This window comes from Bufo gargarizans, chromosome 2, assembly GCF_014858855.1.
Source record: "Bufo gargarizans isolate SCDJY-AF-19 chromosome 2, ASM1485885v1, whole genome shotgun sequence".
Taxonomy (NCBI): domain Eukaryota; kingdom Metazoa; phylum Chordata; class Amphibia; order Anura; family Bufonidae; genus Bufo; species Bufo gargarizans.
In genome coordinates this window covers 621,310,266-621,382,354 of record NC_058081.1, presented here as the reverse complement: position 1 = coordinate 621,382,354, position 72,089 = coordinate 621,310,266, and the positions used below count along the sequence as shown (strand labels likewise).

At 44.1% G+C, this 72,089-nt stretch overlaps 1 long non-coding RNA gene across 1 annotated transcript; it reads right to left on the bottom strand.

Moving 5' to 3' along the window:
• Positions 1-12,947: 12,947 nt before the first annotated feature.
• Positions 12,948-68,984, bottom strand: LOC122926839. The gene is made up of 3 exons (XR_006387726.1): positions 68,744-68,984; positions 17,200-17,295; positions 12,948-13,526 (listed from the first exon to the last, which is right to left on the bottom strand). It is a non-coding gene; the product is annotated as an uncharacterized LOC122926839 (long non-coding RNA).
• Positions 68,985-72,089: the final 3,105 nt, after the last annotated feature.

Here is a 72,089-nt window from a genome sequence, read left to right as displayed (position 1 = left end):
CTTTCTGCAGTGTGCAGACTGAACAGGAGGTCAGGGATCAAGACTGGGTGGAAGACGATGCAGGGGACGATGAGGTCCTAGACCCCACATGGAATGAAGGTCGTGCCACTGACTTTCACAGTTCGGAGGAAGAGGCAGTGGTGAGACCGAGCCAACAGCGTAGCAAAAGAGGGAGCAGTGGGCAAAAGCAGAACACCCGCCGCCAAGAGACTCCGCCTGCTACTGACCGCCGCCATCTGGGACCGAGAACCCCAAAGGCAGCTTCAAGGAGTTCCCTGGCATGGCACTTCTTCAAACAATGTGCTGACGACAAGACCCGAGTGGTTTGCACGCTGTGCCATCAGAGCCTGAAGCGAGGCATTAACGTTCTGAACCTGAGCACAACCTGCATGACCAGGCACCTGCATGCAAAGCATGAACTGCAGTGGAGTAAACACCTTAAAACCAAGGAAGTCACTCAGGCTCCCCCTGCTACCTCTTCTGCTGCTGCCGCCTCGGCCTCTTCTGCTGCTGCCGCCTCGGCCTCTTCCTCCGCCTCTGGAGGAACGTTGGCACCTGCCGCCCAGCAAACAGGGGATGTACCACCACCACCACCACCACCTCCGTCACCAAGCGTCTCAACCATGTCACACGCCAGCGTTCAGCTCTCCATCTCACAAACATTTGAGAGAAAGCGTAAATTCCCACCTAGCCACCCTCGATCCCTGGCCCTGAATGCCAGCATTTCTAAACTACTGGCCTATGAAATGCTGTCATTTAGGCTGGTGGACACAGACAGCTTCAAACAGCTCATGTCGCTTGCTGTCCCACAGTATGTTGTTCCCAGCCGCCACTACTTCTCCAAGAGAGCCGTGCCTTCCCTGCACAACCAAGTATCCGATAAAATCAAGTGTGCACTGCGCAACGCCATCTGTAGCAAGGTCCACCTAACCACAGATACGTGGACCAGTAAGCACGGCCAGGGACGCTATATCTCCCTAACTGCACACTGGGTAAATGTAGTGGCAGCTGGGCCCCAGGCGGAGAGCTGTTTGGCGCACGTCCTTCCGCCGCCAAGGATCTCAGGGCAACATTCTTTGCCTCCTGTTGTCACCTCCTCCTTCTCGGCTTCCTCCTCCTCTTCTTCCACCTGCTCATCCAGTCAGCCACACACCTTCACCACCAACTTCAGCACAGCCCGGGGTAAACGTCAGCAGGCCATTCTGAAACTCATATGTTTGGGGGACAGGCCCCACACCGCACAGGAGTTGTGGCGGGGTATAGAACAACAGACCGACGAGTGGTTGCTGCCGGTGAGCCTCAAGCCCGGCCTGGTGGTGTGTGATAATGGGCGAAATCTCGTTGCAGCTCTGGGACTAGCCAATTTGACGCACATCCCTTGCTTGGCGCATGTGCTGAATTTGGTGGTGCAGAAGTTCATTCACAACTACCCCGACATGTCAGAGCTGCTGCATAAAGTGCGGGCCGTCTGTTCGCGCTTCCGGCGTTCACATCCTGCTGCTGCTCGCCTGTCTGCGCTACAGCGTAACTTCGGCCTTCCCGCTCACCGCCTCATATGCGACGTGCCCACCAGGTGGAACTCCACCTTGCACATGCTGGACAGACTGTGCGAGCAGCAGCAGGCCATAGTGGAGTTTCAGCTGCAGCACACACGGGTCAGTCGCACTGCGGAACAGCACCACTTCACCACCAATGACTGGGCCTCCATGCGAGACCTGTGTGCCCTGTTGCGCTGTTTCGAGTACTCCACCAACATGGCCAGTGGCGATGACGCCGTTATCAGCGTTACAATACCACTTCTATGTCTCCTTGAGAAAACACTTAGGGCGATGATGCAAGAGGAGGTGGCCCAGGAGGAGGAGGAGGAGGAGGAGGAAGAGGGGTCATTTTTAGCACTTTCAGGCCAGTCTCTTCGAAGTGACTCAGAGGGAGGTTTTTGGCAACAGCAGAGGCCAGGTACAAATGTGGCCAGACAGGGCCCACTACTGGAGGACGAGGAGGACGAGGATGAGGAGGAGGTGGAGGAGGATGAGGATGAAGCATGGTCACAGCGGGGTGGCACCCAACGCAGCTCGGGTCCATCACTGGTGCGTGGCTGGGGGGAAAGGCAGGACGATGACGATACGCCTCCCACAGAGGACAGCTTGTCCTTACCCCTGGGCAGCCTGGCACACATGAGCGACTACATGCTGCAGTGCCTGCGCAACGACAGCAGAGTTGCCCACATTTTAACCTGTGCGGACTACTGGGTTGCCACCCTGCTGGATCCACGCTACAAAGACAATGTGCCCACCTTACTTCCTGCACTGGAGCGTGATAGGAAGATGCGCGAGTACAAGCGCACGTTGGTAGACGCGCTACTGAGAGCATTCCCAAATGTCACAGGGGAACAAGTGGAAGCCCAAGGCCAAGGCAGAGGAGGAGCAAGAGGTCGCCAAGGCAGCTGTGTCAATGCCAGCTCCTTTGAGGGCAGGGTTAGCATGGCAGAGATGTGGAAAACTTTTGTCAACACGCCACAGCTAACTGCACCACCACCTGATACGCAACGTGTTAGCAGGAGGCAACATTTCACTAACATGGTGGAACAGTACATGTGCACACCCCTCCACGTACTGACTGATGGTTCGGCCCCATTCAACTTCTGGGTCTCTAAATTGTCCACGTGGCCAGAGCTAGCCTTTTATGCCTTGGAGGTGCTGGCCTGCCCGGCGGCCAGCGTTTTGTCTGAACGTGTATTCAGCACGGCAGGGGGCGTCATTACAGACAAACGCAGCCGCCTGTCTACAGCCAATGTGGACAAGCTGACGTTCATAAAAATGAACCAGGCATGGATCCCACAGGATCTGTCCGTCCCTTGTCCAGATTAGACATTAACTACCTCCCCTTAACCATATATTATTGGACTCCAGGGCACTTCCTCATTCAATCCTATTTTTATTTTCATTTTACCATTATATTGCGAGGCTACCCAAAGTTGAATGAACCTCTCCTCTGTCTGGGTGCCGGGGCCTAAATATATGCCAATGGACTGTTCCAATGTTGGGTGACGTGAAGCCTGATTCTCTGCTATGACATGCAGACTGATTCTCTACTGACATGAAGCCAGATTGTCTGTTACTGGACCTCTCTCCTCTGCCTGTGTGCTGGGCCTAAATATATGCCAATGGACTGTTGCAGTGGTGGCTGACGTGAAGCCTCATTCTCTGCTATGACATGCAGACTGATTCTCTGCTGACATGAAGCCAGATTGTCTGTTACGGGACCTCTCTCCTCTGCCTGGGTGCTGGGCCTAAATATATGCCAATGGACTGTTGCAGTGGTGGCTGACGTGAAGCCTCATTCTCTGCTATGACATGCAAACTAATTCTCTGCTGACATGAAGCCAGATTGTCTGTTACGGGACCTCTCTCCTCTGCCTGTGTGCTGGGCCTAAATATATGCCAATGGACTGTTGCAGTGGTGGCTGACGTGAAGCCTGATTCTCTGCTATGACATGCAGACTGATTCTCTGCTGACATGAAGCCAGATTGTCTGTTACGGGACCTCTCTCCTCTGCCTGTGTGCTGGGCCTAAATATATGCCAATGGACTGTTGCAGTGGTGGCTGACGTGAAGCCTCATTCTCTGCTATGACATGCAGACTAATTCTCTGCTGACATGAAGCCAGATTGTCTGTTACGGGACCTCTCTCCTCTGCCTGTGTGCTGGGCCTAAATATATGCCAATGGACTGTTGCAGTGGTGGCTAACGTGAAGCCTGATTCTCTGCTATGACATGCAGACTGATTCTCTGCTGACATGAAGCCAGATTGTCTGTTACGGGACCTCTCTCCTCTGCCTGTGTACTGGGCCTAAATATATGCCAATGGACTGTTGCAGTGGTGGCTGACGTGAAGCCTCATTCTCTGCTATGACATGCAGACTAATTCTCTGCTGACATGAAGCCAGATTGTCTGTTACGGGACCTCTCTCCTCTGCCTGGGTGCTGGGCCTAAATTTATGAAAATGGACTCTTACAGTGGTGGGTGACGTGAAGCCTGATTCTCTGCTATGATATGAAGACTGATTCTCTGCTGACATGAAGCCAGATTGTCTGTTACGGGACCTCTCTCCTCTGCCTGGGTGCTGGGCCTAAATATATGCCAATGGACTGTTGCAGTGGTGGCTGACGTGAAGCCTGATTCTCTGCTATGACATGAAGACTGATTCTCTGCTGACATGAAGCCAGATTGTCTGTTACGGGACCTCTCTCCTCTGCCTGTGTGCTGGGCCTAAATATATGCCAATGGACTGTTGCAGTGGTGGCTGACGTGAAGCCTCATTCTCTGCTATGACATGCAGACTAATTCTCTGCTGACATGAAGCCAGATTCTCTGTTACGGGACCTCTCTCCTCTGCCTGGGTTCCGGGGCCTAAATATCTGAGAATGGACTGTTCCAGTGGTGGGTGACGGGAAGCCAGATTCTCTGCTATGGGACCTCTCTCCAATTGATTTTGGTTAATTTTTATTTATTTAATTTTTATTTTTATTCATTTCCCTATCCACATTTGTTTGCAGGGGATTTACCTACATGTTGCTGCCTTTTGCAGCCCTCTAGCCCTTTCCTAGGCTGTTTTACAGCCGTTTTAGTGCCGAAAAGTTCGGGTCCCCATTGACTTCAATGGGGTTTGGGTTCGGGACGAAGTTCGGATCGGGTTCGGATCCCGAACCCGAACATTTCCAGGAAGTTCGGCCGAACTTCTCGAACCCAAACATCCAGGTGTTCGCTCAACTCTACTTGAGACTTAAACGCAACTGTTCCGAATCCAGCGATTTCAGACGCCACGCAAAGGATCTGAGATCGAGATTCCGGGAAAGGGGATACCCTGACAGTACCCTGAGAGTGGCGTATGAAAAAACGAAATTGCGCACGCGGACTGAACTCCTCCACCCGCCAACTAGCGAAGTGAAGGAATCTCAAAGTACTGTCCGGTTGATTGGAACCTTTGATACAGCAGCCACCCAGGTAGGGCGGATTCTAACAAGACACTGGGGGACACTCTTGATGGACCCAGACCTCTCGGAGGTGCTGAACCCTAGTGTCTCACTGACCTTCCGGAGAGGCAGGAATCTCCGTGACAGACTAGCCACTTCTCTCCATCAACTAAACTGCCGACGTGGCTAAACACCTCTGTGGCTGGGTGCCACAGATGTGGACACTGTAGTTTTTGTGGTAGTCTCTCACAGGGAAGGTCTTTTGTTGGTCAACCATCAAACACCATCTATCAGATTAAGGGTTTCATGAACTGCCGCACCACTGGCGTGATCTATCTGGCCACCTGCATATGCGGACTTCGGTATGTGGGCAAAACCTTTAGGGAATTGCGCAAACGCATGGGGGAACATTTCGTTGACATTCGAAATAAGAACGATACCCCCATAGCACATCATGTGCAGACATTCCATGACGGACGCACTTCAGCCATCTGTTTCATGGCCATAGAACGGGTACCTAGACCCATTCGCGGGGGAGACTGGAATAGGTGCCTGCTACAAAGGGAGTGCTGGTGGATTTTCACTCTGAACACCGTTGCCCCCCATGGCCTTAATGAGCAACTAAATTTTAGTTGCTTTCTCTGATTACCCTTTTGTTCCTCTTTCTTGTCCCGGTGCAGGGGCTTCCATACATTTAACCCCTGTGGATTTGTGGTCCAATAGGGGAATGGAAGGTACATACTGCCACCATCCCCGTATCTATGTGGGATGGGTTGGGTGGGCTCCCACCGGACCCAAGAGCAGTGTTTTATGCTCCCCTCCCCATACCCCTTATTATAATTAATACTCCTTATTATTTGGAGGCTATTCTCTCCCTCCGCCCCCGTCACCCCGATATGGGTGGGGGGGCGGGTGGGAGAAGGGAGGATGCAGCCTGTGGGAGCGGCTGTTCATGCTCCTGTGTGATGTCGCACTGCCTGACCAAATGGCTCTATCTGGCCCACCTCTCCATCAGGGGTGGACTAGTGCCTACTAGATCGGTCATGCAATAATTTGGCCCCTGTGATAGTCTTTTACCCCATTGTGGGCGCAGCGTGCTGACCACCTAGTGCGGCAATACGTCTGTGCTCCCCTTGTGGGCCTCTATAGCGCAGGAATATGTTTATGCGCCTGTGGGAACTTTCCATTTATACGGCCGGACTATCTAATCTCTCTACAGGGCGGAGATGCGTCTTGCGTTCCACCCTGGAGCGCACTGGTGTGCATTTGCGCACGCGCGCGTCCTCCGGTCAGGTGACCGGATTACCCTCTTCACTGGTCACAAGGTGAAGGCACGTCTGTGCGTTCCATTCTGGAGCGCACTGGGGTGCATCTGCGCATGCGCGGTCTTTCCGGTCATGTGACCGGCTCACCTCCTCCACCGATTACGTCATCCGGAAGCGCCGGATGACGCTCCTAGCATCACACTCGGCCCTACAGCCTGTATAAAGGGGCACTACACGCCCCAGCAACTGCCGGTCACCCCACCACAACGGATACCACCACCCTGGGTCCTAGTCTGTTGGTGGTCCTTGGAGCCATACGCCAACCGGTGCCACTCATATGTAAGTGACTAGCTTTCCATACCCCCTGGTGACAGACACTATGGGGGCTTATCTTTGTTATGTCACGCCATTTATTGTATACTCTGCATGTTTTAGGTTATCTGCAGACTTAGTCAACCTGCCTGCAGTGTCCCCTGATGAATCCTGGGTTTTCCTGGGAGGAAACGCGTCGGGATGTACTAGCACCACCATCACTCAACTCCTTAATCAGGTTTTTGGGGGTGGGGTTATATATACATTTTTTGTAACTCTGTGTATACTTTTTTTGTCTACGGTGTAGGCCGTCTGCCATCTCGGACTGCCTGTGCTCTCCCTGTGTCCAGGGCCTTGTTAGGGTCATTTACACAGGACGAGAGTTCCAGTCGGGGCCACCCCTTGCGGGGTTTTTTGGACCCTGTCCCGTGGATTACCAAGTAGGGCGGACCAGGCCAAGTAGGGAGGTAACAGGGCTAGTTTACTTTCTTTAACATAGCCGCACCTTACCTACCACCGTTGGTCCTGCCCATCATACACAGTACACTTTGATGGGATTGGCGCATCATTGTACCCGTCATCCTATCAGTGTACCTTTGTGTGCATTCTGTACATGTTGTTTGTCTGTAGGGGCTGTTTTTATCTCCCTATAATTATTAAAGTTTCACTTTTTACTTAGTTTACTGCCCCTCTTAGTTTTTTCCCTATTCTAAAATAGACCTCTTTTTAACAGACAATAACACCTTTCAAAAGGTATCTTCATGCACAATAGGACACATAGAGTGGTCTCATCATGCCCCTATTTCGGTTATGATCACTGAGCATTTTAACTCTCCTCCTACTATACCCTGGAGAATTAATGGAAGGATTTTGCATTCTTCCAAATGTTTACCTCAGTCACGGAAGGCTTTTGAAGAGTACTGCTCCTTTAATGACCAGGGGGAATCAGGCATTGCCCCTATTTGGTGTGCTCACAAGGCCCTCATATGTGGCCATTATATTAGTATAGCATCAAGAGATAAAAAAGACCGGGAAGCACAATATGTGCATCTTACTGACTATTATCAAGCTCACCCAAATGAACAAACAGGCTTTTGACCAGGGAAGGGAACAGGAAATTAAAGATCTGCATCATAAATTACATCTCCTTCAGCTACATGAGTACGATCTAGCTTTGAGAAGACTCATAGCAACATATTATGATAATAATAACAAAGCTACCTCTCTTTTGGCTTCTAGGCTAAAGACCTTACAGGTCAAATCTAAGATACCCTACATACTTGACTCTAAAGTAAATAAGCTTTTTGACTCTAAAAGGATAGAAGATTCCTTAGCCGGGTTTTACTCCAAATTGTACAACCTAAAGCAGGATAATAAAACTACTTAACCGAGTCAAACGGCTATCGAAACGTTCCTTAGTTCGGTAAACCTCCAACTAATAACAACACCTCATTTGGATTCCTTATCGTCAGAATTTACATCAGTAGAAATCACTGCTGCAATTAAATCCCTAAAATCTAATAAAACTCCAGGTCCAGATGGACTTTCTAATGATTATTATATACAATTCTCCTCCACTTTAACACCATACCTCCATAAAATGTTTCATTTTGTACATGATTCAGGGTCTTTCCCTGAGGAACTGCTTTCAGCAATAATAGTTGCTTTACCTAAACCGGGGGAAACGCTGGATAAACCTGAGAATTTTCGCCCCAATTCTCTCCTGAACACGAACCTTAAATTGTATGCAAAGATATTAGCTACTAGATTAGCAGATATCCTTCCCACACTGATCCATGAGATCAAGTGGGATTTGTTAAAGGTAGGCAATCAGTAGATGGGACAAGGAGATTTCTGAATTTGGTGGGGAGAGTGAAGGTATGTCGAGCGCCTTCTCTGCTTCTATCCCTTGATGCGGAGAAGGCGTTTGACAGAGTACACTGAGGGTATCTAGAGGCAGTAATAAATAAATTCGGGATCAACAGTCTGGCCCAGAAGCCATATTAGCATTCTACTCTACCCCATCAGCAAGAGTGTTGGCCTCTGGTCACTTATCAGACTCATTTTATATTACGAATGGAACGAGACAAGGGTGCCCCCTTTCCCCTTTGATATATACCCTTGTCATTGAACCTCTGGCGGAAGCTATAAGGTCCTCTACAGAAATAACAGGCATCACTATAAACGGGACAGATCATAAAATAGGATTATTCGCTGACGATGTCATTATTGCTTTAACCAATCCCCAGCAGACTCTACCGTAAGTTATGAACCTTCTTTCGCTATTTAGCAATATTTCATATTAGAAACTCAATGCCAACAAATCCCTTATACTAAACATGGGGCTCCCGTCCCAGTTGTCTTCTCAATTAGATTCCAAGTACCCGTTTAAATAGGCACATGATGGCCTGCCATACCTGGGAATAAAACTTATATTTCCTTCTAAAGACCTGTTTACTCACAACTATATTCCTTTACATATGACAATCAAATCTGATTATTCTAAAGTGGATGTAGCGACTACTAAAATTATGCTCTTACCCAAAATATTGTATCTTTTCAGGAACCTCCCAATTATGATCCCTAAAAAATACATTACTAGCCTGCAATCAGTATTGAATTACGTTGTGTGGAATAATAAATAGCCAAGAGTAGCTGCTACTACTTTATACAAAACTGAAGCACAAGGTGGTTTGTGTCTTCCCAACTTACTCTATTACTACTATGCTGCAATACTTGATCAAGTAAGATGTTGGTTTCGGAGTGAGAATGTACCGCAATGGGTTCAAATAGAAAAGGATATTATAAGTCCAACACCTTTAAAGGACTATTTAATAGCGATCCTAATGAAAACTACATTAGTAACTCCGTCTCTACCACTTATGAGAGCAAGTTTTGTATCCTGGACGAATATGGTAGTAAAGAAACAATTGGTATCATGGAACACACTTGATATTACTTTACATATGGTAGAACGGTTAATACCAGACATTTCTTTTCCGAATTGGAATTACCTAAATCCACCAGATCTGGAGTCCAGGACAGTTAGTCCCCTTCTCGTCTCTGACAAGATCCTATCAGTTATCCAATAAAGAGTTTTATAAATATTTACAACTACGATCCTTTTGGGTACCCTTTCGCAAGCCTTGAAAAATGCTACTTCAACTTTTGAAAGATATTTTTTTTGGTGCATCTGACCAAACTAAAGGTTTGTCAAAAATGTATAAATTACTTTTAGACCATAACTCTAGAGATAAAGTAGCGGGGTTGCTGAAATGGACATCTGAACTGGATCTACCCAATGAAGAACAAATTTTGCATATAGTATTCACGGCAGCAAAGAAATTTTCAAGCTGTGCAACTCATCTCGAATCTACACGTTAATTGTTATACAGATGGTATATGACACCCCAATGTCTTTCTCAGATTTATGCGGCAGTGTCAGCAACTTGCTGGAGATGTGATAAAAGTCTAGGTGACATTAAACACATTTTTTGGGATTGTGAAGCTCTTATTAATATCTGGAATAGTATATTATAATTATTGAAGAAATTTTGGGTTACCCTATATCCAGAAACCCAGTACTCTGTTTATTACTTATAGGGATTGATGATTTTCCAAGAATAGATAGGGTCATTATATTCCATGTACTCACTTCAGTGAAGATTTTAATATCAAAACATTGGCGTTCCACTCAAGTCCCTATACTCAATCATGTGATAATCGACTATTATTGCTTAATGGAAGGTACAATGGCGTCTTGTAGAGGTTCTTATCATTCCTACTTGAAATATTGGAGTAAATGGCTGAAAGTATACCCAAATTAACACCATATCACATATTTGGCTCTAATTAAATTATCTCAGTGGTTATTCCAGTCCATAACTACTGTTTGTTTTTCTCCGTCACTAATTGTGTTGATGTTTTCTGTCACTGTTCCCTCCTTCCCTTCTCCTTGCCCCTTTCCCACCCTCCCTACCTTCCCTACTCTTTCCTGGATAACTCTATATCAATGGATCTACCCATCAATTGAATACTACAGATATATGCTTATGACTAACAATACCCAATGTACTGATGTTACAATGTAGTTTCTTCTGCTTTTTGGAACACTGGGCTACATTTCCACATTTTGTAAATTGTTACCTTTATTAGTAATAAAAATTATGTGAAATATAAAAGTAGAGAAATAGAAATTGGTAAATTTGCTAATGTTTCCACATTTTTTGTAAATTTGGTATTTTTTTTAATAAATAAAAATGAAATATTTTGACTCAAATTTACCACTGTCACGAAGTACAACATGTGACGAGAAAACAATCTCAGAATGGCCTGGATAAGTAAAAGTGTTTTAAAGTTATCATCACATAAAGTGACACATGTCAGATTTGCTAAAAATGGCCTGGTCCTTAAGGTGAAAAATGGCAGGGTCCTGAAGGGGTTAAAGGTGATACCACAGTTGAATATGATATATTGTTTTCTGTTATCAGCCATTTCAAATGGTAATGGTGTTTAAAGAGTCACTGTACTTTCACACAATTTCATTTCATTTAATAGAGAATGGTGTAACTAGCAAATTTCTAAATCACTTCATTTAAAAATATGTCTGCATCCACCTGAAAAAAGCTGTAAAGTTATGGCCACTAGGGACAGGGGCGTAACTACCATAGCGGCAGACCATGTGACTGCTATGGGCCCCAGGACAAGAGACGGCCCAGTAGGGATCATCCCCTCTTCTACTGGGGGTGAAAACTTGGTCAGGACTCTACCCTCTAAAGGAACAACTTTTGATCCTTGCTATAGGGCCCTTACTTCCACTTAATTTGCAGTCCACTGTCTTTTGTCAGGCCTGGTAACAGAGACTCAGAAGTGTCAGAGCTAGTTGAGATTGTGAGCCTGATAGAACAACTGCTTCTAAACATCACAGGAGCCTCCTGCTTTTCTGTAATTGTGATTTATCCGGAGCTGAACACCACCATAGTGAGATGTAAGGGAAAGGACGCAACAGCAGTACAGTGCTGGCAGATTCCACAGAAGGGAGAAAACCCCTGATTGTGAGAAATGTATCTTGTTGTGCAGCTAAAACAGAAAAATAAGGCTAAAAAGACTTTAGGGGAGCCCATTTCCTTCACAGTTATGATTCTACAATGAAGCACAGCCATTATGCAAGCATTTTTTTAAAACTCAGGCACACTTTACGGGGCTTGTTATACTCAGAAAATGGCATTTATTGTGTAGACAAAGTTAAAACGTTTTTCTGACATTTTAAAGAGGACCTTTCACCGATTATGACACTGTGAACTAAGAATACAGACATGGAGAGCGGCGCCCGGGGATCTCACTGCACTTACTATTATCCCTGGGCGCCGCTCCGTTCTCCCGCTATGCCCTCTGGTATCTCCGGTCACAAAGTTATAGTAGGCGGAGTCTGCCCTTGTTCTTCTATAGCGCTGGCCAATCGCATTGCAGAGCTCACAGCCTGAGAGAAAATAACCTCCCAGGCTGTGAGCTCTGCGCTGCGATTGGCCAGCGCTAGAGCAGAACAACGGCAGACTCCGCCTACCATAATTTAGTGACTGAAATCTCCGCCTACTATAACTTAGTGGCCGGAGATACCGGAGGGCATAGCGGGAGAACGGAGCAGCTCCCGGGGATAATAGTAAGTGCAGTGAGATCCCAGGGCGCCGCTCTCCATGTCTGTATTCTTAGTGCACAGTGTCATAATCAGTGAAAGGTCCTCTTTAATACTGGTGAGCTATCCTCAGGATAGGTCATCAGTATCTGATCGGTGAGGGTCCGACATCTGGGACCCCCACCAATCAGCTGTTTGAGAAGGCACTGGTGCTCCTGTGAGTGCCGCAGCCTTTTCCGTGCTTATCAAGCACAGCGCCATACATTGAATAGTGGTTGTGCTTGGTATCACCCTCAGCCCTATTCACTTCTATAGGGCTGAGCTGCTCCTAGGCTACGTGACCATTAAACATGTCATCACTCGGCCTAGGGAAAGCTTTGAGAAGACCACGGAGCTACTGCAAGCACTGCTGCCTTCTCGAACAGCTTATCGGCAGGAGGTTACAGTTGTCGGGCCCCGCGATCAGATACTGACGACCTATCATGCTATATTGAATGGGACACTTTAATGGCTATGTCATCTTTCAAAATATTTGTGTTTAAAATTCATTTAAAAGCTACTATTCTGTGCATACAGCATCAATGCAGATCTGCGTGTCTCCATGGTTACAGACTGCAAACAAACCCTGTGTAGTCTGCAGTTATGGGTTACTCCACTGTATATGCCTCCTCTTCTACTGTTTGTGGGACATTGGAGTAAAATAATATAATGGGACCTGGACGGGGGCTGTCAGGATGGTAAAAATAAATCACAAATTTTCCATTAAACAAGCAAAACATGTTCCGTTTATTGGTTTATTTAATTTGAATGTTTTTTTTTTCCAAGTTCTTGGTGGCTGATAGGCCATTAATAACAATGACAGACTTCTGCCTGAGTTTTCTTAGCATTGGAAGTATTCACACAAGTATAGATGGACAACACTGACCGACAATGAAGGTCCCAGAAATTGGTCATTACATTTTTGAAATATGTCTTGCCCTTTTTTTTCACCCGTCCTGATGTTGGACGTCTTTCCTGTTGAAGTTTTGTGAATTGTTCGCCTAATGCTGTATCTGCAAATATTTAAACATGGGAAATAGGATAATTCTAAACGTATACAGTTTTATATTAGTCGTCATCATGGTTCCGAGGTGTTTCTTGTCCGAGTCTGCGTGTGTCCCATTATCAAGAGGCATACAAGGTAAAATTAACACAGATGACCAGCAGCTGGGACACAAACAGCGCATCATCATATGTAGCAAAGCTCTCCCATCTGTCCATCCCAAGAGAATGGTCGGATTTAAAGGGGACAGGATGATGGGGAAGTGGAGGATTCAGAACACACAGACTCTCTGGAATAACAACCTGTTGAAGGGGTAAGAAAAAAAAGGAATTACAAAAAAATAAAAAATAAATAACATGTTGCTGTTGTTACCAAGCACATTTTGAAAATGTAATTTTTTTTTCCCCAACCATCCAGAGCTGCATTTACAATTCTGCTGGTTGTTATTGGACACCATCGGCAAGCTTGTTCTCAAACACACCTTAGCTTAACAAGCTGCTATAATGTTAGGTACACTTCCTGTAATGCAAACAAACTGCCTGCAGAATACCGAGTACAGCTGTGAAGTATAATACAGGCTGTAACTCATGATCAGTACAGAATATAAGTAATTTAATTTATGTACACAGTGACTCTACCAGCAGAATAGTGAGTGCAGCTCTGGACTAGGCTAAAGCTGAGGATCAGTACAGGATATACAGTATTATACTGTATGTAAACAGTGACTTCACCAGCAGAATAATCAGACTTTGGTGGCCCTTCATAAGTGAAATGTGTGGCTTCTAGGCTCCAGTGCAAAATCTGTTCAGTGTGGTCCATACTTCTCAACTGTCCCAGAACAGGGAGACTCCCGGAAGAGGAGGCAAATCTCCTGAGCACCACATTTTTAAATTATGCTTGCCTTTCCCCTTTCCCATTTATCTTCACTCCGGGGTGCCACACGCACAGCGTTCTGACCCAGGTGTTCGGATGCTGTGCGCAGAGGTAAGAACCTGAACATTTGGTCTTACATCTGCATACATGGAGTCTTTAGTCTGTAAGTTTAGTCTGAGATGTACTATACACTGAACAAAAATATAAACGCAACACTTTCGGTTTTGCTCCCATATTGCATGAGCTGAACTCAAAGATCTGAAACATTTTCTACATACACAAAAGACCCATTACTCTCAAATATTTCACAAATCTGTCTAAATCTGTGTTAGTGAGCACTTCTCCTTTGCCGAGATAATCCATCCCACCTCACAGGTGTGGCATATCAAGGTGCTGATTAGACAGCATGAATATTGCACAGGTGTGCCTTCGACTGCCCACAATAAAGGGACCACTCTGAATATGTGCAGTTTGATCATACAGCACAATGCCACAGATGTCACAGCGTTTGAGGGAGCGTGCAATTGACATGCTGACTGCAGGAATGTCTACCAGAGCTGCTGCCCGTGCAATGAATGTTCATTTCTCTATCATAAGCCGTCTCCAAAGGCGTTTCAGAGAATTTGGCAGTACATCCAACCAGCCTCACAACCGCAGACCACATGTAATGACACCAGCCCAGGACCTGCACATCCAACATGTTCACCTCCATGATAGTCTGAGACCAGCCACCCGGACAGCTGCAGCAACAATCGGTTTGCATTACCTAAGAATTTCTGCACAAACTGTCAGAAACCATCTCAGGGAAGCTCATCTGCATGCTTGTCATCCTCATCGGGGTCTGGACCTGACTGCAGTTCGTCGTCGTAACCGACTTGAGTGGGAAAATGCTCAAATTCAATGGCGTCTGGCACGTTGGAGAGGCGTTCTGTTCACGGATCAGTCCCGATTTTCACTGTTCAGGGCAGATGGCAGACAGCGTGTGTGGTGTTGTGTGGGTGAGCGGTTTGCGAAAGTCAACATTGTGGATCGAGTGGCCCATGGTGGTGGTGGGGTTATGGGCAGGTGTATGTTATGGACAACGAAGACAGGTGCATTTTATTTATGGCATTTTGAATGCACAGAGATACTGTGACGAGATCCTGACGCCCATTGTTGTGCCATTCATCCACGACCATCACCTCATGTTGCAGCATGATAATGCACGGCCCCATATTGCAACGATCTGTACACAATTCCTGGAAGCTGAAAACAGTTCTTGCATGGCCAGCATACTCACCGGACATGTCACCCATTGAGCATGTTTGGGATGCTCTGGATCAGCGTATACAACAGCGTGTTCCAGTTCCTCCCAATATTCTGCAACTTCGCACAGCTATTGAAGAGGAGTGGACCAACATTCCACAGGCCACAATCAACAACCTGATCAACTCTATGCGACGGAGATGTGTTGCACTGCATGAGGCAAATGGTGGCCACACCAGATACTGACTGGTTTCTGACCCCACCCCAGTAAGGTAAAACTTTGCACATGTCAGAGTGGCCTTTTATTGTGGGCAGTCTAAGGCACACCTGTGCAATATTCATGCTGTCTAATCAGCACCTTGATATGCCACACCTGTGAGGTGGGATGGATTATCTCGGCAAAGGAGAAGTGCTCACTAACACAGATTTAGACAGATTTGTGAACAATATTTGAGAGTAATGGGTCTTTTGTGTATGTAGAAAATGTTTCAGATCTTTGAGTTCAGCTCATGCACAATGGGAGCAAAACCGAAAGTGTTGCGTTTATATTTTTGTTCAGTGTAGATGGGTGGCCTAGTCTGGACTCTGTATATGGGAAGAACTTGTAAAATAAATTGGGTTCTAGTCAGGGGTCTGTACGCAGCGTTTTTTGTTGAGTAGCTGCTGGATTCTATTATAATCAATAGGGCCAGTGGGCAATGCGGTAATATGTTAACACAGATGTAAATGAGGCCTTGGGGTCTGTAGAAAGGAGGAATATAGTCTTGGATCTGTATGGTAGGAGGGGGAGGGTGTCTGTTTAGGGTTATGTATAGATTGGGGGTCAGATCTGGGGTCTGTATTGTTATTCAGTAACCTGGTATGATACATGGTCTGCATTCATTTATTTATTTTGGTGAGTGCTGAATGGGGTCATATATACTATTTGCAATCCAAATGCTGTTGGTTGGGAGCTTGTCTTATATAAATGGATGGGGCATAAGGTACACATTTTTTTTCCTTCTGAATCTCCATGATATCTCTTCTTAAAAGTTGACTAGTACTAAAATGTTCCCCCAACTATCAAATGGCATTAACAGCATACTTGCTAGTGCTCCCAAAACAACCTAGAGGACCTGGAAAAAGGAGACCTCCCAGAAGATCTTTCATATCCCCTGTGTTCCACATGGAGAACTGCTTTCTCAGGCACTTTAGCTGATGCCCGAACCTGGATTGAAAGGGTGTGGCATGTCATGAAAAGGGTTGTGTCCCATGAGGAAGGGATGAGGCTGTAGAAAAGGGGTGATGAAAATGTGGTGCCACACACTAATACCTCTCGACTGCCAGCATTTAAATGATGGCAAGTATGATTTATAGCACTGGAGTCCTCTTATGTGGTAGCAGGACCTATGAGCTTCCTCAGAGACAGGTGCAATTGTAGATCTACACCCCCTACAAACTCATTCCTTTATGCACGGACGCCCCAGCACATTTTTCCCTCTCCACACCCTTACTATCTCATGTAAGAACTATAGCATATGTGTCAGGTCATTTCCATCCTACTTTTTGATAACATTGCAATGTTGTGGATGGGGGAGCCCTACATAGCTTGTCTTTGTGAATGTAGGCCGAGAGGCGTAACATGAAGCTCCTTGACTCTAGTTCTAAATCTGTAACAGTCCCTCACCTACCATATGCCCTGGTATAATGCAGGTATCCTCTTATGTGACAGAGATGTGCCACAATGTTACACATGCAATGCCTGGTATGTCCTTTACAACTCCTGTTTCTGTTTTTCATAACTGATCTTTGCTGTTCTCAGGTCTTAGTTATTCCCTTGCTCTGTCTCACTATACTCAATGTTGCCAGTGCACTTACCTCATCATACGTTAGATTTGTAGTCCCAGAGATTTCATACATTCTTTATAGGCTTCAATTAGATCCTGGCAGTTTTCTTCACCCTTCTCTGCTGCACTGCAGTGACAAGAAAGCAATCAACAAGTTACTGTCATAATGCTATCTGTATACAGAGCTACAGTGCATTCCAAAAGTCTTCAGACCCTTTAACTTTTTTCACATTTTGTTATGTTGCAGTCTTGTGCTAATATAAAAAAAGAAAAAACTAAAATCTTGCATTGACATAAGTATTCAGGCCCTTTACTCATCACTTGAAGCACCTTTGGCAGTCATTACGGCCTCCAGCTTCTTGGGTATGATGCTACAAGGTTTGCACACCTGGATTTTCTTCCATTGTTCTCTACAGAGCCTCTCAAGCTCTGTCAGGTTGGATGGGGATTATCGGTGGACAGCCATTTTCAGGTCTGTCCTGAGATTTCCGATTGGGTTCAAGTCAACGCTCTGGATGGGCCACTCAAGGACATTCACAGAGTTGTCCCTAAGCCACTCCTGTGTTATATTGGCTGTCTAGGGTCATTATCTTTTTGAAAGGGAAAACTTTAGCCCAGTTTGAGGTCCTGGCTCAGGTTTTCATTAAGAATTTCTCTGTAGTTTGCTCCATTCACCTTTCCCTTAACCCAGACCAGTCTGTCTGTCCCAGCTGCTGAAAAACACCCACACATGATGCCACCACCACAAGGCTTCACTGTAGTGTCGGGCTTACTTATATGGGTAGGATATTCATATTCTATTATCATTGATGCAAGGCTCTGCCATACTAAAGGTGCATTACAAGGTCTCACAAAGACATTTGTTTTTAAAAGGTCTCCTCTCTCATAAGAGGGATACAAACAAAAGGGTGTATACAGAGAGTCACATACAATGTACAGAAAGTTGTTCGAAAGAAATCCTACATGAGAATGAACAAACCCAGCTGCAAGGATTTCAGGTAAACTCCAATAGGTCATTGTTAAATGCAAGGTTAGGGAAACAGAATATATGACCTAAAGACAAATACATTCTAAGAAACTCGTCTGGTTTGAGGGTGAACAGCGAGTTTCCGTGTTTACCAGGGATAATGAAGCCCTGTTATATCCACAAAGGTTGTATGCTTGATTAACACACAAATGGCTGGGTCCAAAGTTACAACATCCTAAAACCCACAGTGAAATGTCAATATGAAAAACCTATCTATCCTTAGATTTTCCTTTTAACATACATTCATTTGTTTCTAGTCATCTGCTGACACCGGAGTCAGCAAATGGCTTTATATTCAATCTTTATTTTACCAGTGGTACAATCTCATAACATTTATTGCCTATGGCAACGTTTCAGGCCCAGTTCGGTGCCCTTTGTCAAGCTTGATGGCCGGTCGAAGTGTTAATATCAAGCCCAATAATTTCCGACACTATACTAACGGATATCTGAGATCGGTTTATAGATTGTGCAGAGCAAGGATTTGGGTGTACAATATCCTCAAATTGTTGAAGTATATGTGATTGTAATCGTATATATTTAACCATATTTAGGGCTACTACATGCTCATATACTACATTTTGTGGATGCCATCTCGTGGATAAATCTAGGTATTGCATGTTAGGCTATATTAGTGATTTTTGTTGATTACATTTTTTATATTTTTTTTATATATTCTATATTTTTGTAAATAAATCATTTATATATTACATAAAGGCTGGTACACTGTTTTACTCATTGCACAACATGATTGCCTACCCTTGATCGCTTCATATTTTGAGGTGTTTTAAATGTCCACCTCGTAAGATCAAAGTCAGTACCCTTTTATGGGAGAGAAGTAAGTATATAACTGACATGTAGACCCATATATCCAGACTATAAGCAAAATTAGAATCTGAAAAAGCAACGGTCGAAGAATTAAAACATGAAATCGACCGCAGCAGCGAGGCGTATCATAGGTTGAAACAGGAGCTAGATGAGTTAAATATCCGTTATTGTAGACATCAACAAATTGAAACCCAGAACCATACTGTAATCAATGTTGAGAGTGCTCTGCCTGACAATGAGAGATTCTTAGATCCTCCAATTCTCTCTCCCCAAAACATAGACCTATCACGATCATATGCTCTTAAAGCAAAACCAGTCCGAGACATTAATAGTCAGCCACCAGAAGGTGATAGCAGTGGAACATAGGTGATATTGACCTGACTAAACCAGGTGTGTTGAGCTGTAACATCCTTACAAGGTGCTAGCGACGCAAAGAGCCACAGAGGTAGCTCACCACACGTCCTATGAAGAGGAGTGCTAGGGTTAGATCACCTGTGCCAAGCGAATATGACTGGACTGATCGAAATGTGAATGATTATGACAGTGACATGGAGAGACGGGTGGCGTATTCATTACCACGCCGGCATGAGTTTGCCCATAAGGGGGATGAGAGTGACCAGCGACGATCATATTATGATGCGTCCTCTAGAAAGAAATATGATCAATCTTCTAGGGAGGATCAGAGTTCATCGAGTATCATTAAGTTTCTAAATACTACTGTACCTAAGTACTCTAAGAAGGGATCTGCTGAAATTGCTGACCATTTAGAACTGTACCAATCCACTATGGATTCCCTAAAATTGTATTCTGATGCTGACAGGATCAGGGTCTTACCATGGGCCTTCGATCATAAATATCGCCACTACTTCACTTCCTTTAAAGAAAAGAGGGGTCCGAGGTTGGCAGGATGTTTTGCATGAGGTAAAATTAGAATTTGGACCGTACCGTACTATTAACGTCACAAAACGGGATAAATATAAACTTACTTGTAAACCCAATCAGAGTCCCCAGGAATTCCTTTCCATCCTTAAAAATTCCTACGGGTTAGCGTATAGGTCCTCGAATTGGGAATCTGAGCAATTCAAACAATTGTTTTATGACGCAATGCCAATGCAGATCAAGTTTAGTTTGGCTAGAGATCTTGAAATCGATGCTCCCTTGGATAGGTTGGTGATGGCTGTCACTATACTGTGTAATATCAGTGAGTGCCATACCATAGGTAAGAGAAGATACAGACGATCCCCAGAACACAGCATAGCCGAGACTAAGGTAGACCGTAATTTGGGGTTTGAAACCCAGTCTAGTGGGGATTTTAAGTCTATGGACCCTCCTAAACAAACACAGCCAAGTCAAGTGGAACCCAAGCAAACCAGACCCCATAGCCCCAACGAGTCAGAGGGGAAGAATAATGGCAATAAAAGGTATCAATACCGTCCCCAGTATAACAACAGGGGTCCCTCGAGATACAGGCACTGGAATAACAGTCCCAGACAACAAACGGAGGGTAGGTCTGAAGCCTCTACCTCACCTAAAAGTCGGTCACCCACCTCTAACAAGGGTTCCCCTCAAAATCAGGATAGGCCCGAATCGAACGATTAGTTTGATAAGTTGGTAGATCAGGTGGCCAAGTTAACAGAGATGGTTAATAAAATATCCCAGGCATCAACTGAAAAACCGAAGAAGTCTTTTTTAGCGGCAGCTGCAGGTCCCAGCTCAGCTTTATAGAGTTGACAGGGCGGGGTCAGAACCCAGGCCCATGCAAGGTTAATTAACTGATTGTAGAAGAACCTAATGTAATCACTACTTCCATGTTGCCTTGCAGTGTTCATGACCCTAAAATTGAGGCCAAAGAAGAGATGTCTAACGATTTGTCTATTTTGCAGTCTAACCATATGAATAATAATGCTGATGTATCTTCCCCAAAGAATGATTCCATAATCTCAGCGTCCATCTGTGAGCTGCCATCTGTAAGATGTGATGTAGTCCAGTCTTCCCCAAAGGTGGGGGCTGCTACCATGTGCAGTAGGAGCGTCAGAGCGTCCCCAGAGGTTGTATCGCTGCATAGGGATCAAATCCTAAAGAAGTGTCAGATGTTTTATGTGACCTGTTTCATGATGATGGCCGATATTTTGTTGAGTCATATCTCCAAGATGAATCTATAGGACCAATTAGAGGTTTAATTGACACAGGCTCACAAGCCACCATACTATCATATAGTCACTTCCGACAGGTTATGAATTTGACAGCAAAGAGACCACAATTAAAGTCATTCAATGGCTCTTTGATAAGCGTAGGTGGAGACGCTTTGCAGGTGAAACGAACAGCATGTCTAAAATTTAAAATAGACAAGAAGGTAATCAGACATCCCACAATCATTGTAGACCTTCCTAATGATCGACTGATCATAGGAATGGATCTCCTGAAGAGGTTAAGTTCCATAGTAGACTTCATCAATGAAGCCATTAGGACTCAATTAAAAGGCACCTATTGCTTATGAGTACTCCTGCAATACTCAACCCCAACACAGTTATCATGTGATTGAAGAGTGGCTTAACTCTGTTGAAGTTCATTTTAGGAACAATCCGACACCAGACATCACCATCCAGAAAAATGGTGATCCCGTGGACGCTGTTAATGGTACTGTCCATACCATCACCATCCATAAGAACCAAATTAAAAAGGTGATCTTGGATGGGGATATGCTATTTCGCTTGAAGGAAGATGTTCAGAAGTAGCGGACCTAACCAGACATAATCAATCCATGGTCCGGATTGAAAAGGACCAATGGGTTCATGATCTAGATGGGGATTCCCAGAGTCATAATGTAATTGCAAAATGTTTACTGTCTATTTCCATAGGAGATAAGACTACTGAACACTCATTCATCGTGTTGCCGTGCAGATTGATTTGGTCAACAATCCAATATCGTCCAGCAAACCTTGAGATGGGGACAACAGATGCCCTATGCCGTGAGTATCATGGTTGCTGATGAGGTTAAGATTCCAGAAGGGTGCAAGCCATTTATTCTGCCCATGTAGGTAAAGAAGGGGCAGAAACTAAGGAATGCAGATGCTCTGATCTGTCTGCCTAACCGGATACAGCAACTCGGCCTTAAGGTAAAACACTCTCCTATGATAAACATCCAACAAAATCCATTACATATGATGATTTACAACATGACTCCTCATAGCATATCCTCACAAAAGGGCACCACAATTGGTCTAGATATGGATTTGGAATATTACACTTTTGGATTCCAGAATGATGTAATCGGACTTATTCCTGATGAATACCTGACAGAAGAACAAATGGTGGAACAACGTTTTTCCTGAACACCTGAAGGGTTATTCACTATCCACTCTGTTTATCCTTTCAGTTTTGAAAAAGGTACATGTCGCATCACAGAGTCGCCTTTGGTTTTCAACCACGAGATCGACGACAAAGAATGTAAGTCATACCAACAGGGGAAGGTCACAACTTCACAGATTGGAAGGACTACCGGTTGGGGAAGAATAAAGGGATATTGAGATTCCAGCAAAAGACAAACTCAGGATTGGTATCATATACTTCAACAAGTATACTAACCTATCCTCATATATATACATATATATGTTCTTTCTTCTCTTTCTTCCCCTGTAACTAATTACTGTGTAACTAATTTCCGTATCTGGAAATTGCCTGTTAAAACTATACCGAATCGGAGAGTCGCGATAGTATAGTATCCTTTTGTTGCAGGGATGATCAAAAGGAAAATGGGAAGAGGTATATACTCATAATTTTCATCTAATGTATTAAAAATGGGCGGAGCCAAGAGGACATCCAAGACTATCACTATTATCTACATTGTCCTAATTCTGGGAAAATAATTCCACACCGAACTGATCGCTGTACCAGGCCCATCATCGGGAATCATGCTACAGAATACCACGGGTTTCATCTTGAAGAATAAGCAGATTTTAGCCCAGAAAATCTATGTCAGTTTGGATCCACACATCTCCATTGAAAGGTGGTTCAACGTTTCCGAGATCCAGTCTCCAGAGATAAAGATGTATCAAATGCACAAAACGGGTTACACAGATCCTGGAACAGACCAGAAAAACCCTGACCAGAGAACAATTTTCTACAAGTCATCAACCAAAACTGTTCATCTCTGCAATTGTAGCTGCTATAATATTTGGCGTAGTAGGAACTGTCATATCCACAGGTGTATCAGCTGCCAATTCCATCTCTTTTAAGACACTGGAAATTGAGATCGGATCGCTAAAAAGGAATCTGAATGCCATTCATGCAGAAATGGAGAATCAGAAGCAACACCTATTGGACCTATATTCCGTTGTGGAGGACACTATCGTTACTACAAACTTACACTCACAGTTGCTAACCTGCTCAATAAACCTCTATAAAAGTAACAAACAATTCAAAAAAGAGATTATATTCATAAAGGAGCGTATTAGTTCTCACACACATGTCTATCACGATGAAGTCCAAAGTGGGATGCAAGATTTGAGGGAAGGACGCATTCCCCTATACTTTGTCTCACACAATGTAATTTGCAAAATGTTGCAAAGAGTCAGCGTCGACAAAGTAGAACACATCCAACTGAACTTAGCATTCAACATGGGGATTACCATACCCTTGTACACTCACCTAAACAATTATTAGGAACACCCTACTAATACGGTGTTGGACCCCCTTTTGCCTTCAGAACTGCCTTAATTCTACGTGGCATTGATTCAACAAGGTGCTGATAGCATTCTTTAGAAATGTTGGCCCATATTGGTAGGATAGCATCTTGCAGTTGGTGGAGATTTGAGGGATGCACATCCAGGGCACAAAGCTCCCTTCCACCACATCCCAAAGATGCTCTATTGGGTTGAGATCTGGTGACTGTGGGGGCCATTTTAGTACAGTGAACTCATTGTCATGTTCAAGAAACCATTTTTCCAGTCTTCAACAGTCCAATTTTGGTGAGCTTGTGCAAATTGTAGCCTCTTTTTCCTATTTGTAGTGGAGATGAGTGGTACCCAGTGGGGTCTTCTGCTGTTGTAGCCCATCCGCCTTAAGGTTGTGCGTGTTGTGGCTTCACAAATGCTTTGCTGCATACCTCGGTTGTAACGAGTGGTTATTTCAGTAAACGTTGCTCTTCTATCAGCTTGAATCAGTCGGCCCATTCTCCTCTGACATCTAGCATCAACAAGGCATTTTCGCCCACAGGACTGCCGCATACTGGATGTTTTTCCCTTTTCACACCATTCTTTGTAAACCCTAGAAATGGTTGTGCGTGAAAATCCCAGTAACTGAGCAGATTGTGAAATACTCAGACCGGCCCGTCTGGCACCAACAACCATGCCACGCTCAAAATTGCTTAAATCACCTTTCTTTCCCATTCTGAGATTCAGTTTGGAGTTCAGGAGATTGTCTTGACCAGGACCACAACCCTACATGCATTGAAGCAACTGCCATGTGATTGATTGACTAGATAATCGCATTAATGAGAAATAGAACAGGTGTTCCTAATAATTGTTTAGGTGAGTGTATATTGAACCTGGAAAAATTTAAATTTGTTTTATTCTCTCCATCCTCGTTGTTAACACAAACAATGTGTTCAAGATGAAAAGGGTTCGTAATGTGGGCACCTGGAAGAACAACAATCACATCAGGATTCAAACTCCTGACATTGTGGCCTACCAACCCTGGAAACCAGATTGGCTCGCTGTCCCAATCCTGGACAACTGCGTAACATTCCAGGACAAAAATTTCCAGTGCGAAGGCAATCCATTTAATTACGATGCCACTCATGCTTTATGTGGTCTCGAGTACGAGAAACGCGGATCGGAGAAGTGCCATGTGACATGTCTAAAATCAAGGATGACAATGTCTATTTAATGACTGAGAGATAAATCTGTGAATCACACTAATTTGGATAAAGACATTAAATAATTATACAGGTGATGTGACATTTATCCAAGTGTAACGAAGGGAACCGTCCTTAGAGTCAGTGTCCTATCCAAGACTGCCCTCTCCTGGTAACTCAGGAATAGACTAGACAAATACTAAGCCTATTATACATCTCCACACCCTCCGGATGACATCATAGGTATTGGGGTGGACACGGAGATACACGAGGGAGAGATAGACGGACTCGTACATGAACGGGAATACACTGAATCATCAAGGAAACAACACACCGCCATCTTACTTGCATTCAAGATGCCTATTAAAATCCAGATATTTGGTAAAGTATAATTGCCGACACTATACTAACGGATATCTGAGATCGGTTTATAGATTAAGCAGAGCAAGTATTTAGGTGTACAATATCCTCAAATTGTTGAAGTATATGTGATTGTAGTCGTATATACACTGCCTGTCCCAAAAAAAGTCGCCACCAGGATTTAACTAAGCAAATAGTTATGAGCCTCCTATTGGAAAATTACTGTATGGGCGATTATCTTTCAGCTGGCAACAAGTTATTTAACCCTAACTGGTGCAATGAGTTGCTTCTCATTTCTTAAACAACCATGTTGAAAGACACATCTCGTGGTCGTGGAAAAGATGTTAGTCTTTTTGAGAAGGGTCAAATCATTGGCATGCATCAAGCAGAGAAAACATCTAAGGAGATTGCAGAAACTACTAAAATTGGGTTAAGAACTGTCCATTGCATTATTAAAAATGGGAAGGATAGTGGGGACCCATCGTATTCGAGGAACAAATGTGGCAGGAAAAAAATCCTTAATGATCGTGATCGGCGATCACTTAAACGTTTGGTGAAATCAAATCGAAGAAAAACAACAGCACAACTCAGGGCTATGTTTAATAGTGAAAGTAAGAGCATTTCCACACACACAATGTGAAGGGAACTCAAGAGATTGGGACTGAACAGCTGTGTAGCAATAAGAAAACCACTAATCAGTGAGGCAAACCAGAAAAAAAGGCTTCAGTTTGCTAGGGAGCATAAAGATTGGACTCTGGAGCAATGGAAGAAGATCATGTGGTCTGATGAGTCAAGATTTATCCTGTTCCAGAGTGATGGGCGCATCAGGCTAAGAAGAGAGGCAGATGAAGTGATGCACCCATCATGCCTAGTGCCTACTGTACAAGCCTATGGAGGCAATGCTATGATCTGGGGTTGCTGCAGTTGGTCAGGTCTAGGTTCAGCAACAGTATGTGCTCCAAGAATGAGGTCAGCTGACTACCTGAACATACTGAATGACCAGGTTATTCCATCAATGGATTTTTTCTTCCCTGATGGCACGGGCATATTCCAAGATGACAATGCCAGGATTCATCAGGCTCAAATTGTGAAAGAGTGGTTCAGGGAGCATGAGACATAATTTTCACACATGGATTGGCCACCACAGAGTCCAGACCTTAACCCCATTGTGAATCTTTGGGATGTGCTGTAGAAGGCTTTGCACAGCATTCAGACTCTACCATCATCAATGCAAGATCTTGGGGAAAAATTAATGCAACACTGGATGGAAATAAATCTTGTGACATTGCAGAACCTTATGGAAACAATGCAACAGCAAATGCATTCCGTAATTAAACCTAAAGGCGGTCCAACTAAGTATTTTTGGTGGCGACTTTTTTTTTGGACGGGCAGTGTATTTACCCATATTTAGGGGTACTACATGCTCATATACTACATTTTGTGGATGCCATCTCATGGATAAATCTAGGTATTGTACTTTAGGATATATTAGTGAGGAACAATCATCTCCTATGCCTAAAGTATGCAAGACTGCAGCCAAAGACAAAAAAGATAAGGTGAGGACTGATAGTAAGTAGCTGTTGGTGGGCGATTCTATCATAAGAGGTGTGAAGTTTGAGGAAAATGGTTTTGTGAGATGTCTCCCTGGTGCTACCACTAGCAGGGACAGATGACGTATCCTTAATATTGTTAGGCAAGCAAAGCAGGAAAGGGAGGTGAATGTTATTGTCCATCTTGGGACAAATGATCTGGCTTGCAATGAGGTTTCAAAGGTGAAGGAAGCTTTTCGCACACTTGGTAATGATATATGGGAGGTTGCATTGACTGTTTCATTCTCTGCAGTTTTGCCTGTGCATAACCTTCAGCATGACAGGAAGATACACATTAAGGAATTCAATGTATGGCTTGGTGAATGGTGTCTGAACCAAGGGTTTGGCTTTGTGTCTTATGTTCTCATTGGAATGGAAAAGAACTGTACAAGAAAGATGGTTTGCATCTTTCTCTCAAAGGAACGAATGTCCTCAATGAACAGTTCAAAGTATTTGCTAAGGAGCATTTAAACTAGGAAAGGGGGGCAAAAGAGTGATAATCCATCAGTCCGGCTGCCCCCCGGAACAATGCCAGAAGATGCCAGTAGCACATAGCTCAGAGTCTTGTCTAGAAATGCTCGCAGTTTAGGGAATAAGATCAATGAACTTAAATCTATAATGGCATCTGAGAATATAGATTTAGTGGCTGTTACTGAGACATGGTTCAATGGGAGTAATGACTGGGATATAACAATACCAGGGTTCTCTCTATATAGGAAAGACAGAGAAGGCAAGAAAAGGGGAGGGGTGGCCCTGTATGTGAAAGATAGCATAAAATCTAATTTAATACAAGTTAGCGAGACCAATTTAGAGTCATTTTTGGGTTACGTTGCAGCTTGATAATCATAAGGTACCCGTGGTTATAATATTCATCCAATTAAATCGATTGGTGTTGGTGATATTTCTCTGGTTGTCCGCACATGCTGTGTTACCACTGAAGGAGCAGACACAATATAGCTCAGAAATGCGTCTGGTTGCCATTAAGTATCCCAATATATTGAGGAGGATCGATCACATTATGCTGGCATAGATCATCATTTTGAAAATTATCAATGCTACCACAACACAAAAAGTAAATTGGTGCTAAAATTTCCACCTTCTTCAACCCTCAGCCAGTAGCAGGGAAGCATAGCAACAGCTAATCCCATGAGATGACAACGGGATCTTGGAGATAGCAGCTGTGTGGCGTCCCACGTGTGTAACAGCTAAAGTGCGCTTACCTCCGAGATCCCATTTAAAGTCTCGTGAGAATACAGCTGCTGTGCGGCTCTGCTGCTATCTCCAAGATCCCGTTGTCATCTCATGGGATTAGCTGTTGCTATGCTTCTCCGCTACTGGCTGAGGGGTGAAGGAAGTGGAAATTTTAGCACCAATTTCCTTTTTGTGTTGTGGTAGCTTTAATAATTTTCAAAATGATGATCTATGCCAGCATAATGTGATCGATCCTCCGCTATATATTGGCATACTTAATGGCAACCAGACGCGTTTCTGAGCTATATTGTGTCTGCTCCTTCTTCAGTGGTAACACAGCATGTGCGGACAACCAGAGAAACCCTGCAAGTACAGCTTGATACTCCACAATCATATCACCAACACCAATCGATCCAATCGGATGAACATTATAACCACGGGTACACATCAACATTCATAACGTCATCAATCATTTTTTTGTGGGACCTTGTACGGTGATCGTTTACATACATGCACAACCTATTTCTCCAATACCAGCCCCACTATTGTTTTATTTTAGGTATATTGGTTTTAGCACAAGATCTATATTTTATTGATAATTGTGTGTATTGTATACTAATGAACTATACCATTATCGTTTATTGATTTATTAAAAGTGCTTCCAGCGTGAAAGAAGGATAGTGAGTGCAGATCGTCTATTTTATTGTTTTCATTTTAGATTTAGTATTCACAAATGGGAATTTGGTATCTGATATTACTGTAGGGGAAAGCTTGGGATCTAGTGATCACCAGTCAGTGTGGTTTACTAAAAGTACAGTGACTGAGTCACACCACACAAAAACAAAAGTTTTAGATTTTAGAAAAACTGACTTATCTAAAATTAGATTAGTGGTATACAAGTCCTTATCAGATTGAAACAGTTTCAATGGAGTCCAGGAGAAATGGGACTACTTAAAAGTGGCACTATTGAAGGCAACAGATAATTGCATTAGGCTTGTCAGTAAAAGCAAAAAAAGGAAGAGACCACTGTGGTACTCAGCAGAAGTGGCCAAAATCATTAAAAACAAAAAGATAGCATTTAGTAATTATAAAAAACAAAACAAAATGAGGATGACAGGCAAATTTATAAGATTAGGCAGAGAGAGGCCAAGCAAGTTATAAGAGCTTCTAAAGCACAGGCAGAAGAGAAATTAGCTCAGTCAGTGAAAAAAGGTGATAAGACATTCTTCAGATACATAAATGAAAAAAGGAAACTAAAACAAGGAATTACCAAATTAAAAACAAAAGAAGGGAGGTATATGGAAGAAGATAAAGATCTAGCTGACTGCCTCAATGAATACTTCTGTTTTTACAAAGGAAAATGAAGAAAAAAGAACCTCAGTTAGGAAGGAAGACTAATGAATCTTTTGATGCATGTGTCTTTACAGAGGAAAAGGTTCTAAGTCAGCTGGCCTGATGGGATGCACCCAAAGCTATTAAAAGAGCTTAGCTATGAACTAGCAAAACCAGTAACAGATTTATTTAACCAATCACTGGTAACAGGAGTCGTCCCAAAAGATTGGAAATTAGCAAATGGGCCCATTCACAAGAAAGGTAGTAGGGAGGAATCAGGCAACTATAGGCCAGTAAGCCTGACATCAATAGTGGGGAAATTAATGAAAACCATACTTAAGGAGAGGATTGTGGAACATCTAAAATCCCATGGCTTGAAAGATAAAAAACAGCATGTCTAAAACTGTCTAGTCAGCTGTCCAAAACTAATACAAATAAGTCACAGGGGCCTGATGGGATACACCCAAAGCTATTAAAAGAGCTTAGCGGTGAACTAGCAAAACCATTAACAGATTTATTTAACCAATCACTGGTAACATGAGTCGTCCCAAAAGATTGGAAATAAGCAAATGGGCCCATTCACAAGAAAGGTAGTAGGGAGGAATCGGGCAACTATAGGGCAGTAAGCCTGACATCAATAGTGGGGAAATTAATGAAAACCATACTTAAGGAGAGGATTGTGGAACATCTAAAATACCATGGCTTGAAAGATAAAAACAGCTTGGGTTTACTTCAGGGAGATCATGTCAAACTAATCTTATTGATTTGTTTTATTGGGTGACTATTACTTAACTAATTGATTGGGGGTTGTATTACTTAACTAATTATATTGCTCGAACAAATTGCTCTGGATGGAACACAAAAATGATGTATAGAATACTATGAATTAAAAACGATTAATTGATGTAATGCATATGGTGTGCCATGGATTTCTCCTGTAAAATAATAGATGGCGGAGGTGGAGTAGATATCGCTTATCTAGACTTTAGTAAGGCTTTTGATACTGTCCCATATAGAAAGCTTATCAATAAATTGCAGTCTTTGTGCTTGGACTCCCATATTGTTGAATGGATTAGGCAGTGGCTGAGGGACAGACAACAGAGGGTTTTAGTCAATGGAGTATATTCAGATCATGGTCTTGTTACCAGTGGGGTACCTCAGGGATCTGTTCTGGGACCCATATTGTTTAATATCTTTATCAGCGAAATTTCAGAAGGCCTCGATGGTAAGGTGTGTCTTTTTGCTGATGACACAAAGATTTGTAACAGGGTTGATGTTCCTGGAGGGATACACCAAATGGAAAACGATTGAGGAAAACTAGAGGAATGGTCAAAAATCTGGCAACTAAAATTTAATGTTGATAAGTGCAAGATAATGCACCTGGGGGGTAAAAACCCAAGAGTAGAATATAAAATCAGTGATACAGTCCTAACCTCAGTATCTGAGGAAAGGGATTTAGGGGTCATTATTTCTGAAGACTTAAAGGTAGGCAGACAATGTCACAGAGCAGCAGGAAATACTAGCAGAATGCTTGGGTGTATAGGGAGAGGCATTAACAGTAGAAAGAGGGAGGTGCTCATGCTGCTCTACAGAGCACTAGTGAGACCTCATTTGGAGTATTGTGCGCAGTACTGGAGTCCACATCTCCAGTAGGATATTGATTCTTTGGAGAGAGTTAAGAGAAGAGCTACTAAACTAGTACATGGATTGTAGGATAAAACTTACCAGGAAATATTAAAGGACCTTAACATGTATAGCTTGGAAGAAAGACGAGACAGATGGGATATGATAGAAACTTTTAAATACACAAAGGGAATCAACATGGTAAAAGAGGAGAGAATATTTAAAAGAAGAAAAACTGCTATAAGAGGACATAGTTTTAAATTAGAGGGGCAAAGGTTTAAAAGTAATATCAGGAAGTATTACTTTACTGAGAGAGTAGTGGATGCATGGAATAGCCTTCCTGCAGAAGTGGTAGCTGCAAATACAGTGAAGGAGTTTAAGCATGCATGGGATAGGCATAAGGCCATCCTTCATATAAGATAGGGCTATTCATAGTATTCAGTATATTGGGCAGACTAGATGGGCCAAATGGTTCTTATGTGCCGACACATTCTATGTTTCTAGTGATTTTTGTTGATTACATTTTTTTATTTTATTTATTCTATATTTATGTAAATAAATCATTTATAGTTTGCATAAAGGCTGGTACACTGTTTTACTCATTGCACAACATGATTTACCTACCCTTGATTTCTTCATATTTTGAGGTGTTTTAAATGTCCATCTCGTAAGATCAAGTTTTTATTGATCCTTAATTTTTCTTAGTAAAGCGTTTTGCTTTATTAACCCTTCCAGTAGGGATGGTATTTGGCAGGTAGTGCAATCCAGTCCAAGTTTTGAATAATCATGGGGGACGGGATATAAATTGCAGTCCGTCCCTTATTCTTCATTATAACCTTACCACTGAAGAGGAAACCTGACGGTTTCAAAATGCGTTTGGGGAGAAAATCTTAGTTGAGCGGTGTTCAGATATCAAAAACTCTCCATTTAAACAGCACATGGTGCATGGCGAAGTTGGCGTCCCAATAATCACAGCCCATATGCGCTGTAACAAAAGGTCCTGGCACGAGCACAAACTCCAAGGTTGAGAGAGAACAGCTTAGGAAGATAAGGTATATAAAGGGAGACGCCACGTATGTATAAACCAGCGCAGAGTGTTGTATGAAAACGCCTGGATGCCGGTAAGAGATACTAACTTTAAGAGTATTGCAGCCAATAATATACAAACAGCACAGCATAAGCACGGCATAAGTAAGCTGTAATACAGGAGATACTAAGATTCTAATATATTACTATAAAGGAACATCGTATGAAAGGAATATAACAATTGGAGGATCGTAATTTTAAAACAAAAACGGAAATACAAAGTCGCACGAGAACTGCCACCTATGACTATAGGTTCCATATGATTGCAAGAGCTCCGCAACAGGAACCAGGACAGGGACTGGAACTATAATTTGCTGCTACAGGCGTCTTTTATTATTAGTTTTATTTTTCTGCATCTTTTGTGTTTTTTATGGTTATTTTATGATGTCATTTTTAGAGTATAAAAAGGGTATATTTTTTTATGAATAAAAGATAGAAACATATTGTTAAAGCCAGCCATTTATTTATTTACCAAGGTCTTAAAGTTAGGTGGTTGTAGCAGGCTGAGCTATATTTCGGTGAGCGCTTTAAGGTGATGAACAGTTTCTGGTTTCCTCCAGACATGACGCTTAGAATTGAGACTAAAAACAGTGATGGTTGACCTTCTGGAAGGCTCTCCCATCTACACACAGACTATTTGAGTCCTGGTTGTTTCAAATATCTTATGCAGGCTACTGTGCTGAAGGGAACTTTCAGTGCAGCAGATATTTTTTTGTACCCTTCTCTAGATCTGTGCCTCCACACATTCCTGTCTCTTAGCCTTGCAGACAATTTTCTTCTCCTCATGGCTGGGTTATTGCACTGATATGCATTGTCAGCTGTGCGACCTCATCATAGGCGTGCGCAGCCTATTGCAGTAGGGTGTGCACCCTAAAGCAAAAACACACACACCGCGCGTGTGTATGTATGTACAGGTCCTTCTAAAAAAATTAGCATATTGTGATAAAGTTCATTATTTTCTGTAATGTACTGATAAACATTAGACTTTCATATATTTTAGATTCATTACACACCAACTGAAGTAGTTCAAGCCTTTTATTGTTTTAATATTGATGATTTTGGCATACAGCTCATGAAAACCCAAATTTCCTATCTAAAAAAATTAGCATATTTCATCCGACCAATAAAAGAAAAGTGTTTTTAATACAAAAAAAGTAAACCTTCAAATAATTATGTTCAGTTATGCACTCAATACTTGGTGGGGAATCCTTTTGCAGAAATGACTGCTTCAATGCGGCGTGGCATGGAGGCAATCAGCCTGTGGCACTGCTGAGGTGTTATGGAGGCCCAGGATGCTTCGATAGCGGCCTTAAGCTCATCCAGAGTGTTGGGTCTTGCGTCTCTCAACTTTCTCTTCCCAATATCCCACAGATGCTCTATGGGGTTCAGGTCAGGAGAGTTGGCAGGCCAATTGAGCCCAGTAATACCATGGTCAGTAAACCATTTACCAGTGGTTTTGGCACTGTGTGCAGGTGCCAGGTCGTGCTGAAAAATGAAATCTTCATCTCCATAAAGCTTTTCAGCAGATGGAAGCATGAAATGCTCCAAAATCTCCTGATAGCTAGCTGCATTGACCCTGCCCTTGATAAAACACATTGGACCAACACCAGCAGCTGACATGGCACCCCAGACCATCACTGACTGTGGGTACTTGACACTGGACTTCAGGCATTTTGGCATTTCCCTCTCCCCAGTCTTCCTCCAGACTCTGGCACCTTGATTTCCGAATGACATGCAAAATTTGCTTTCATCCGAAAAAAGTACTTTGGACCACTGAGCAACAGTCCAGTGCTGCTTCTCTGTAGCCCAGGTCAGGCGCTTCTGCCGCTGTTTCTGGTTCAAAAGTGGCTTGACCTGGGGAATGCGGCACCTGTAGCCCATTTCCTGCACACGCCTGTACACGGTGGCTCTGGATGTTTCTACTCCAGACTCAGTCCACTGCTTCCTCAGGTCCCCCAAGGTCTGGAATCGGTCCTTCTCCACAATCTTCCTCAGGGTCCGGTCACCTCTTCTCGTTGTGCAGCGTTTTCTGCCACACTTTTTCCTTCCCGCAGACTTCCCACTGAGGTGCCTTGATACAGCACTCTGGGAACAGCCTATTCCTTCAGAAATCTCTTTCTGTGTCTTACCCTCTTGCTTGAGGGTGTCAATGATGGCCTTCTGGACAGCTGTCAGGTCGGACTCGGCAGTCTTACCCATGATTGCGGTTTTGAGTAATGAACCAGGCTGGGAGTTTTTAAAAGCCTCAGGAATCTTTTGCAGGTGTTTAGAGTTAATTAGTTGATTCAGATGATTAGGTTAATAGCTTGTTTAGAGAACCTTTTAATGATATGCTAATTTTTTTAGATAGGAATTTTGGGTTTTCATGAGCTGTATGCCAAAATCATCAATATTAAAACAATAAAAGGCTTGAACTACTTCAGTTGGTGTGTAATGAATCTAAAATATATGAAAGTCTAATGTTTATCAGTACATTACAGAAAATAATGAACTTTATCACAATATGCTAATTTTTTTAGAAGGACCTGTATATACAGTATATATAGCCTTTATGCCATTAGCCCCCATTATCAGCCCTTATGCCTCATTAGCCCCATTATGCCTCTTATTAGCCCCCATTATGCCTCATTAGTCCCATCATCAGTAGTGATGAGCGGCAGGGGTCATATTCGAATTCGCGATATTTCGCAAATATTTTGTAGAATATTCATTGAATATTCGCAAATTCGAATATTCGTTATATTCTACGATTTTTTTTACTCGAAAAATCAGCAAGGTAATGATCGTGTAATATGCGAATTTTCGTAATGCAAATTTTTATTGCGAATTTTTCAACTTTTAGACAAAGAAGATTATAGCACTATATTAGCTAATTTGCTATAACTTTGTTTTTTCGAACATTCGTAATATTCTAAAACAAGAATATATAGCAATATAGCGAATATTCAGAAAAAAACGAATATAGAGCAATTTAGCTAATATAGTGCTATAATCTTCTTTGTCTAATAGTTGTAATTTTTTTCTCATCTGAAGTCCAGATTGGAAAAAAATGACAACTATTTAAAAAAAAGATTTGCCAATTTGAAGAAATGTCCAGTTGGATTAACCGGAACCATGAGAAATTTATGAAAACCTGGCTCCCTTGAAGGCTGATGGGTGATGGGCAGGGTATAATTCAACCTGGTGACCACATGGCCAATTAATAGTAAGTTAGCATCGCCTGACCGGTGCCTCAATTTAGGGGCTTGCCCTTTCACATACATATAATCTCATTGCGTACTGAAGCTATATGACCATAGCTATATGACCATAGCCTTTTTGACTGAAAAAACTCTGAAAATAAAGAATTTACAAAAAAAAAAAAAAAAAAGATTATAGCACTATATTAGCTAAATTGCTCTATATTCGTTTTTTTTATACAATATTCACTATATGGCTCTAACTTCATTTTTTCGAATATTACGAATATTCGAAAAAACTGTTATAGCAATATAGCGAATATAAAAAAAAAGAATATAGAGCAATTTAGCTAATATAGTGCTATAATCTTCTTTGTCTAATAGTTGCATTACGAAAATTTGCAAACAACACTACTCCTAAAGTCAAATATACTGCAGCCTTCTCATTGGCCCACAAGCTAGAAGCAGGGATGGATCATGTGTACTGATTAAAAAAAAAAATTGAATATTCAAAATTACGAATATATATCACTATATTCGAAATATTGATGAATGTTCGAAGTACCTATATTCGCGATAAAAATTTGAAATTAGAACATTTGTGATCAACACTAATCATCAGCCCTTATGCTTTATTAGACCCCATTATCAGCCCTTATGACTCATTATCCCCATTATCAGCCCTTATGCCTCTCATTAGCCCCTATTATGACTCTCATTATCCTCTATTATGCCTCTCATTATCCCCATTATGCCTTATTAGCCCCCATTATGTCTTATTAACCCCCATTATGCCTCATTAGCCCCTGTATGCTTCATTAGCCCCCACTATGCCTCTCATTAGCCTCCATTATGCCTCCAGAAGCCTCATTTTTTATTAAATAAAAAAACACTTACCTCTCTGCTCCTGGACGCCACCGCTCCTCACATCGCAATCTTCTTCCTCCTGCTGTTGGCTGTACTCTGAACTGGCACGCACAGCGTGACGTCACAAAGCGCCTCACGCTGTGCGCAGCCCTGCACAGCCGACAGCCGAGGACCAGGAAGCGGTAAGTACATAGCGTTCACCGCTTCCTGGTCCTCCGGTACTAATGAACGCTTCCAAAATGGAAGCGCTTCATTAGTATTCGCAGGCCAGCAGGCTTGATTAGGGTGCGCCCAGGCACGCCCGGCACACCCCGTGCACACGCCAATGGACCTCATATAGACAGATGTATCTCTTTCCAAATCACGTTCACTCAACTGAATTTTCAACAGGTGGACTCAATCAAGGTGTAGAAACATCTCAAAGATGATCAAGAGAAACGGGAAGCCCCCAGAGCTAAATTTTGAAGTGTCATGGCAAAAGTCTGAATACTTATGTCCATGGAAAAATTTATAGATTTAATAGATTTGCAAACATTTCTAAAGTTCGAATGCACTGTATACATTTGATTATTCAGTCATTAATTGTTCTTTCCGGTTAAAGTGGCATGACAACATAAATATATGCCATTGAAGCTCCATTTTCTAGCTCTTTTTTAAATATATTTCAATGTTGTGTCAACATGAGAATTACAATGCCCTATAAATCACCTTCCAGCCCTGGAGAATGTATAAAAATCAGGTCCCATTAAAAAAATAATCAGTAGAGGCCTGACAATATTTGAACCTTCTTCTCGAAGACCTTTTTATGGGGTATCAAGAGCAAATGTTCTCTGTCTTGAATCACAAAGGCGTTAGATAATGTTTTTTTAAGCCATAAATGAGGATGACTTTTATGAAAGCCAGCATTTAGTAATCTCTTTTCTGGCTAAGTGTAGCAATAACCTTATAGCCATTTTCACATAAGCGTGTGTAGTCAGGTACTCACGGTCTGTGTGATTTCCCACATGGACTGCACATTGGCTGACCCAAACTCACAACATTATAGTGATCTAGAGTGCTGTTAGTTCCAACCTGATTGTGGATCTACTGTCCTGTACTCACATGATGCTGTGGGCACAGCGAGAGTTCAGGTCAGCTCACGTGTGGTCCTTACAGGGAATGTAGCCATCACACAGACCATATTTTCCAGACAGCACACTTAAGTAAAACTGGCCTTGGCCTTAAAGCATACATAAACTTTCAACAAACTTGTCACGTGCTGGAGGCCCAAGGCAGACCCTCGGGACGTCAAGCAAACAGGACACAGGCAAACAGACCAAGGACTCACAGAGAACTTTATTACAAGTGTAATAAGAGCACATGACAGAAAGCAGGTAGGCAATAGTGGTAGCACTACCACAGAAATAAGTGCACAGGCAGACCAGAGGCAAAACCCAGAGGGCTAGCGAGCCCTGTTCTTCACAGAGCCCCTGGTGGTGGGGATGAACTGGGTCGAGAGCTCACTGGTCGCACCTCCAGGAAGGTCCCGGAACACTTGGCCCCTACCTGCAGAGAACCACACAGGTAAAACCACCAGCAGAACAGACAACATCAGAACTAGAGATACGTACAGACTAGAAATACCACAGACAAGGGACTAACAGCACAGAACAGGCTAGAGATACACACAGAGTAGGGATTCCCCCTCCGGGGAAGCCAGGGACCCTCTCACGAAGGCAGGACAAAGGACAGACAACAAACGGAAGCAGTTAAGCACTGCCAGGCTATCGGATGCAGTTACCCACTGCTAGGCGAACAAAGAACAGACCAGGAGAACAGAACATGACATAATACAGAGCAGATACAGAGCAGAACAGGACATGATAACAAACACCATAACAGAACAGGTAACAGAGAACAGACCAGGCAATACAACAAACACCAACAATGCAAAACCAGGTGACACCACGCAGAAGGGTAGCTGGAACCCCCAGGAACAAGCGCAAGGTGCTACAACTAGCAAGGCACAGACAAGACTGACTAACCCCCTGGGTGAGCAACTCCCAGCAGAATAAAGCTGGATAACGAGGCACCTGGAAAGCCCCACCCAGGCACAAATCAGGGGAATTAACCCCAACAAGACACACAGGCTGCATCACAGGCCGTTGGTGGCTGGGACTGCAGGAGTGCGCATAGGCTGGTGCTTTTTCTTATAGTGTGCAATCACGGCCACCACTGCTGGATTGCAGGGTGGTTGTAACCGTGGAAACGAGCCATGTATAATGTGATGGAAAAATAAATCAAGCCAGCAAAGGAGGCAATTATCTTAGCTAAAATTGTTATGCCTGCATTTAACAATGAGACAGGTCTATATGACTCCAGTAACAGCGGGACATTAGACTGCTTAAGGAGGACAGTGATCATCTCTTCACTCACTGAAGGAGGTAGGCCATCTGTTATATAAATGTTTAGAAGATTTACTGCCATATTTCTGTCCAATTTTTTATATATCTAAAATGGATGTGTAATACCCTGGAGTGGTATTACCATTTTTGCACTCTGCTACTGTTATCTCTAATGGTTAACATGAATGTCATCTTTGTATTTATTTCCAGGTCCTTCACCAGTGTGCATTATTTTAGATATTATTGTTATGCAACTGCTTTGTACATGTAATATGCCTGTTTCACCAGCAGGTGGCGGTGTGTATCTGGCAGAGAGAGAGATCTCTAGACAGGATGAAAATTACCATTCCATTCTCCCCCCTTTGGGCCAAAGTGGGCCATTTCTGCTTCCTACCAGAAGTGAGGGGTTGAAGTTCTAGTTTTGAGCAATCTAAGCCTGGGCACTGTCTGAGCCAGAAGTGCCTAACATGTAACAGCCAGGGCAGTCTAAGCTAAGTTTGCAATGGAAGCAGAAGTGGGGAAGATGTAGCAGCAAGGGGAAAAAGTTCTCCGGCTGAAGCAGGATCTCTCCAGAGGGAAGTAGCTCATAGAGCACCACGACTTCTTGCTAATTTATTTACTGAGTATCAGGAGGGGGCCAACAGCCAAAGGCACCCCAATTTAGGGATAGCAGAACCGACCGAAAGTCCAGTAACCAGACCCAAGCCAAGTTTAGCACAGCAGAGAGAGAGGCGCACTCGGTCTCCCATCAGCCGCAGGCCTGCTGCTTAGCTTCGGGAGCGAGGATCTGTGTTTGACCTCGTTCCCAGGGCGGCTTTGCTAGCTGGGAGGCTCCCTGCTCCTAGGTCTGCTTTGAGCTCCGAGCTGATCACTCGGTGCTCGACTGGTCGGTCTGTCGGTCATGTGACGCTGGCCACGTCACATGACCCTCACTCCCCACTATAAATACAGGCAGCCTGCTGGCCTCAGGTTGCCTGTTAATTTTGGTTCCTGGCAGTTGTTGGATACCTGTGTACTTACCTGATCCTGTTCCCTGACGATCCTTTGCCTGCTCCTCCTGTACTGCACATCCTTCCTGGTATATTGACCTCGGCTTCCACCTGACTATTCTTTGCAGACTCCTTTGGTACTTCTTGACTCTCCTGGTATTTATGACTCTGGCTTCTCCTGACCTTTCTTTGCTTATCCCTCTGTACTGCGTTGTCCTCTTGGTTTTGACCTGGTCCGTTCACTATCGTCTTGTCTGTCCTTCCCGCACGTATCCTAAGTTAGGGACTGCCGTCCAGTTGTCCCCTGTCATCAGGACTCGTGAGGCAAGTAGGCAGGGCCAGGGGTGAGGGTGGAGCGCAGTGGTCACTATCCTCCCCCCTGTGTGTGTGTGTGTACGTGACCGGTTACACAGAGTGTGCCTTCCAGTTTATGCCAAAGCCAGCTAGAACCAAGAGAAAGCCTGAATATTATCTGGATGAAAGTTTATGCAAGGAAAGCCGTTGAACTTTATCAAGGTCTGGGACTCGATTTATTCCTAATCTCCTACCTCAACTATCCCCTTTATTGCTTCGGAGCCAAACACTAGGGATCGACGGTATCCAGGTAGGAGCACAGTGAGACACACAGAGACTATTAAGGGCCGCACCACACCACTCGGCATTCCTCGGCACGTTGCAGGAGGCCATCTAGTCCTAGTAATTTCCTGCTAGGTGTCCTCTGATTTACTATTTCCACAAACAATATCTGGTTTCATAAGGTTGCCATCCAACTGGTAAACCACCTAGCTAGATGGTATTTACATCAGGAAGCTGGTTAAGCTAAAACTTTTTTCGTCACCAGTATTAATTCATGATATTTTGGAGTGCCATCAATTTTAACTGTTCAAAGCAATAAGTGGTTCGAGCAGCTCTCACCTGCCAGGGATTCCAATGCTGAAGCACGGAACAGCTCGTTCACCCGAACTGGGAGCAAGTAAAGCAGTATATGAAAAGAGAGATTTGTCCAGCTTGTCTTGATGGTAATCCAAGGCACTTTATTCTATATTAAGTATAAAAACATCCAGGTACAGAATGCAAAGTCTACGCGTTTCGGGCAGAAAGCAGTTTTAGCCCTTACTCATGACTGTGTCAATTTTAACTGCATCTTCAGGATGCGGATACAGTTGAATACAATGATAACAGAGGAAGCTATCGGCTCGCTGCTCGACCATTTAGACTACTACTGGTGGTTTGGCACCGACAGGCACAATACAGTGACAGTCATCGTACCTGCTGTGCCTAGCTGCCTGACAAACCAGGACAGATCTGTATTTAGAGATGTGCTACTGTACTTTATTTGTGAGATAATGTGGTCTGGGTGATTATTCACTTTAAGGGCACATAATGGGGTATTATACTGCCTGGAGGCAAGCAAAAGGTGGGGGACACATAAATGGCTATTATACTGTGTTGGGGCTTATACGAGGTCATCATACTATGTAAGGGCACATAAAGGCACATTATACTGTATGGAGGACACATAAGTGGGTATAAAACGGCGTGGAGGCAATATAATGATGCATCATATTGTGTGGGGGTACATAAGGATGCATCATACTGTGTGGGGGCACAGAAGGGCACATTATACTGTAGGGGGACACATAAGTAGTCTTTATACTGTGTTGAGTACATAAGGGGGCATCATACTGGGTGGCTGAACACAGTATATTGTAAAAATGCATAACCTACAGTAATAAAATGAAATTGACTCTATTTAAAAAAATCATGAGTCTTAGTTGTCCCTCTTTTGGAGGGAGAGTCCCTCTTTTTGACTCAAGTACCTTTGTCCTTCTTTGCTCCTTAAAGGGGTTCTCCGGGCTTTTAATATTGATGACCTATCCTCAAGAAAAATATGACTACCATATAAACATTTGAAGCTGAACCTGTAGGAAAGAGTCAACATGCGTATATATGTTGTGTTATAGCGCCCTCTTGTGGTACAGCACTGCAGCATCACACTGAAAGGTATCTGCTGTTTTATAAAAAGGATTGTTCCCTACAGAAACCAAAGCAAATCAGACTGTAGCATTCATTTCTCACCAAACTCAGGGGTGATGCTTCATCACACCTTTCTCTCTAGGCCACTCCGTCCCTTTCTCTCCAGACCTCTCCTTGGATGCTGCAGCTCCGACTCACATTAGGATATTGACAATAACAACAACAAGGAAGATATCCCTTTTTAACAGCTTTCCTGTGAAGTTCTGTTTCTTAGTGACATCAATTCTAGCAGTTTGTGGCCACTAGGAGTCCCCACTCCCCTATATTACCAAATCTGACATGGAATTTGTGAGCGTCCACCATCTTGATCTCAAACAACATTATGCAAAAAAAATTATTGCTCTCCAACAGTTTTAACATGTTAATCTTAGTCAGTAAAGAATAAGACATTCAACTTTAAAGGGGCTGTCTGACTTCAGCAAATATAATTTATCATGTAGAGAAAGTTAATACAAGGCACTTACTAATGTATTGTGATTGTCCATATTGCCTCCTTTGCTGGCTTTATCACATTATAGACTGCACGTGTACCTATCCAGGTACGGCACACTGATTAGCTGTGCCCGCTTAATCAGCAGCAGGGGCCCTGCTGTATACCCAGCATCAGTGAATACGCTGGTGAATTAACCCATTGTATGCCACAGGTCAACCCTGACCACGGCATGTATGGGGCTTTGCGGAGGGAAAATCCGGACAACAAAGATAAAAATAAAAAAAACTTCTGGAAGAATGTTGGGTGAAGCTGCAGGGGGGAAGGTCAGTTTCTGCCTGCAGCTCACACTCAGACAGCATAATGCTGCCATCTGAGCATGAGCTACTGAAAAGGAGGACATCCCTGCGTATATCCAGGCCCTGCGCCTAAAACCGGTCTTCTGGCCACCCTCATTGGGTCCCCACGCTGCGGTGACGGAGCCCGATGGCTGTGAAGGCAGCCCGATGCCTGTCTTGCCTCCTACGGAGGAGGGCTGGGTCTCACAGGCAGCAGGCTGTCAGTGTATTACACCGGCAATACACTGACAGTCAATGCATTACAATACACTTTGTATTGTAATGCATTGTAGAGGGGATCAGAAAGTTAATGTCACAGAGTGGTTACTGCAAATCTCTTCCTAGGTCCCACATCTGTGATCCTCGCCTATCTCTAGAATTGCGGTCTCCTGACCCCATCCCATTGGCCGCTGCAGCCTGGCTGCGATAGGTGGTTGGGTTTGTGGAAACAACCAAGCTCACTGTGAATGTTTTTCATAACTCCCATTCACTTCTATGAGAGGCACAGAGATGGAGATGGGTGCAGGTCCCAGGGATATTTGACACTTATGGCACATCCTGGTTATATTCCATAAATGTCTGCGCTAAGAATACCCCTTTAACCAGATTGGCATACTGTCTTGTTCTCTATTCACATCCAGAGCTGCATGCAGAATTCTTTGAGTTGCAGTGTGACAGAGCTATGATGCCCAGATTCCACATTGCACTGCTCTGGGAGGTACAAGGTCAGACAAGATGGTCTGCTCCACAGCAAAGTATACTCTGTACAGACAATGAAACAGCAGCGAGATCTTTGGAGTAATTAAGTTCTGCATTCTGTATTTGGCTGTCCCGTGGTCCCGGGAGGGACTGAGGTATGTCCTGCTCTCAACTGTCTTGGCGTCCTTAGGATGCAGAGAACGTTGATTGCAGTGGTGAAGTGGGGAGCTGTGCACTCCCTGCTACACAACTTCGTGCTGCTGGGTTGTGTAGGAGGAATGCGCAGGCCCAGGAATCAGCATGTCTGACCCCATTGTGCCTGCTGGGGAGCGCTAGATGTGCTCCGATAATCGGGGGAACGCCTAGGTGACTTTTTCAGTTTTTTATTTTAAGAGGTGGCACTACTAAAAAGGGGACAGAATGTGGCCACAACTATTGAAAGGGGGACACAATTGTAATGCCCCAGAGTGGCAATAGCACTTCCGCACCTTGCTACTATCTCCCATGGTTAAGCTAATGTCATTCTGTGTATTTATTTCCAGGTCCCATATAATGTGCATATCTCTTTCCATGTAACTGTTTATGTTCACATGTAATTTAACTGGTTCACCAGCAGGTGGCAGAATAAATAGCAGCGTTTCTTTTTGTTGGACCGCGCTGCCTCATGATTAGCAGAAATTCCACATTCGAAACCAGTCAGATAATTGCGGACATGGAAAAGCATACAGGCCAATCGAAGCCTTTCCTCCTCTCCCTTCCAGGCTTCTATGGAACACCAAGGATTCAACAAATAGTGAAATACCGTCACATGAATTGGAGTAAAACAGGGTTTATTATACTCACAATACACAGGTAAAAACGAGCAGTGTACAAAAGAATCAATCACCCGACCCGGGTTTCGCTCAGTCGAGCTTCGTCAGGGGTATACCTGTGTGGACAGAGCCTATGCAGATGACCGTGCTGCAGGCTCCACCCACACAGGGCAGCAGCGCGATCCATGCTTGCAGGCTGAATGGTGGAGCGGGGAGAAGTCTTCCTGCTTCACCATTCAGAGCGGCAACTGGCCTGAAGGAGGGGAGGACTGTGGGGAGCTAAGCGGTGAGGGACAGGACCCAGCTCCCTGCGCTCCAGCAATGAGCGCTTCCATCTGTATTAATAGAGGCGCTTATTGCTTCTGCAGGAGCTGTGGGCCCGGATATGCTGGGTGCTGACGCCAGCCTTGCCTACACCACTCTGGCATTCCTACACCTGGGTACCATCTACTACATCACTATAAAGGGGCCCTGTGCCCTTGTTACTTCACTGCAACTGGCATCACGAAAACCAAATACTATTGTTGCTCTTAAAGGGCCCTGGGGGGAGGGTCCTCTAGCTGGCTTAGGCAAGGCTTGGCTGGGCACGTCGCTGTTTGATGTGCCAAGCCTTGCCTAAGCCAGCTAGAGCTCCTTCAGCTGTGCTTGATGTGGAGGCCACAGCTTGGAGCCTCAGAAGCTAGGAGGAGAAAGTTTTCCCTGGACAAATCTAGAGACAGTCCAGACTACAAAGTTAAGTACAACATACAGCAAAAGCTGAGTTATATAGCCAACCTGTCAGTACAGCAGAGCCAGAGAGCAACAGATGTAGCAGAGAGGACTTTGCATACCTCAGTTAATGCTAACGCCTGCTGGGAACCAAGACAATGCCTGAGTTTGTTTGGAGAAACGTTTACTGAGAGTAAAGCTGTTATCAACTTCATCACAAGGTCTGGAGTCCATTTATTTAATCATCCCCTTCATCAACAAACCCCCTTTTCATTGCTGCGAAGCCAATGCCTAGGGTCCAGCATATCCAGGTACGAGCACCGTGACACGTTCACCAACATTAAGGGACATTATAGGCTACCCTACACCCAGGGCCAGCTCCAGGTTCATGTGAACCCTTGGGCGATAAAGTCTCAGTGGGCCCACTTGTGGCATTTTGGACGGCGCTTACAGCAATAAAACTGCATGTATTATAGATTAAATACATTACACAGAGCATGCTACAAAGCGGATATATGTGAATCGGTCCTTATGTGCCTACTTTTATTTTCTACCCAGTGTTTCAGTCCCTCAGGTCTACTCACAGATATGTGCCCCCTCACAGTAGATATGCCAAAATATGCCCCCCTCATAGTAGATATGCCAAGATATATGTCCCCTTCATAGTTGATATGCCAAGATATATGCCCCCTCACCGTATATATATGCCAAGATATGTGCCCCCTCATCGTAGATATGCCAAGATATGTGCCCCCTCAAAGTGCATATGCCAAGATATGTGCCCCCTTAAAGTACATATGCCAAGATATTTGCCCCCTCACAGTTGATATGCCAAGATGTGTGCCCCCTTCACAGTAAATATGCAATGATATGTGCCCTCTTACGGTGGATATGCCAAGATATGTGCCCAGTGCTCCCTTCACAGTGGTTATGCCCAGATGTGCCCCCTTCACAGGAAGTGAAAAAAACAATCAATAATTACTCCTCGCCTCAATCACCTGGCTCCTCCCATGATCTGCGCTCCCCATCATCATCATCAGGATACTGTGACACATCGCCCTGCTGTGTAGGAGGAGCAGAGGCTGATTCCCAGCCTGCCCCGCTCCTCCTCCTACACATATCAGCAGGGCCATGTGTGAGGACATCATTCTGCTGCTGTGGAGCATTGGCGGCTCAATGGTGGAGTGGAGAGCAAATAATACCCTGCTTCAGTGACGTGCCTTTGGTGTTTGGCACCCAGGCAGGTCCTTTCTCTAGCACCCCCCGATACTTTAATAAAAATTGTACCCCCTCACAGTAGTATTGCCCTCATTGTACAACCTTCACAGTATTTTTGTACAGAAGTGTGCCCCCTCACAGTAGTTATGCCCACATTGTGCCCTCTCACAGTAGTTATGCCCTCTCTGTGCCCCTTTTGCAGTTGTAATGCTCTATCTGTGCCCCCTTCACAGTAATAATAATCCCCATTGTGCCCCCTTTCACAGTAATAATCCCCATTGTGCCCCCTTCATTTCCCATGGATTACAAAGGACTATTTTGCACTTTTGTTCGAGTTTGCAACAAATCCTCAAGCATTGAATAAATGGACTCTAATGTGATTTTCTTGCACTATTTTATTGCCCTAGTTAAATGCGTTGTTTGCACTGTGATTTTCACCAATCTTTTACAGGTTCTGCAATGTTTAAGCACTTTAACACATTGTGTGTATTCTTTTTCAGGTACAGCAATGTGAACTATGCACTTTTTGTATGGACTAGGGACTTTTTACTGTTAGCCAGATAGTCAGCAACTTACTTATTTACTTATGGACTCCCTCTGAGGACGTCTGGTACGTCTTACATCGTCATTGCTCATGATGGACTGCCTCTGAGGACATTAAATACTAATGGTTCTTACTTTGCCTTGTGTTAGCCAGATAACCTAGGCATTGATTGCATTGTTTTGTTGCTACACAGGTTGAACCAAGTGGTAAGTAACAAGCAGATCTGACATCGTCAAGGGTGACCCGCTGCTAATCTGTGTCTGGAGAGACTGGAGAACACTGCCTCATTCGCCTAATGTGTATATGTTTTAAGGCCTTGTGCTTTTCCAAGGTTATGTATATCCCTAGGTCTTGTGCATTGCCAAGCCAAAATAAAAATGTGTAGCTACCTGGTCAGACATCAAGGTGACGAGGCGTAAAGCATGACTAGACCTTGGTTCTAGGAATGGAATGCAGTATGAAGCCACCCTTATGTTTGCAGGCGTATCATAGCATGAGGAGGGATTAAAGTACCCCCATGCTCCATATACGACTACGGCCACGTCGTGGAGTATTGAGCGCTTTGTGCAGTATTTGGTTGGTTGGTTCACTGTGAGAGGGAAAAACATGGTTAGACACCCTAACTCATATAGACAGGAACCCATAGGTAGCCATCCTATATGTCCGTCTATGTATGTCATTTTCCCTGGTACCGTTAGAGCATACCCTAAGCACAAGCCAAGAGCAGCTTAGTTTTTAAGTAAGGGGGTATGTAACGCCCCAGAGTGGCATTACCACTTCCGCACCTCGCTACTATCTCCTATGGTTAACCTAATGTTATTTTGTGTATTTATTTCCAGGTCCCATATAATGTGCATATCTCTTTCCATGCAACTATTTATGTTCATGTGTAATTTACCTGGTTCACCAGCAGGTGGCAGCATAAATGGCAGAGCTACAGCTATATAGAATGGAGTTTTCCTTTCCATCCTAACCCCAACTCTGTGGAGGAGTGGGCGAGTCCCACTTGCTGCAGGGAGGATGGAGTCCTAGTTAGAGTTAGTTCAGCTTACCCACTTCTAGGGGAAGGAAGCAAGGGCTGGGCACATTGCTGTTTGATGTACTTAGCTATGCCCAGGCCCCATGCCAGCGAGTCCCTGATGTATTCACTGACCAATAACATGGAGATCCCAGTGCCAGCTGCCTTGCTGGTGGACGTTTGGCATATACTTCTGCTGTGGGCCACAGCAGAAGTATATGCCAAACGTCCACCAGCAAGGCAGCTGGCACTGGGATCTCCATGTTATTGGTCAGTGAATACATCAGGGATATATTAACTGGCGGCATGATAAACTAACCCCCACCCCACCCCCCAGTCTGTGACTGTCCCTGCTGGCTGCTGCAGATGAGGAATCTCATCTATCCCTGCTTCTTGACTGATAGGGCTGGAGGCTGGAGTCTCTGGACATGTTGTGGGGCCCTGAAAATCTCCCTCCTGCACTGCTGCTACAATGGTAGAAGAGCAGAGTACATGTGCTGCTACTTCTGGGTTGCAGTAAATGTACAGTCTCTGTTCCAGCAGAGCCTCTGACTCTGAGCACATGCGCCACTACTCAGAGCAGCAGCGCAGGCGTACAATTGTCCTGGTACGGCGAGCTATCTGTCCCTCTCAATCAAGTGGCAGGGGGAGATTCTTTGCCTACTCTTCAAAAATAAAATAAAAAAAATGTACTACTTTTAAATGGCATCCTTATCATCATCATTATTATTATGCACTTATTGGATTAAAATGTATTTTCTCTGTGGGATTTTAGTTCTGCCATTGGGCATGGTGGGTGTGCAGGGGTCTGGTGGTGTTAGGAAACGGTATTGAGGGTAGGGGGGGCCCAAATTGAACTCTTGCACCAGGGCCCATGAGCCTATAGCTACGCCCCTGAGTACAGCATACAGCAAAAGCTGAGTTATATAGCCAGCCTCTCAGTACAGCAGAGCCAGAGAGCAACAGATGTAGCAGAGAGAGGTTTGCCTGCCACAGTTAATGCTAATGCCTGGTGAGAACAAAGACAAAGCCTGAGTTTGTTTGGAGAAATGTTTATTCAGAGTAAAGCTGTTATCAACTTAATCACAAGGTATGGATTCCATTTATTTAATCATCCCCTTCATCAACAAACCCCTTTTTCATTGCTGCGGAGCCAACACCTAGGGTCCAGCGTTTCCAGGTAGGAGCACCGTGACGCGTGCACCAACATTAAGGGACATTATAGGCTACCCTACACCACTCTGCCATTCCTACAACTGGGTACCATCTACTACATCACTAAAAAGGGGAGCTGTGCCCTTGTTGCTTCACTGCAACTGGCGTCACGAAAAACAAATACTCTTGTTGCTCTTAAAGGGCCCTGGGTGGAGGCGCCTGCTGCACAATGTGAGCATAACTACTGAAAGGGGGGCACAGTGTGGACATAACTAATGAAAGGGGGGCATAATGTGGGCATAACTGCTAAAAGATGCACAGTGTGGGCATTACTATTGAAAGGGAGGCACAATGTGGGCATTACTATGGAAAGGGGGTATAATGTGGGCATTACTATCAAAAGGGGGTCACAGTGTGGGCATAATTACTGAAAGGGGGCACAATTTGGGCATTGCTACAGAAATGGGGGAGTAAAGTGTGCATAACTACTTTGAGGGGGCACAATGTAAATATTAATTCTATGTGGGAGAATTAATGGAACTGGGCAGGATAGGGCGTGTATAGATATGCCCTGGTTGGAGTTAGAGGCAAGGGTTAGTATCATAAAATTTGCTATTGTCCCTTCTTGTCATTTTTAAAAGTTGAAAGGTATGGTTCTGCAGCTTGAGAACTAACAGAAAGAACAGGAGTTCTTGGATATCTAATATAATATATCAGGAGGCCTACAAGACTCTGAACTAACATGGGCAGCGGGGAGATGTGGGCTACTGCATCCACAGAGATTATAAGAAATCAGGAGAATTCTGAACGCAGCTCTGGATGTGACTGCAGTTTAAGGCCTCATGCACACGAACGTATATTCTTTCGTGTCCGTCACTTTTTTTTTGTGGACGGTATATGGAACGATTCATTTCAATGGGTCTGCAAAAAAATGGAAGTTACTCTGTGTACATTCCGTTTCCGTATGTCTGTATTTCCGTTCCGCAAAAAAATAGAACATGTCCTATTATTGTCCGCATTACGGACAAGGATAGTACCATTCTATCAGGGGCCAGCTGTTCCGTTCCGCAAAATACAGAATGCACACGGACGTCATCCGTATTTTTTGCGTATCCGTTTTTTTGCGGACCGCAAAATACATACGGTCGTGTGCTTGAGGCCTAAGACATCATGTACCCCAGGACTACAAGACACTACCACTACAAGACAGTGGGGAACATTCATCAAAACTAGTGTAAAGGAAAACTGGCTTAGTTGCCCATAGCAACCAATCAGATTCCATCTTTCATTTTTCAGAGCTCCTTTTCGAAATGAAAGGTGGAATCTGATTGGTGGCTATGGTCAACTCCGCCAGTTTTCCTTTACACCAGTTTTGATAAATGTCCCCCAGTAGGTGATATTTATTAAACTGGTGTAAAGGAAAACTGTCTTTGTTGCCCATAACGACCAATCAAATTCAACCTTTCATTTTCCAAAGGACCTCTAAAAAATGAAAGGCAGACTCTGATTGGTTGCTATGGGCAACTAAGCCAGTTCTCCTTTACATTAGTTTCGATAAATCTCCCCCATTGAATCTACAGGCATATATAAGTGCTCCATAACCCCCCCTCATACCACTAATATTAGACCATCTCTGGAATCCACAAACAAGTTCCAGAACATTCTTAGCGTGATACCCCGAGGCCTGACTGTGCTCTTAATTTCCTGCTCTGCTTGCAAACAGCAAGGACATAGGTCATGAGGCAGAAGGCAAGATCACTACAAGACACGGGAGCCCCAGTGTTTACATGTACAGGAATTAAGGGCCCCCTCGGGGTCCAGTTATAGGGCCACCTTCTTACTAGTCCAGACCCTGCTAGTGAGCTTTTATTCCTGGCTAGTGCAGGAGTAGATTACTTCTGTGCTGGGTGCCCCCTCCTCGTGTATGTCAGGCAGATAGGGAAATATGGGGAGACGTGTTATTGTAGATAAGGAGGTCACTGCATCTGCAGGCAGAGGATAGGAATAGTAGTAGATGGCTGCTCTTATACGGTTCTGGAACTTTCTAAAATACTTTGTGTTTCAGTTCCTTACCATTTTCATGATCTCTGTTTGCTGTCTGTGAATGAAAGCATTAGTCAGAGGCTGACTCCTGTACAGATGTCCTCTGTAAGCTAAACTGGCTGGGCCTCAGACTGATAACGTTAAAACTGCACTGATACTCCTGAGGAAGCTGTCATACGCGAAACGCGCGTCGAGGAGCGCTATCACCCCTTTCATTGTCTCTCTTCTAATTGGCATGTTGCCATTCATGTTGTATCTGTAGGTAGTGAGCATATATGTGTCACTTTACTGTTCATTCTACGCATAGGTCACTTTATGGCATACCATTGCACTAACATGCACTTTATATGGACCCCGTTGTTATACTTGTATTCAGAGTTTGTCACTACCATCTTTTTAGGTCGTCACATTGTTGCATTTTTTTCACACATTGGAGAGCGGCTATCTGAGGTGTTATGCAACTGTGCTCTTTTCCCCACTCATTTTATTATTGTTGTACTGTGAATATCACTTTTTAATATTGGATATTAATAAATACTACATTTTAATCGTCTTTTATTGGTGTGTTTTGCACTCTTTTCTGTGGTTGAAAAAAGAGATTTATATAGCTGATGTGTTTAGCTCACAGAGGATTATCTAGAATGGATACTATTGTAGCAAATCCTCAGCTGTGAGGAGTATTAGATTTGTACACATCTAAGGCTACTTTCACACTTGCGTTCGGGGTTCCGCTTGTGCGTTCCGTTTGAAGGCTCTCACAAGCGGCCCCGAACGGATCCGTACAGCCCCCATGCATTCTGAGTGGATAAGGATCCGCTCAGAATGCATCAGTATGGCTCCGTTTGGCCTCCATTCCGCTCAGCAGGCGGACACCCGAACGCAGCTTGCAGCGTTCGGGTGTCCGTCTGGCCGTGCGGAGCCAAACGGATCCGTCCAGACTTATCCACAGACAATGCCGGTAATCGGCCCGACACAAACTACAGCATGCAGCGGTTTGTGTCTGGCCGATTCTCAGCATTTTTGCCAGAATTTGGCCGAATCTTCACCAGACCCCATTATACAGTGGGGCCGGTGAGCGTGGATTGCATCCAGCAGTGCCGGATCCAGAGAATTCCGACAGGCTGTTCTCTGCCAGAACAGGTGTGAAAGTCGCCTAAATCTGGTAATCTTTTCCTCTGACAGAATCTGCTGGATCTCCTTTGGCTATAATGGGATCAGGTGGGTTTCCAGAGTAGAGTAACTCTGATAGTCCGTTTCTCTGCCAGATTTAACGTAGCATTTAGCATTCAGATATAACCAAGGAAGCTCCATCAAAGAGGTATTTATGGCACAGCCACAGGATGTCATTAAATGAGGGTCCCACCTCTGGGACATCATCCATTTCAAGAACAGGCCCTTTTGCTGACTGCAAGTAACTTCACTGGAACTCCAACAGAAATGAATAGAAAGACATGCACATGTGGCCACCTCTCCATACACTGCAGCCAACAAACGGGAGCGCCATTCTCAAGATAGATGGGGGTCCCAGAGGTGTTACTCGCATCTATTGGACTTTTACACCATGGGCCAGATTTATCACGACTCTGACAGCTCACTCCACTTTCACATATGGCTAAAGTCAGTTTTAGCCAAGTCAGATTTATGATCGCCCCTTTAAGACTGTAATAAATGTGGTTTCACGGTAGCAGTTTATCCGTCAGTAAGCAGCTTTACAAAAGTCGCACGTTTTTATGAAAAAGTCGCATGTTCTATTAAAAAGTCTCATAAGATAAGCATGGTCCTCACTGGAGTGAAGTTGCGACTTTTTTGCGACTTTTTAAAAAAGTCCCAATAGTAAATCTGTCTAGAGATTCATTTACATAAGAAAACACGCCCACTTTCAGAAAACTGGCGAGCATAGTGCAGAGCAGAAAAAAGTCGCAAATTTGTGCGCAGTTTTAGCCTTTGGGACTTTTTTGCGACTTTTCCTCTCCACAAAAGTGACTTTGCCTAATGATATATCTGGCCCCATATCTTCTGGCTGTACCATAAAAGTCCAAAATGGGAATAGCCCTTTAACTAACAGCAAGCAGAAATTGTCAAATAGCTTGACTATATAGATGTTCTCAGTTTCTCTGTAAAAATACCTTTATGTTTGTGCAGTACATCAGTACAGGTGGGAGGAGTTTAAGTCTAGTGAGTGAAAAGGGAGGAAGCAAATTCATGTGCTCCTACTCTCTAGGTATCAGGATCCAGAGACTAGCAGATCTCTACTTCTGCTACGGAAAGAGCAAGGGAGAAAAACACAAGAACCTGAAGCTTAGGAGTCAACAAGATAACCTGTGTCTTCAGCTATTACAGATTTTGCTGCTTGTGAGGGATTACAGTTAAGACACCTGTCACACATAACCGCGTCCTGGCCGGACGTGCCTCTGAAACCTGTATTCCGCAGTGGACAGTACAGCCACAAATGCCAGATTATAGTTGCTAACCAGGGATTCTAGAGAGAGAGACTTTAGCAAGATAGCATACAAAGAGTACCATTATTTGCCACTGTGCCAGCCTTCATACCTTGCCATCTGGGAAAAGGATTTGCAGTGTACAGAATATTCCTGAAAGTACTACAACTCCTATTTTGTACTCAAGCAAAAAGACTTTCATTCTTCTATCTTTGGCCTGGTTTCCTGACTCCTACCAAACCATTCGCTGCCCATTGCGCTACTACAGCTCCTGCCACGCTCCCATACACCTAAGAGCACCTGAAACTGCCATTAGGCAGAAGCCTCGACTACAGCGAGTGCCCAGAGGGAAGAAAGGGTGCATTCTCCTCTGACTGCACCAGCCCTAGGGAACAACGTCCCGAGCCACTACCACTTCCATCCTCTGCTCTGGCTCCTCATGGACTCGCTGCAACTGTATTTCAATTCCTTACAATTTATGAGATCTCTGCTTCCTGTCACTAAATAATAGTAATAGGTGCCTTCTTCTTTACATTTAGGGGCTCATTTATGCCTTATACTCTGCGACCTCTGAACCCTCTGAAATTACTCTGGTATCCCCTAGTTGGGTACAATTCTGGATGTTGGGGGTTATGGATTAACCAGGCTGCAGAAATTCTGGTCGCCTTCCTCTGTTACTGAAAATGAAGCTGGGGTTAAAACTCCACAATCTGTACCCCGTGTACTGGGCACATTATCCCTGCATAACTGCCCCCCGGCTATCCTGCCCTCTTTATCTGCAGCTAATGAGGCCCAGGCTGACTCAGCAACCCCCTGTGTTATACAGGCTGCGGGCAGGGAGTGTCAGCCCCGGGGGTTGTGCTGTCAGATAAACAGCCAGCTCCCTGTCAGTCTGCATCAGCAGCCATGCATGTGGACAGCTCCTGGGTGCCAAGTAATCTCCGGCGCCATGAGCTCAGGAATATGTCCTACACGTTACCTGCGTTGCTCTTCTACAATTTGCCTGAAGCAGGAATTTTTTATTTTTTTTGCAAACCTGACTATTATACAAGGTGTTTGTGCAACATGGCAAACATTCAATTGTGGCACGCTAGCAGCCATTTTTTATTTATTTTTTTAAGTGACAACTAGGTCCTTCTCAGCCACTGAAAACAAGTTGCACCTTCGCACTTGTGAAGAATCAACACTTGGTCACTTACTGTGGCCCTGATAATGGTACCATACAGGGCCAGCATAATGCTGCAAATCTGTATCCACACAGTAATCCTGTACTGTCTAAATAATATAGCAGCCCGCAGCACTACATACCAGTTCTGGTACCAAACAGTGCCTGCCTAATAGTTTCATTCATTATAGTGCAATATTCTGCTTGAATAATACCACCGTTTGGTGCCTACATACTACTGTCATGTGATGCAGAAAGATTACAGCCATACAGTGCCTTAATAATACCACCCCAACATCATTAAAATAACATTGCAATACAGTGGCCACATAACACTGCCATAGATTGTCCATATCCTGTAATAGTGCCATACGAGTCTATATAATACACCGCTATATGGCACCAATACCAAAATAGTGACATACCGAACCTAAATAATACCACTGCCATATAGTGCCGAATGATGTTCCCATACCAAGGCCAGCAGCATGTTTGGATTATCAGACGCCAGAAGACCCGTTTCCTGCGTATGATGCCAGACAGAATTTTTACACTCTTTCTATGGACTTTAGATATGCCTAGTGGTGCCCAGTCGCTAGGTAGAGAAAAGGCCATGTCATTTCATGAGCCGATCGTTGTAACTATGGCGATATGCCAGGGAAAATGTGGGTCACTTGCAGCTCTGGCTGAAATAGAATAAGAGCGGGCATCGGCAGAATCTGACATTGTGCGTTTAATAAGGTTGCATGAGGATAACACTTTAGAATTGAAAGCTGCAGTAACAGATGCCGGGCACTGACATCTTCCACTGCAAGCTTCATTGTGTGGATATAGGGGGCATGTATTTTGGTTTGTGGCAAGGGGAGCCCCAGTGTTTATGGCTGTTGTCCCTGTGGCACTCTTCATTGCCAGGGCACCCCCTGAAAACAAGTGATGTCTGTTCCGTGCATTAGTTACAGTGGGCACCCGGTGATCTTCCCTGCAGAGCAGCATTTCACCCAGCTGGACCCCCAACCCTCCAGCAACATTTGGTTTGTGAACTTTGAATATTACTTTTGTACCGGTGTCGTTTGCTATGAGCTGGCATGAATTTTCTTTCAAAGCCACTGCTCAGACAGTTGCAGTTTGTTACAATGTATCAGTTTAGATAAGAGCTATTAGTTTGGAGACCAAGAAAAAAGAGAGAGGAGCAGGCTGTTAGGTTTAGGTCACACCTGATACATTGTTACAAATTCTCAGCTGAGCAGGACCAAGTTAGGACGGGTTTTTAACAGAAATGTCTCTATTCATTGACAGCAAGCAGAGATCCAGAAAACGGTTATGATGTGAAAGGCTTAGAAAGTTGCAGAACGTTTTATGATAGGAGGATTCAGCAATACCTGGATCAGCCCTTATCACACTTGCCCCTGTGAGAGTTACATTTTGAGGCTGCCTGCACACCGTGGGGATTACGTGTGGTCTTTTCTCTGCGGATTTGGTGGAGTTATACAGTACCCGCAAAATAAAAGAGCCGCACTTTGCTTTTTTCTTAGATGCACAAAGTGACCTGCTGTGCGGATTTTAAAAACTGCAGCATGTAAATTGTTTGTCCGATTCTGCACCTTCTGTAGAGGGGTTTTCCCCATATACTTCAATGTGGTTATTTACATAACTGGAAAAAACACACGAAAATCTACAGAAAAAAAAGCAATTAATAGTGTGGATTTATGTGCAGTTTTGGTGCACATTTCATACAGATTCTCTGCACACAGATCTGCACCGTATACAGCCACCCTGACAGCGGGCGGCTGGAGGGGACCTTGTACCTGCAGCATGTGATAACGAGAGGTCATTGGCCTAAATGATAATACAGCGGTAACATTCCCAGCATGCCGTGTAGGCGCCTGTAATACCGCTACTGTCCGCACTTAGAGATAACTTGTGCCTCGGCTCTATCTATCTATCTATCTATCTATCTATCTCTATATCTATCTATCTATCTATCTATCTATCATCTTATCTCATATCTATCTATCTATCTATCTATCTATCTATCTATCTATCTATCTATCTATCATCTTATCTCATATCTATCATCTTATCTCATATCTATCTATCTATCTATCTATTATCATCTATCTATCATCTATCTATTATCATCTATCTATCTATCATCTATCTATCTATCATCTTATCTTCTATCTATCTATCTATCTATCTATCTATCTATCTATCTATCTATTATCATCTATCTATTATCATCTATCTATCATCTTATCTATCTATCTATCTATCTATCTATCTATCTATCTATCTATCTATCTATCATCTTATCTCATATCTATCATCGTATCTTCTATCTATCTATCTATCTATCTATCTATCTATCTATCTATCTATCTATCTATCTATCTATCTATCTCCTATCTATTTATCTTTTATCTCTCTCTCTATCTGTGTGGATTTTTCATGCACATTTCTTGGTGTTTCCACAGCAAATCTGCACCAAAATTCACGTGTTAGGCCTCCTGCACACGACCGTATGGCTTTTTCAGTGTTTTGTGATCCGTTTTAAATGGATCAGTTTTTTCATTTCAGTAGTGTCTCTCTTCCATTTTTTTTACATTGACCCCCATTGACTTGATTGGAGCCACGGAACGTGATTTGCGGGCAATAATAGGACATGTTCTATATTTGAACGGAACAAAAAAACGGAATGCATACGGAGTACATTCGTTTATTTTGTGGACCCTTTGAAATAAATGGTTCCATATACGGACCGTATATGGAATGCAAAAAACGTACCGTAAATGGAAAAAATAAACGTTCACGTGTAGGAGGTATTAGGCTTATTGCACACGAACATGTGCACTTCGTGGCCACATTTGCGGATCCGCAATACACAGGCACCGTTCTGTGTGCATTCCGCATCACGGATGCGGACCCATTCATTTCACTGGGTCCACAAATCCAGAGATGCGGAACGGTGCGGAACGGAAGCATGGAACGGTACCCTACTGAAGCACTACAGAGTGCTTCCGTGGGGTTTCGTCCCGTACTTCCGTTCCGCAAAAATATAGAACATGTTCTATCTTTTTGTGGAATGGCCGGATCGCAGACCCATTAAAGTGAATATGTCTGCGAACCGCTGCGGCTGCCCCACGGTGGGTGTTCGTGCGTTGCGGCTCAAATCATGGCCATTACTTGCATTTTTTGATGTGGTCTTGCCCTGATCTCCCTCTGTGCATTGTAAAGGGTTAAATCTGAACTAAAAATCTACAGAAACAATTGAAATGTGCCGGATTTCAAAATCTGCACCGCAGTTCAATTTCTGAGCACAGAAAATACGGTATACATAAAATTAATTTTGATGCTACTATATTATGCTGTGGTTTTCAGCACAAAAATCCATGTGGAAAAGACATGCGTAATCTGCGATAATTTTTGTTATCATTTCACATGCAGGGCTTATCCTGAAGAATGTTTAATAGGATATCTGGTAGTTATTGTTTCAGAGATCAGCTCCAAATGTAATTGTCTTCTGCTAGAGGTCCGTTATCATGCCAGAGCTTGGCAGGACCTTCTGGCACTTTGGTGGGCAGTCTAAGAACATCTATAATCTATGGTGAAGATTTATCAGAAATTATGTAAAGGAAAACTGGTTTAGTTGCCCATAGCAACCAATGAGATTCCACTGTTCATTTTCGAAAGGAGCTCTGGAAAATGAAAGCTGAAATCTGATTGGCTGCTATGGGCAGCTCAGTCATTTTTCTTTTACACCAGTTTTGATAAATCTCCCTCTATAATTTTCACGTATCACAGTCATTTCGAGTCTCCAGCCCTGCGGCTCTGCACTGCGAGGTTTCAGATGTGGGGCAGTGACACAGGCTCCATAAATATAACTGCTGTGTGGGTAATTTCATGATACTTATATTACTTGTTTACTCCTGTGACTCCGGGAATGAGATTTACTAATGTAAATGGGATTAAGTACACTTGCTGCTGTCAGGACCTGATGGGAGTTGTAATTCCTCAACACGTTAGTGACCTAAGAAATGAGCTTACACATATACATTTTATTTTTTTTTTTTGCTTTAAAAAATGTGCTGGATTATAAAATCAGAAAAACATATTTTTCATTAGACCCCTATATCAGACCCCAATATCAGATATCAGATCAAACCCCCATATCAGACCTCAGATCAGACCCCAATATCAGACCTCTGATTAAACCCCCATATCAGACCTCCATATCAGACCTTACATCAGACCCCCATATAAACTTCAGATTAGACCCCCATATCAGACCTCAGATCAGACCAGATCACTAGTATTCCCTTTATAAGACGCATTGCCATTTCCCCCCTACTTTTGGGTCTTATAAAGCGAAAAACATGGTAATAAACTTTATTGGTATGCGTTAAAAAAAGCTCCTTAGAGTAAGAATCCTGGCCAACCATGCCAGGGGTTAAAGGGAATCTGTGAGCGCATACCTGTTAAATGAAACCCACTTTGTGTGCTTTCCACCTGAATACAATGGACTTTCTGCCATCTTGATTGGTGGTTCCAATTCTGAGAAAAACCTGTTTTATAATATGCTAATTAGCTCCTTGGTCCAATGAGGGCATTGCCGTTGCACCCAGAGCCTTTGCTCATTTTCCTTGCTGGCCGTGCTCCCACCACTCTGACTGACAGGGCCAGACACCTGGCCCTGATATCTGTCTGTCCATCTGCCCAGCGATCTCCAGCCTTGTACTGTAAGAGCGCCTACGGCACAGCCACTAGATTTCACAAAAGGGGTCGGAGCACGGAAGGCAAGGAAAATAGTGGAGCCTCTGGGTGCAATGGCAATGCTCTCGTTGGACCAAGGCGCTTAATAGCATGTTATAAAAAAAAGTGTTTTTCTCAGAATTCAGACCATTGATCAGAATGGAAGAAAGGAGAAAGTCCATTGTATTCAAGGGGAAAGCACACATCTGGAAATTGGGTTGGCTTCATTTACAGATATGTCCTGACAGATTCCCTTTTAAATGTTGCAACTGCTATGGAGGAACAGAAAGCCACAAGATACAGTGGTCCCGTTAAAAACGGCCATCACAAGTTGGTTTTAAGACCAATGGTAGTCTATGGGGTTATTCACACAGGAGTTTTTTGACTGTCAGTGAAAAACTGAAGTAAAAAAATAGAACATGTTCTATCTTGTCCGTTTTTCACTGACAGACTGCCCCCATACAATTGAATAGGTCAATTTTTAATGTCCGCTTCTCAGAAAGGCATCAGTGAAATAAATGTCCGTTAACCACTTCAGCCCCGCTAGGTGAAACCCCCTTCATGACCAGGCCACTTTTTACACTTTGGCACTACACTACTTTCACCGTTTATCGCTCGGTCATGCAACTTACCACCCAAATGAATTTTACCTCCTTTTCTTCTCACTAATGGAGCTTTCATTTGGTGGTATTTTATTGCTGCTGACATTTTTACTTTTTTTGTTATTAATCAAAATGTAACGATTTTTTTGCAAAAAAATGACATTTTTCACTTTCAGCTGTGAAATTTTGCAAAAAAACCGACATCCATATATAAATTTTTCACTAAATTTATAGTTCTACATGTCTTTGATAAAAAAAAAATGTTTGGGCAAAAAAAAAATGGTTTGGGTAAAAGTTATAGCATTTACAAACTATGGTACAAAAATGTGAATTTCCGCTTTTTGAAACGGCTCTGACTTTCTGAGCACATGTCATGTTTCCTGAGGTTCTACAATGCCCAAACAGTAGAAAAACCCCACAAATGACCCCATTTCGGAAAGTAGACACCCTAAGGTATTCGCTGATGGGCATAGTGAGTTCATAGAACTTTTTATTTTTTGTCACAAGTTAGCGGAAAATGATGATGATTTTTTTATTTATTTATTTTTCTTACAAAGTCTCATATTCCACTAACTTGCGACAAAAAATAAAAAATTCTAGGAACTCACCATGCCCCTCACAGAATACCTTGGGGTGTCTTCTTTCCAAAATGGGGTCACTTGTGGCGTAGTTATACTGCCCTGGCAATTTAGGGGCCCAAATGTGTGAGAAGAACTTTGCAATCAAAATGTGTAAGAAATGACCGGTGAAATCCAAAAGGTGCACTTTGGAATATGCGCCCCTTTGCCCACCTTGGCAGCAAAAAAGTGTCACACATGTGGTATCGCCGTACTCAGGAGAAGTTGGGGAATGTGTTTTGGGGTGTCATTTTACATATACCCATGCTGGGTGAGAGAAATATCTTGGCAAAAGACAACTTTTCCCATTTTTTTATACAAAGTTGGCATTTGACCAAGATATTTCTCTCACCCAGCATGGGTATATGTAAAATGACACCCCAAAACACATTCCCCAACTTCTCCTGAGTACGGCGATACCAGATGTGTCACACTTTTTTGCTGCCAAGGTGGGCAAAGGGGCACATATTCCAAAGTGCACCTTTCGGATTTTGCAGGGCATTTTTTACACATTTTGATTGCAAAGTTCTTCTCACACATTTGGGCCCCTAAATTGCCAGGGCAGTATAACTACGCCACAAGTGACCCCATTTTGGAAAGAAGACACCCTAAGGTATTCCGTGAGGGGCACTGCGAGTTCCTAGAATTTTTTATTTTTTGTCACAAGTTAGCGGAAAATGATGATTTTTTTTTTTTTCTCTTTTTTCCTTACAAAGTCTCATATTCCACTAACTTGCGACAAAAAATAAAAAATTCTAGGAACTCGCCATGCCCCTCACGGAATACCTTGGGGTGTCTTCTTTCCAAAATGGGGTCACTTGTGGCGTAGTTATACTGCCCTGGCAATTTAGGGGCCCAAATGTGTGAGAAGTACTTTGTAATCAAAATCTGTAAAAAATGACCGGTGAAATCCGAAAGGTGCACTTTGGAATATGTGCCCCTTTGCCCACCTTGGCATCAAAAAAGTGTCACACATCTGGTATCGCCGTACTCAGGAGAAGTTGGGGAATGTGTTTTGGGCTGTCATTTTACATATACCCATGCTGGGTGAGAGAAATATCATGGATCGGATCCACAGAACGCATGCGGACGTCTGAATGGAGCCTTACAGGGGGGTTATCAATGACAGGGGGTGATCAGGGTAATCAGGGTGATCACCCCCCTGTCACTGATCACCCCCCCTGTAAGGCTCCATTCAGACATCCGCATGATTTTTTACGGATCCATGGATACATGGATCAGATCCACAGAACGCATGCGGACGTCTGAATGGAGCCTTACAGGGGGGTTATCAATGACAGGGGGTGATCAGGGTAATCAGGGTGATCACCCCCCTGTCACTGATCACCCCCCCTGTAAGGCTCCATTCAGACATCCGCATGATTTTTTACGGATCCATGGATACATGGATCGGATCCACAGAACGCATGCGGACGTCTGAATGGAGCCTTACAGGGGGGTTATCAATGACAGGGGGTGATCAGGGTAATCACCCCCCTGTCACTGATCACCCCCCCTGTAAGGCTCCATTCAGACATCCGCATGATTTTTTACGGATCCATGGATACATGGATCGGATCCACAGAACGCATGCGGACGTCTGAATGGAGCCTTACAGGGGGGTTATCAATGACAGGGGGTGATCAGGGTAATCAGGGTGATCACCCCCCTGTCACTGATCACCTCCCCTGTAAGGCTCCATTCAGACATCCGCATGATTTTTTACGGATCCATGGATACATGGATCGGATCCACAGAACGCATGCGGACGTCTGAATGGAGCCTTACAGGGGGGTTATCAATGACAGGGGGTGATCAGGGTAATCAGGGTGATCACCCCCCTGTCACTGATCACCCCCCCTGTAAGGCTCCATTCAGACATCCGCATGATTTTTTACGGATCCATGGATACATGGATCGGATCCACAGAACGCATGCGGACGTCTGAATGGAGCCTTACAGGGGGGTTATCAATGACAGGGGGTGATCAGGGTAATCAGGGTGATCACCCCCCTGTCACTGATCACCCCCCCTGTAAGGCTCCATTCAGACATCCGCATGATTTTTTACGGATCCATGGATACATGGATCGGATCCACAGAACGCATGCGGACGTCTGAATCGAGCCTTACAGGGGGGTTATCAATGACAGAGGGTGATCAGGGTGATCACCCCCCTGTCACTGATCACCCCCCCTGTAAGGCTCCATTCAGACGTCCGCATGATTTTTACGGATCCATGGATCGGATCCGTAAAAATCATGCGGACGTCTGAATGGAGCCTGACAGGGGGGTGATCAATGACAGGGGGGTGATCAATGACAGGGGGGTGATCAGGGAGTGTATATGGGTGATCACCCGCCTGTCATTGATCACCCCCCTGTAAGGCTCCATTCAGACGTCCGCATGATTTTTACGGATCCATGGATACATGGATCGGATCCGTAAAAATCATGCGGACGTCTGAATGGAGCCTGACAGGGCGGTGATCAATGACAGGGGGTGATCAGGGAGTGTATATGGGTGATCACCCGCCTGTCATTGATCACCCCCCTGTAAGGCTCCATTCAGACGTCCGCATGATTTTTACGGATCCATGGATACATGGATCGGATCCGTAAAAATCATGCGGACGTCTGAACGGAGCCTGACAGGGCGGTGATCAATGACAGGGCGGTGATCAATGACAGGGGGGTGATCAGGGAGTTTATATGGGGTGATCAGGGGTTTATAAGGGGTTAATAAGTGACGGGGGGGGGGGGTGTAGTGTAGTGTAGTGTTTGGTGGGACTGTACTGACCTACCTGAGTCCTCTGGTGGTCGATCCTAACAAAAGGGACCACCAGAGGACCAGGTAGGAGGTATATTAGACGCTGTTATGAAAACAGCGTCTAATATACCTGTTAGGGGTTAAAAAATTCGGATCTCCAGCCTGCCAGCGAACGATCGCCGCTGGCAGGCTGGAGATCCACTCGCTTACCTTCTGTTCCTGTGAGCGCGCGCGCCTGTGCGCGCGCGTTCACAGGAAATCTCGCGTCTCGCGAGAAGACGCGTATATGCGTCCAGAAGGAGTAAAGCAACCACCTCCCGGACGCATATACGCGTACGGCGGTCGGGAGGTGGTTAAAAATGTCCGTTTTTAACTGACTTTTTTTTTCACTGTCGTGTGCATGTAGCCTTAATAACCTGAGTCTGTACATCGATGGAAACCTAGTACCGTAATTGGTTCCAAAGTCCCAAATTATCATCCCTAGATAAGAGAAAATGAAGATTTAAGAAAGATAAGCAGATAACATAGATAAGCAACTCCTTACATATAACAGTCAGTGACAGGTGATGGAAGCTGTAAAGTACTTTCTATGATAAGCACAAGAGCTGCTTCAGGGTCCCGTGTAGTACACAGTGTACCAGGAAAACAAAATGGAGTCACCTTCGTCTGACCTCCAAAGGAGCAGTTCTTTCTGGCACAGATAGAGGGCAGTACAGAATATGTACTACTACACAGTACTGTAAGGCGGAGCTACTAGACAGCCAATACAGGTGCTATACAGGAGAAATAGTCATATTGATTGGATGGATTTGAGTCTGAGGCATTGTATGTTGAGTCTAGTTTCAACATGTATCCTGAGGCCAGTGAGGGACCACTGTATCATTCTCTATGGACACCATATTGAACACAAAAGGAAGGTTGTTGCTGCAGAACATAGCGCATAGAATCAAAGCCCTCTCCTGACATCTGTGACTACAGTGGATTACTGCTTATTCAACATGCAGGTTCAGCCCCTTAACCCACGATATAACATAGATACCCAGGGTGACAGAGGAAAATCAAGATGGGGACCTGCTATAGACAGTCCACTCAGTACGCTAGTAATCCCAACCAGTGTGCTGCTCAGATCTCCTCTAAACCCTGGTGCACTGCAGGGACTGATTATCTTAGGCTGCTTTCTCCTTTGTGAATTCCAGCAGGCTGTTCCGGCAGAGAATGTCCTTCCGGAAATAAACGGAATGCCAGTGGGGTCCGGCGGAGATCTGTACACTGTTCCGGCAGACAAGCGGAGAGTTGGCCGGACACTAACCTCTGCATGCTGCGGTTTGTGTCTGGACGATATTCTGTCTGTCTGCCCGAAAAGCATGCTGGAGTTTCACACTGTAGGTGTGAAGCTAACCTTAGGGATTAGCCCACATACATCAGGGAACTTTCACAGTAGGCATACTAGCCTTGACTGTCCCTTCTAGTTGTAATTTATTGACAGCCTGAGAGCCATTGGTTGAAGATCAGTGATGTACCGTATATGATAGAAGAAATGTTAAAGGGAAACTATTTAGGAACCAAACATTCACACAAGCATTTAAAAAGCAAAAATCTAGCATTTAAGCCAGACATCCATGTAAACACCCCTAGAAATACCCACAAAATGCCCACTATGTGGCGGGGCTTGCACAGGATTTTCCTGGCAAAACTAGGACCCTAAAGAGATGATTATGTTTAATTCTCAGTGTTTGCCAAGCAGTGGTACTGCCTGAATAAGCGGCTGATGGGTGACATCACTGGATCCACAGGAGAAGATGACGGCAGGGGGCAGTACTGGGTAGTAGGCCTGAACTATATTTCTGTATGGCTCTGATTTATTTTTGTCGAATTCTGCACAAATCTGACAGAAAAAAATTGTGGCCTCCTCTATTGGACTTTGTATGCAGAGAAGTAAAAGAAAAAATTCCTTCTAAGGCTGCTTTCACACTAGCGTTCGGGTGTCTGCTTGTGAGCTCCGTTTGAAGGCTCTCACAAGCGGCCCCGAACGCTTCCGTCCAGCCCTAATGCATTCTGAGTGGACGCGGATCCGCTCAGAGTGCATCAGTCTGGCAGCGTTTGTCCTCCGCTCCGCTCAGCAGGCGGACACCTGAACGCTGCTTGCAGCGTTCGGGTGTCCGCCTGGCCGTGCGGAGGCAAGCGGATCCGTCCAGACTTACAATGTTAGTCAATGGGGACGGATCCGTTTGAAGATGACACAATATGGCTCAATCTTCAAACGGATCCGTCCCCCATTGACTTTCAATGTAAAGTCTGGACGGATCCGTCTGAGGCTACTTTCACAATATTTTTTAACAATATAATGCAGACGGATCCGTTCTGAACGGAGCCACCGTCTGCATTATATGAGCGGATCCGTCTCAGACGGATCCGCTCTGAACGCAAGTGTGAAAGTAGCCTAAAGGAGAATATCTATGTACAAACCAAGTCCAACATCCTCTATGCACTGCCATATAGTCTTAATATATGCAGTTCCACATTTTTTTTCTATAGGGTATGTATCTCTCACAATGAGAGTTTAGAACGCTTGTAAAAATGTCCCATTTTGTGGCTGCATTTTTATTCAAGTGAGGCTAATGGCTTCTCTTAGCTGGTCAAATTTAGCTTTTTGGAAGTTCAGCATTTTTGCGCCTCTCCAAAAGAAAACTTTTCAAATGACAAGTCTATTATATTATGGTTATTTTTTTCCAGGTGTCTGCCAACCTGCATGTCTGTCGTTCTGTCAGGTCTATTGGTTAAAGGGTTTTTCATTCCTCTGGATAGATCTTCAGTATCTGATCGGTGAGGGTCCATAACTCAGGAAGCACCAGCAATTACGCTGTTTGAGAAGACAGTCCAGAGGATAGGTCAGTTAAAAATATTTCGGAAAACCCCTTTAATACTAAATCCCGTATGGCTGTCCCTTTTGTCGGATCCTGAACCACAGGTTTCAGTTTCCCAGTCTATATCTGGGTAGTTGAAGTTCCCCATAATAACCACCTCATGATTTGCTGCCTCATCTATTTCCTTTAGTAGTAGAATTTCTGTGGACTCATGTCCCTCACTTATATCTTCCTGGACTGTGGGCTCTAGACAGGACTTTACATAAAGGCAGACCCCTTCCCCCTCAGGTTTTGACGATCCTTTCTAAACAGTCTGTAACCCTGTGGTCCCTGTATGTTAACTGCCCAGTCATAGCTATCATCCAGCCATGTCTCAGTTATTCCCACTATGTCATAGTCCTCCTCACACATCACTAATTACCCTCCTCCCCATAGTTTAAACACTCCATCAACCTTCTAGCCATCTTCTCCCCAAAAACAGCTGCATCTTTGCATTGAGGGGCCGCCCATCCCTACTATAGAGCCTGTAGCCGACAGAAAAGTCGGACCAGTTCTCCAGGAACCCAAACCGCTCCTTCCTACACCGGTTCTTGAGCCACTTGATAACCTTCCTAATCTCTCACTGCCTTTCTGGTGTGGCTTGTGGTACACCATTAACTTCTATGGAGTTCTGAGAACAGCCAAGCAAGTGTACATCTTGGGAGTCGTAGTTTTACCACAGCTGGAGTGCCGGAGGTTACCTGTGGAGGCTCCAATCCAGGTTTTGGCTCACAATCACTGATGGAAATCACTGACCAAAACACTGTGTGAATGAGGCTTTAGATGCAAATATGGGCTTCCAAATGTGCAATTCGCTCACAGCAACATGCACCCTCAAACAGCTGTTCTAGGACTGCATACATTGGAGCAAGTACTTGCTAATGGGCATTACACCAGGAAAAAAGGTAAATTGAACATTGCAATGAAAATGATAAACAAATGAATAAATGCAATACCCTCCTACAGTCCCTGAATCTAAAGTCACGTAATCTCAGGTCACATACAATACAAAACACACTGGCACTCTGGCAAGTCTGTTTTTGGCTGCCTTTACACGCGGCAGACTTTGTGGCAGAAAACCCAGCGACTGAAAATCAGAAAAAAAAAATAGAACATGTCCTATTATTGTCCACATTATCCAAAAGGATAGGACTGTTCTGTTAGGGAGCAGCTGTTCCGTTCCGCAAAATGAGGAATGCACATGGCTGGTTTCAATGTTTTGCGGATCCGTAATTTACAGACGGTCGAGTGCATGAGCCCTAAGTCTGCAATTCCCAATCAGCTCTAAACCAGTCTGCAGACATTTTTCTGGATTCTCTGCTTTCATTACCTTCATTAGATATTGTTTGCTATGGGCAGCTGCAGTTTTCAGAAGTGAGGCCTAGGGGTGTCGGGGGCTATATATTCAAATTCTGATATATAAACATATCAGCAAACATACCCACATATCTTCTAATTTACAACAGCTCTATGGCGCTATATATACATGTACATTTGATGTACATTTTTATCCAGTTTATAAAAAAAGAACACAAAAAACACAAAGCTAAACATAAAAGTAGTGCTACCGATGTGTTTCTGTAATGTATACTATAGAACAGGGATCAGCAACCTTCGGCACTCCAGCTGTGGTGAAACTACGACTCCCAGCATGCACACCTCCTTGGCTGTTCTCAGAACTCCCAAAAGAGTAAATGGAGCATGCTGGGAGTCGTAGTTTCACAACAGCTGGAGTGCCGGAGGTTGCTGATCCCTGCTATAGAAGCTAACATCCGACACAAAGGGCAATTTGCTCAGTTCCGACCCTGATTCAGGCCGAGAATCTGTTACTGAACTGAGGCCCAAATTACTGTATAGGGCCATGATGGCTAACCTCCGGCCTCCGGCACCCCAGCTGTGGTAAAGCTACAACTCCCAAGATGTACACTTGCTTGGCTGTTCTCAGAACTCCATAGAAATGAATGGAGCATGCTGGGAATCATAGTTTCACCACAGCTGTAGTGCCGGAGGTTAGCCTTCACTGGTATAGGGAAACAGACAATGGGTAGTTAAAATATTTGCCAGAAACGGCAAATAATCTTTACAGAAAAGGTAACTGTGGCCCTCGGCGATACTGATAACCAAACTAGTAGCTAGAAACTATATCCAGCATGAATTTCCCATTATTCCCATATTTTTCTAACCCCCCAAACAGTTAATAATGAATACAAGGGACACTTGACTTACATTATTATAAAGCAAACATTTCAGTGAAGTCGTGGAATATTTTTTTAATTATTTACATTCATGGTACTGTTCCTTTAATTATATTTTTTTTCTTCTCGATTTTTTGCCATGTGGCCTGCATACATTATATAATCCTGAAGAGACACATCCTTCCATCTATATTCCATATAAGCAGAGAGGAATCTGAATGATATGCCTATTTACGCTGGCTGAGGAATAGGGGGCTTATAATGGACTCCCCAAAATGAAGAATTGACTAGCATTTCTCATGCACATGGTGAATAATGAGACGTATGGTCTTTTGTAACAGTTATTTCCCTGTATTTGCTTAATTTTCATTGAATCCTCAAACCTGACAATGTCATGTACTCAGGCAAAAATCACCAAAAATGGTGCAGACAAAGAGTGACAGGACTCCGGGTCAAGGTCATTAAGTACAACGCTGCAAATACAAGCCAGCGTGAATTTTTTTTTACTTTTTCATATGTATTTGTGACAACATTATTACGCAGGATACAGATATTAGCAGTTGTCTATGGATGCGGCCTCATGATAGGTATTTTCATAATGAACCCATATGATATGAGATTGGAGTTTCGTATCATATTGATGGGCCTTTAAATATCGTACAATCTAAGAATATATAATTTTATATAATATTTATAAAACAATAGCATAAAAATCTAATAATGAAATAAAAAAATATTATATAATGTGATTGCGTAACAAAATGTATAAAAATGAAATATCTTTACGGTCGGCTAACCTTAAATTTCTCCATTACATAAGAGCCACTCACCATTTTTTCATGGCAGCTTTGAGTTCAGAGCAGGGGTTCTCTACCGGCGCTGTGTTGACCTCCTCTATGGTCGGCGCTGATTCTTCGGCTGGAGCGTCAGACATATTGGTTGTCAGTTGGATCTTGTCAGTCCGCAGAGCTGGAACAGCCTGATACAGTGCTGCACTTTTAGGAGCTCTCGATCTGCGTTTGACTGGCCCAGCTCCCCCCTTTGATCCCTATCTATGTCTGGTAGGCAGTGGACTGAGAGAATTTTGTCACACTGACAGGAGGTAGAGCAAGGCCAGCCCATCGGCAGGGAGGGGTGATCAGAGGACAGAGTTCTTCGAGCTGAGCTAGATTCCTACTAACTTGGTTGTAATTAATTCACCAAACTAAAACAAAAATAGTGATCCTGGGGTCTAAGATGGTTAATAATAAGGAACAATAGATTGCATTCAACTCTGCAAAGCAGACAGATAACATATACTGCAGGTGTTGTGTACCTTTAAAATGTGCTCTTTTTATGTGAATCGTTGTGATTAGAGATGAGTGAATCGAAGTTGACGAAGTGGAATTCGATCCGAATTTCAGGAAAAATTAGATTCGCACCGAATCCGAATTTCCTCACGCTTCGCATTTTTTCCTGAAATGGCTGCTGCACATGTGTGGACATGGAGCAAGGAACTCTGGGAAGGCAGGATTACCCATTATACCATGGTTCAGTAGGGGAGGTTACAGCCTGGGTAATAGGAGTAATCCTATTACACCTTGCTGCACTGACTAGGGACTCAAATTGCCATTATACAGCTCTGTAATTCCAGAAAACCATTCTTGTTATTGGGGTGTTACAGCCATTAACAGGGTTTATTACAAGGAAATGTGTCTACATTTTATTTGCCCTTGTGCAGTGCAGTTATATGTTCTAAAGCATTTTTTGGCTTGTATTAGTGGGAAAAAGGGATTATTAGCCATTGTTACAGCACTTTTTGTCATGTATTAGTGGCAAAATAAAATATATTTGCCGCTCAGCGGTGCAGTTATATGTTCTAAAGCCTTTTGTGGCATGTATTAGTGGCAAAAGAAAAATATATTTGCCGCTCAGCGGTGCAGTTATATTTTCTAAAGCCCTTTTTTGTGTCTATTAGTGTGAAAAAAGGCCTTATTGTGTAATGAAGTGAGAAAAATACAGACTTTTTTGGGGTGTTTTAATTTGCTTTTTATTTATTTGTTCTAGCAGTATGTCAAACAGAGAAGTGCCAGGCTCTGCACAGTGGAGTGGCAGAGGCCTAAATGATTCTGGCGCAGGCAGAGGTCGCAGCAGAGTAAGGGGGCATGGCAGCAGGGGTCACTATGAGAGGCCTGAGCTCCCAGTGTCAGCTAGTGGTCGTGTCTTGACCAGTAACCCAGCGGTTCTTGAATGGTTGACTCGATCTTCGACTTCGTCGCTAGTGACATCAGACACCCCCAGCCAAGAGTCAGTGGGTTTGTCAGACACAACCCTTAGTTGGCATGGCCTGGGAGCAGGCCCTGTGCCTTCACCTGTCTTCAACCTGCCTCTGTCCTTTTCTGTTCCCTCAGCCAGAGAAGTATTATATGCTGTGGGCTCAGCTCCACTATACAGTGAGGACGAGCTACTAGAAGACAGTCAGCAGCTACTGGCCTGCCAAAATGTGGAGGAGACATCCACCGCTTCCTCCACTAGACAGGCAAATAGTGATGAGGAGAGTGACATGGGAGCTGACCCAGAGAAGGTTGAGGATGACATCAGTGATGTGCAGACAGTACTCGATGATGATGATGTAGCTGATTGCACTTTGCATTCAGGTGACGAAGGGGCTTCATCATCATTGGGAGAAGAGGTTGGCAGCTTGCCCGTGAGGCAGCAGTGGAGCCAGCAAGTTGCTAGCATGGCTAGAAGTCAGCAGGGTGGCAACATGGGAGGTCGGGAGCCAAACGTGCCCAGGGTAGACCACCCGCTTTGCAGAAGCCTACCTGCCCGGGAAGTAGCTGTGTGCGGGTTCACGGAGGCAGCGGCGGTAGCAGTCAGTCAATGCGTAGCGTTGGGGTTAAAATCACCTACTTGGCGGTGTGGTAGTTTAGGTGAACATGGCCATATGTAGAATCTGTGGGCAGAAAGTGAAGTGTGCCCAGGGTGTCAATGTTGGCACTACGGCCCTGCGTCAATATATGCAGCGGCATCATAAAGTGGCCTGGGAGAACCGTTGCTCCAATGTTATGGTCCAGCCTGCCACAGCAACTGTTGCATCCCCCAGTGGCACGCCGCACCTGATTTCAGGCAGTCAAGGCTCCACCACCTCAGCCGAAGGGAGCTGTCTGTCCTTCCCATCATCTGCTGGTCCTGCTGCTCCTGCTCCTCATCAGTCATTTCGTTAGCAATCGATCACCGAAGCGATTGCCAAGAGACAACAGTATGTGTGCACTCATCCAATGGCACAGAAGCTTAATGTGCTCCTGGCAAAGTTGCTGGTGCTGCAGTCCCTCCCTTTCCAAGTGGTGGACTCTGCACCTTTCAGAGAATAGATGGCTTGTGCCGAGCCGAGGTGGAGAGTCCCAAGTCGTAATTTCTTTGCCAAAAAGGCAGTACCAGCCCTGCTCACGTATGTAGAAAAGAAGGTGGGCCATTCCTTGAGACTGTCGGTGTCTGCCAAAGTGCACGGCAGTACCGACGTGTGGAGCTGTAACTATAATACATGTCCTTTACCGCCGACTGGGCGAATGTAATTCCTGCACAGCCACACCAGCAACTTGGCCAGGTGACGCTGCTTCCGCCTCCACGTTCTCACGCCGTTTGTCCTGCGACAATGTCCACCTCTGCTTCCTCATCCTCCACCGTGTCCCCAGCCTCCACTGCAGGGACAATTCTCAGTGCCCCTCCAGCATACCACATGTGCAGGGCACGACGGTGTCATGCTGTTCTGCACCTTATTTGCCTGGGCGAACTGAGTCACACAGGAGAGGAACTGCTCTGTGTCCTTCACCGAGAGATCAAATCCTGGCTTTCTCTGCGAAAACTGATAATCGGAACCATGGTGACCGACAACGGGAAGAACATGGTGTCGACGCTGCGTCAAGGAGGGCTGAGCCATGCACACTGCATGGCACACTTGTTCAATCTGGTTGTCAAGCGGTTCCTGAAGTCTTCCACTCAGCTGCAAGACATCCTAAAAATGGCCAGGAGACTTTGCATGCACTTCACCCACTCGTACACCGCAAAGCACACCCTCCTTGAGCTGCAGCGGCAGAACGGCATCCCCCAACATAGGCTGATATGCGACGTTTCCACCCGTTGGAATTCCACCCTCCATATGTTGGACCGACTATACGAACAGAGAAAGGCCATAAA